The 72,089-nt window shown below is 41.7% G+C and overlaps 1 protein-coding gene across 3 annotated transcripts; it reads right to left on the bottom strand.

The window, feature by feature from the left end:
- Positions 1-40,551: 40,551 nt before the first annotated feature.
- Positions 40,552-63,936, bottom strand: LIS (WD-40 repeat family protein / small nuclear ribonucleoprotein Prp4p-like protein). 3 transcript variants are annotated; one of them, XM_087372109.1, is made up of 6 exons: positions 63,034-63,936; positions 54,585-55,038; positions 54,213-54,410; positions 54,037-54,118; positions 53,820-53,927; positions 40,552-40,614 (listed from the first exon to the last, which is right to left on the bottom strand). In XM_087372109.1, exons 1-5 carry the CDS (start codon positions 63,807-63,809, stop codon positions 53,863-53,865), a joined length of 1,575 nt encoding a protein of 524 aa, XP_087228235.1. In that variant the 5' UTR covers positions 63,810-63,936; the 3' UTR covers positions 40,552-40,614; positions 53,820-53,862. The 3 variants fall into 3 exon arrangements, with proteins under 3 accessions (XP_087228235.1, XP_087228234.1, XP_087228233.1); XM_087372108.1 differs by lacking the exon at positions 40,552-40,614 and adding an exon at positions 53,077-53,623; XM_087372107.1 differs by lacking the exon at positions 40,552-40,614 and adding an exon at positions 53,077-53,623 and having other exon boundaries at positions 53,850-53,927.
- Between the last annotated feature and the right edge of the window lie 8,153 nt (positions 63,937-72,089).

The raw sequence follows: 72,089 nt of genomic DNA, 5'->3' as shown, positions 1-72,089 counted from the left end.
TAAGAGGACCAGTGTTGCTTTCCTATTTCGAGTTTGGGAGCAAATCTCTGCAGGTAGCATAGCCAGAAGTGCAGGAGTGCACTGTTTCAGATTGAGAGGCCCTTCGCGGTGTGGCGAGAGCGCAGTATATGCTGCGGGAGAAGGCGAAGCCCTTGGTGACTTTATTTTTTTGATTTGAGGCCGTTTCGGGGCCCGTTTTGAAGGCGGAAGTTCTTCACAGGTACTCAGAAAAAGGCCCTGTTTTTCGCTGTGCGACCACTGCGCGGCTAGTCGATGAAAAGGTGCCACAAAAATTGCATCGTATGCCTGTGTGCAGAGATATTGGGAGTTGCAGATTCATGCCTGTTGCCTGTTGATGCAAAATCGTCACTAGGAAGTGACTGTGTGGTGAAATACCACTTTCGTCAGTGTTGCAGATCTGCCCCTGTGAGGCTTTTTGCAGAAGTTTTGCTATTTGCCCTTGTCAAGGCATTTGCTGTGTTTACAGGTTGCTGTTGCAATTCATGATTTGTAAAATGTCTGAGAATCTGTCTACCATTGTCAGTGAGAAGCTTGACAAGAACAACTTCCAAGCATGGAAGTTCAGGATGACAAACTTCCTTATGGGAAAGGGAGTTTGGGAGTACATCAGTGGTGAAACTACAGAACCAGTTTTGGGTGCTACTCCCACTCCTGCTGAATTGAAGGCCTTTAAAGAATGGCATGAAAAAGCCAGAAAATGCCTGTATTGGCTGTCTGTTAGCATTTCAGATTCTATGATTGTGCATATACAGGATGTAGAGACACCTAAGGAGGCATGGGATACATTGGTGAAGCTGTATAGCACAAATACCAAAGCACGAAAGATGCAGCTAAAGCAGGAGTTGCACAATGTGCAAAGGAAAAATCTGAATATAAATGAGTATTCCTTGAAAGTGAAAGGCCTTGCAGATTCTCTTGCCTCCATTGGAGCACCTGTTGATGATGAGGACTTAGTGTCCGTGACCTTGAATGGTCTTGGGAAAGATTATGCACAGTTTCGGACATCCATTGGAGTCCATGAAACATTTCCTGATTTTCAGGAACTTATTGCTCTCTTGCTGAGTGAAGAGCAAAGGAATGGTGGTTCAGCCACCTCAACTTCTCAAGAGACTGCTTTCTACTCGAATATAGGTAGAGGCAGGGGTAGAGGAAGAGGCCGTTTTGGTGGCCGTGCAGGAAATCAGAACCAACAGCAACAACAAGAAAACCATTCCTATGGAGGAGGACGTGGTAGTTCTAGAGGCAGGGGGAGCCAAAGAGGCCGTGGTTCATGGCAAAGGAACCAGCAAGTAAATAGCAGCACAGAATGCTATTATTGTGGAAAGCCTGGACACAAGGAGAATACATGCTATAAAAAGCAGAATGACATCAAAAGTGGGAAGCTGCAGCAAAGCAACTATGCATCATCAAGTGGGCATGGTGACGACAGAAATGAGCACCTTTTTGTGATGCAGCATATGGTTAACTCCATGTCAGGAGATGCTGCAGCTTGCAATGATGTTTGGTATGTTGATTCAGGTGCCTCTAACCACATGACCAGTCATGGTGAGTGGTTTCATGATGTTAGAAATTTGGATAAGCCAGGTTATGTTGAAACAGGTGATGATACTGCGCACCCAATTACGCAGGTTGGTAAAGTGCCATTGGCTATGCAGGATGGCAAAACAAAGTACTTGGCAGATGTACTTCATGTTCCAAAAATCACTAAGAACTTGGTTTCAGTTGGCCAGATGGTTGAGCAAGGTCTGCAGGTTAGATTTAATCCTGATGGATGCTTTGTTGAGGACTTGAAAAATAAGTGCCGCTTGGTTGCGAAAGGCAACAAAAATGGCAGAATGTTCACCTTGGATGTTGATATGCCTGAGGTGAAAGCTACTATGTTTGCGCATGGGAGAGGTGTCATTGCAGATATTGAGATATGGCACAAGTGCATTGGGCATGTGAATATACAAAGGCTGAAATCTATGCAAACGAAAAACATTGTTGCAGGTTTGCCTAAATTCAGAGTTGAGGGAATGCAAAAGGTATGTGAAGCATGCCAAATGGGTAAGCAGGCCAGACATGCATTTCCCAAAAATGCTAAGGTGAGCAGAAGACCTTTGGAAGTGATCCATTCAGATGTTTGGACAACCAAAGCTGCTTCTATTGGTGGATGCCATTATTATGTGACGTTTATTGATGACTATACTAGGAAGGTGTGGATTTATTTTATGAAGCACAAAAGTGAAGTGTTCAGCCATTTCAAGGATTTTAAGGCCATGGTTGAAAAAGAGAAAGGTGTGCATATTAAAGTGCTAAGATCTGATGGAGGGGGAGAGTACTTTTCAGAAGAATTTTGTGAATATCTGAAAGAACAGGGAATTCAAAGGAAGTACTCATGCAGGTCTACCCCTCAGCAGAATGGGTTGCAGAAAGGAAGAACAGGCATATTGCAGAAGTAGGACGGGCGATCCTAAATGAGAAAAACATGCCTGATTATTTTTGGGCTGAAGCAGTAGCAACTGCTGTTTATATTATGAACAGAACCCCCACTGCAGCTGTCCATGGCATGACACCTGAAGAAATGTATACAGGCCAAAAACCAGATATTTCTCACTTGAAGGTATTTGGTTGCATAGCTTATGTTCATGTTCCTGATGAGAAGAGAACAAAGCTGGATCCAAAGGCAGAAAAGTGCATCTTTATTGGATATGCTCTGCACCAGAAAGGGTATCGCTGTTATAACCCTTCCACCCGCAAAATGCAAGTGAGCAGAGATGTTGTTTTTGATGAAATGAGCAGCTGGTATGCACCAACTGTTATGGTAGGAGATGCAGATGCAGGAAATGGGAATGCTGCAATAAATGCAGAGCAGCAATCTCAAGCCTTGAGTGGACCCAGAGAGTCCTCTACTAGTGGATCTAATGCATGGACAGGGAGATTGAGATCTAGTGAATCGTCACATGGCAGCCCTGATAGTGTTGTGCAGGTATCACATAAGGGAAAAGAAAAAGTAGACCATGCTCCAGTGTTTGATGTGTCTGCAGGTAGCTCTCATGTTGATGGAGAGTCAAGCGGCTTTGAAATGAGCCTTGATGAGGAACTTGGGATTCCTTCTGTTGTTACACCTGGTGCAAGGAAAAGCAGGCATGATTTAAAGACTCCTACAACTGATCCAGTTGTACGGAGGTCCACTCGTATTAAGTATCCAGTTGACAGGCTGAGATATGATGGGTATACAGCACATCACTATGCTTATATGGTCAAAGTTCTAGAGGAGCCAGAGCCCACATGTTTTGAGGATGCAGCAGGGCATAAAAATTGGGAAGCAGCTATGGATGAAGAGATGGCTGCCTTGGATGCAAACCACACTTGGGATTTGATGCCTTTGCCTCATGATAAGAAGGCTATTGGCTGCAAGTGGGTTTACAAAGTAAAGCACAATGCTGATGGGTCTGTTAGCAGGTACAAGGCAAGATTGGTTGCCAAAGGTTTTGCGCAGACATATGGAATTGACTATGAGGAAACTTTCAGCCCAGTTGCAAGGATGGCAACCGTGAGAGCAGTAATTGCTCTGGCTGCTGCAAAGGGATGGTATTTGCATCAGATGGATGTGAAAAATGCCTTCTTGCATGGTGATTTGCAGGAAGAGGTTTATATGATGCAGCCAGAAGGTTATGAGGATAATTTACACCCCGATTTTGTATGCAGGTTGCGCAAAGCCTTGTATGGCTTAAAACAGGCGCCGAGGGCATGGTCAGACAAGATAGGGCAATATCTTGTCACTATTGGATTTCAGATTTCCAATTCAGATTTTTCACTTTATGTGAAAAGGACAAACAGAGGGATTGTGCTTATAGTCATCTATGTTGATGACTTGATTATTACAGGTGATAGTGATGCAGACATTAATGAAGTGAAGCTGCTGTTGAAGCAGAAATTTGAGATGAAGGATTTGGGAGAGCTGTGTTACTTCTTGGGCATTGAGGTTATTAGATCCCCGAGTGGGATATGGCTGTTGCAAAGGCAATACGGTTTGGACATGCTGTCCAAATATGGGATGACAGGCTGTAAGCCTATTTCTGTTCCATTGGAGCAGAATGTGAAGCTCAATGCAGAGACAGGTGAGCTTCTTGAAGATATTACTATGTACAGGCGCATAGTAGGTAGCTTGATTTACATGACTATAACCAGACCAGATTTGAGCTATGCTGTGGGGCTGGTAAGTCAGTTTATGCAGGCACCGAGGAAGCCACATTTGGATGCGGCTAGGCGCATACTGTGGTATGTGAAGTCCACATTGCATTATGGACTGTTTTATGAAGCTGGGTGTGCATTACAGGTACATGGATACACAGATGCTGATTGGGCTGGTAGTGTCTCAGACAGGAGATCTACTAGTGGTTTTATGTTTTCCCTTGGGAGTGGTGCCATCAGTTGGAGCAGCAAGAAGTAGCCAACAGTTGCCTTGTCGAGCACAGAGGCTGAGTACAGGGGTGCAGCAATGGCTGCATGTGAGGTAGCTTGGTTACGGAAGCTACTTGCAGATATGGGACAGTCAATTCATGCAGCAGTTGTCATTCATTGTGACAACATTAGCAGCATCATGCTTGCTAATAACCCAGTTTATCATGCTAGAACGAAGCACATTGAGGTGCATTATCACTTTGTGAGAGAGAAGGTTCTAGCTGGTGAGATTGATCTTGTCTATGTCAGCACTAAGGAGCAGGTGGCTGATATTTTTACGAAGGCATTGGGTACCGAGAAGCTTCGCAGATTTAGGAGCTTGCTTGGTGTACGTGAGATGGATTTGAGCTTGAGGGGGAGTGTTGAGATATCAAGCTCTACCCCCGATATATCTCCTGGATGACTATCATTTATGTCACCGCCTATGTTAATTGTACTCGTGGTGTAGTTAGACTACCACGTATGTTTTTGGTTTGGGTTCACATATGAACCACGTATTCTAGGTTTTGACATATAGGGTATTTCCCTCTTCTATTGTATTGTTGTTGTGTGCAAAAGTGAAGAAAGGCTTCACCCTCCAACCTTGTGTCCTCTCTCTTTTGTGTGCTGTGAAGAAAGCTAAACTTGAGTCTCCTATCTCTCTCCCTTATTCTTTACACCTGTCACTATAAAGAGTATTGTTCTACCAATAATAGTGTTCTTCGATAGGCCAAATCACTTTCTTGAGCACATTCTTAGCATTAAATGTGCTTAAGAAAGTGTTTTGGATTGCTCAACAGGCTAAATTTCTTTGTTGACCACATTTCTTAGGAATCATCTCGAGTGATATTTTAACATGTTGAGAAAATTCTGAAGCATCACTTCAATAAATTGGCTCAAAATGATGCATCATATTGGGTTTTACAGGTATTTGAGCAAAAAACCACGAGTAGAGAAGTCTGAGTGAGCCTTTTTGCAACATTTTTTAATGTATATTCATTCAAGGAATCATATTGGAACACTATTACGGTGGCATATGTTAAATACCAACTATATTTATTCAATTCTAACAATACAAACTTTCCATGTATAGTATTTAAAGAAAATGTTAAAATAGGTCAAGGTCATTTGCAACCCCCCTAGAATGATACATTATCTTTCAGAACATTCATATTTTTAAATTCATTATTTTTTTTCTCTATTCTCCTCACACCCAAAGTAGACTGTTTCTCTAAGTTGGCCACTCATGTATGTAATTCCATCCATGAACAAGGTTTGAGCATATTGCATAAAACTTTTACTAGATGTGGAAGTTTTGCCCAATATATTCCTAACCAAAAAAACATTAAATCCAGATCATGAATCCAGGATTCCACACTAAAAATTGTAACCCACAAGCGTAATTTAAATTCTGAATTTCAGTGAACCAATCCAACCAATAAATGTACGTGTGCACTTTAGCTTGCTCATCTATAGGCAAGCTGCCAAGTGATATTTTACAAACCACATGAAACAAGTTTACCAGATGCAGGTAATATAACAAGTAAGAGTGACAACGTATGAAGGAAAAGGAATGCATATCATAGAATCTTACATTAAATCATAATGCCAATTGAACCAACAAAATAGAAGCTCAAGATTGTTTCCAAAAGCCAAAAAAATATGTACCTCCAATGTAGATTTTACTTGCGCATTAATAAACTAGAGTGCACCCAAAAAAAGTTTTCCAAACTATTGTCTCATACGCATAATGTCACAAAATTTCAGAATCAAAATGATAGCCAAAAATAAATATCGTGTATGTGAGATAGCACCAATGTCTAGTAGACCATAAAGTATAACCATAAACTAATTCTCGTCAGCTCTTTTTTATTTCCAACAAATGAAGAATAAACCTATTCAAAAACTAGGTAGTTGAAAGCATAAGAACACTATGAAATAGAAATTCAAGAATGAGGCAATGAAAGACGAATGCTTACTTGCATTTACAAGGTCAACTTGTTTTGCAGGCACGGTAGCCACATACATGAAGGATGCAAAAGGCTCATACAAATCACTCTGATATCTTGCCACAATATCCTCAAATTATTCGCATAGTGTAGGATGCTCTGGCAACTCCAAAGGAGAAACACCAACAAAGGAAGCCTGAACCTATGACACTCTTCAAGAACTTGGTCCATAAAAACTTCCTTTGCAAGCCACCCAATGAAGGCATGGTCACTTGATGGCATTCCATAACTATTCTTCAAATTCAAATCAGAATCAAGTAAAGATAACAATGAAAGCTGCCTAGCCTTGCTGCAAGAAGCAATGGCCACTTGATACAACTTGTCTAGTGTAACTTTAGCGGTTGTGTCTTCATATGGCAAGGACCATAATTTGTGAAACCAATCTTTGCCATGTGCAGGATTTATTATTGACAAAATCTGTGAAAACCACACAAAAGAAATTCAGAGTGACATTTGAAAGCAATGCATAGTAATACTAGACAAAGGGAAATGCACACTCACCCTCCTATGCACCTTTCTCCTGTATGTTTGAGTGACTGTTCTTTTAATACCATCTATTTTAACAACTCTTTCATCTTTATCCATTCTAGGAGGCAGCTTCTTACAAGCTGCTTCAAAATCAGATTTCCACTTGCCCTACAAAAGCAAGTATGCAGCAAAGCTATAATTCAAACTATATAGAGGAAGTGATGAAGCAAAAGTAGAAGGAAAGAAAGCATGAGGTAGAAAGTATAAGAACTCACAGCATAAACCATGCGACCAAGAATAGCCTATGTGGGGGGATACCAAACCCTTCTTCCTTGACCAATCTCCTTTTGCCGTACAACCTCAATATTTTTCTTTTCTTCTTCCGTGAAATCCTCTAGAAATACTTGTGCATCACAACTAACAAGTGTACTTGTATGATACAAGTAATCTTTAAGATTTGTTGTGACAATTTCCTCTTCATTCAATCTGGACAATGGAATCTATTTTAGCATTAAAGTTGAAAATAGAAATATGTTCTTGAAACAACTAGTGGAAGAATGAAAGATGATACTCACAAGTTAAACCTTTGTAAAGCTGCAATCAACCTCAACTCATTGTCAAGCTCTGGAGCTATAATATGTGCATGAATCCTGATATGCCTTGCCTTGTTATTAACAAAGACCTCCCCAATGCTCTCCATCCATGAGGCAGTTCGATGGTTTCCCTCCCACACATATAACATCTTACAGGACAAGGATTCCCATGCAAGATTCTGTTGAAGCTCATGCTCAAACTCATCATTCACAGTGTGTCAATGCTTATCCCATGAAGCTCTTATCTCATCGTCCACCTCTTTGGTTGTCCCATCAGACATCCCAACTGAAATAATAAAGGACCCCTTTGTAGGGACATATCCCTCCATCTCAAATGCTCTCTTGAGAATGGAGAGGTCATTCCTAAGTTGTCTCACCTTAGGGTTAATAAGTAATCTACACAACGGGATACGGGGAGGTACCATTCCTCTATTGACACTTATGGACTCAAGAAAATCACTTCCAACATTACTATCCATTGATTTAGGGACAAATTCATCACCTTCTATATTAACCTTAGCCTTTCCAGTATCCTTCTTGCTAGCAGACTCTTTCTCCACTGACATCAACCTCCTCTGCATTTGGAGATTTGGCTTGTGTGTTAGCAGATGTGGGGGATGGTGTTGTTGGTGCTTGCTCTTTCTTTTTGGTAGTCTTTTTCTTCTTACGAGCAGCCTGTTCACCTATTGGAGATTTTCTCTTTCCTGATCTAGTCATGACTTCTAGCATACATAAAAGAAAATTGGATATTAGATCTCAGGCACCATTCATTTTTTATTGTACTTTGAGGAAAAGCAAGCCATTGAATGAACAATGAATCAAAGAATGCAACTGACCAAAAGAGAAATACCTGGTGATCTTGGAGCTTGGGCTGATACCACAAACAATTTAGTTTCCAACCAACACTCTGGAAAGAGAGATTCAAGAAAGTCATGACTATGTATTGACATAGGAGCATAAGAACATCAAAGAGCAACCATAGTGTGAGAAAAAACTAATGCACAATCCACCTATTCCACCCAAATTGAAATTACAAAGGGAGAAAATCCTAAGGAGCTAGGACCTTTGTCCGGGTTAGTGATTCCATCATGGCGTTAATTCAACATGTCACCACAGTGGAGGAGGCAGTCTTGAAAAATCAGTACGAGACCATGAATCAGATGTGGATTGAGAATCTGGAGACTCAACTCGCGAATGAGAAGTTGTCTGAGTCTGAAGCAGGAGAGAAGTTCATCACCAGGGTGAAGAATCTACGTGATCAGATGACTGCGATTGGCATCACTATCACCAGCAAGAATCTAGCATGAAGGTGCATATGGATTCTCCCACCAAAGTACGATGGTCTTGTTACAGCGCTGTGAATATGCAGAACAGAAATCCACCCCTCAACTTTGAGGATTTCAGCACGATGCTTCTGGAGGAGGAGATGCGTCAAAAGACGAGGACTAGAGAAGATTCAGCTTTCTAGACCTGATCAAAGAAAGGTAAGGGTAAGGACTCTGGTAACCCATCTTCTTCTGATGATAAAAAGAGAAAGAAGAAGATCAAGTGCTTCTATTACAACAAGGTAGGGCACAAGCAGAATGAGTGCTGAAAGAAGATTGTAGATGAGAAGAACGGAGTCAAGAAAGAGTCCAGCAATAGCACGCAGGCAGTACCAATAGAGCTGTTCGTCGCAATTGAGGAGATTTGCACGGAGGTAGTTCATGTACCTACGGATGAACCTTGGATCATTGACAATGGTGCATCACACCACATGACCAGTCGGAAGGATTGGTATACCTCTCTACAGCTAGTAGGGAATGACATCATGGTAGCAGTCGGCAATGATGCAAAATGTCCAGCAAAAGGAAAAGGTACGATTGCTCTCAAGTCAGATGGAGTTGTAAATTAGTTGTCTGATGTTCTTTATGTGCCAGATATCAAAAGGATCTTGTTGTCCATTTCTACGATCACGGATCGAGACCTCAAAGTTCAATTCGATAAGAATGGTGCACAGATCCTGGATCTTCAAGGAAAGGTCATTGGTAAAGGTACACGGCGCAACAACATCTACCAACTCTCAGCTTTCAGTGCTCGAGCGGATGTGAAGAACACTAAGCTATGGCATGCGAGGTTTGGTCATCTAAACCTTAGTTCTTTGAAGGAGATTCATAAAAGTGGAATGATCGTAGACCTACCAGAAATTTTAGATCTATCCGATGTATGTGAAGCTTGCATGATGGGCAAGCAGCATCGGCAGCCCTTTCCTAAAGAGGCCAGTAAGGCAAAGGCTCCTCTAGAGCTTGTTCACACGGACCTGTGCAGAAAGATGGAGACAGAAGCTTTGGGTGGTTCCTTCTACTTCATGATGCTGATGGATGACTTTACCAATATGTTTGCCTCTCATGTAGGATCCTTGTTTACTACTTTGCAAGATTGCTACAATCATGTCAGTGATGCATGCATCATACAACGACACATACTTGATGCCATTGTTTGTGCTCAACCAACTACCATGGATTGATTTAGATAGGTTAGTCCTAGGAACACGGTAATGTTCTTCAGCTTCCATCTCCTACACAAGAATAAGAAATCAACTTTGGTAAGGAGGAAGCAATGATGCAAGATTTTAATGGATTAACATGTTAAAATTTTGAAGTCACTCACTTTCAAAATGTATTCTCCCCAGTGGTAAACTCTTGAGTGCCACCACATGAGCCATGTTTGAATAAAGTGGATGTTGCCCTCGATTGCATGACCATTTTCAAGCCATTCACACAATGATTTGAATGCATGCATGGCAGCCTCCTTGGTTGGAGAATTCTTCCATTAACACACTATTCAAAATTTTTGGACTTGTCTAAAGTCCAATTTGAGAAATGGACTAAAAAACAGTCCAAAAATTTTGTATATACTAGTAATGTTGTTTTTTGAACTAGATTTGCCAACTCAAAACAAAATATTTAATGATTTTGAACTAGATTTGCCAACTCAAAACAAAAGATTTAATGATTAAATACTAAGAACATCAATGCATAACCAAATCTTTTACAAAGGCGATCTACATAAACATCTTCATAACTTCACAAAAATCTCTTACAAAGTGGTCTACATAAACATCTTCATAACTTCTTGTGAATTGAGCAACTATCACCTAAGAACATCAATAGATGACCAATAATAGATGACCAATTCTCTTACAAAGTGGTCTACATAAACATCTTCATAATCACCTAAGAACATCAATAGATGACCAATAATAGATGACCAATAATAGATGACCAATTCTCTTAGAAAGGTGGTGTAAATAAACACCTTTATGTATAAGTGGTGTGCACACACCTTTATGACCATTTCTTTTAGAAAGGTGGTGTACATAAAGCCCTTAGAAAGGTAGTATAGATAAATCCTTTTATGTGTAAGTAGTGTACATATACACCACAGTTGGTATTAAAAAACACTGTTAAGTATAAAATGGCCCTCATAAACAATCTTTATACACAATAATGAGAGCAAAGAAATCAAAAAAGTAGTAAACTTTTTATTAGATATTAGCTTTACATAGAAGTTCAAAACTTGTGATTACAAAGCCGTTAGCCATCATGTTACTCAGTACCAATGTCCTCAATGCCAGGCCCTTGACTACCAGGGTCCTAACTAATAGGCTGCTCTAAGATTGGCTGGCTACTAGGTTCCTGACTAGTAGGCTGCTCTGGAGTTTGTAAGGTCATGGTTGAAGAACCATCTATGCCTCCTGGTAACTCCTCCTGGTCATGCTTTGCCTCATCCATACCTTCTTTGAGTAAGGCTTCCTTGCTTGATCCACTTGCCTGTCCTTCACCCAAGATCGATCCACTTGCCTGTCCTTCATCCAAGATCAAGGGTGCCTTCCTCACTTTTAATTTTAAGGGAAGTGCTTCCACCTCTTTAGCCTTACCTTTACCTGTGACGTGCTGTACTATTGTAACTTCTTGCTGCCGCGAACCTTCCCGTATGATGAGTGGAACCTCCTTGACTCTAGTTGACAATTGATCACCCTTATTCTTTGTGCAGATTTCTTCTTTCCATAACTCATCGGATGCAGAGCTTTCATCCTCATCATCACCTGAGCTAGAATCATCATCCTCAGACTCACTACCCTCTTCTTTGACATTTTCCTCCTCAAAGAAAGTAGTGCAACTATAATATGTGTCAAAGAACTCAATTTGATGGGGGGTATCAATGACATTTATATTTCTACCTTGGCGTAGCAATTTCTCAGCAGCAAAACCCATTCAATACAATGCTACTTCCCACCCATCATTCAATAAATTCTTTGTCATCTCTAGTATCACATCAAGATCCATCGGCTTTCTATAATCCACCATTGCTGCATCAAGCTTAACCTTATTGTCCTCAAAGTAATGAAGCTCGAGAGTCCTTAAAGGAGTTTGGATTAGATTACCACCACCCCTCGATAAGAAGCACATCAAGAAAGGTTGCAAGACTTGAATGGCAGTGCCTTCCAAGACAGTCATATGATTACGCAAGACTATACCATGGTATACTTTTGAAAGTAAATACCCAAATGAAGATGTCAAACTCGCATATAGGGCATCCCTTTATGATTCTGTCATGAACAGGACCAATGTTGATCTTTTCTTATCTGCCATAGGACCTTCTACGATAAACCGCACAAGTTCAACTATCCATGACACTGCAAGGTCTTGCAATTCATCTATGAAAAATATGCATGGCTTCTCCCAAGCATGACCGCTCATTGTTATGAAATGCTCTGTATCAATGCCATTGATGTGTGTAAATTTTGTATCATTCTTTGATAGCAGGATATCATAAGAGAAGCTGAATAGAGAACCATCATCTAAACCACCAATTGCTCTACCTTGGGTAGTGTGACCTTGGGTAGTGGACTGCAAGGCCTTTTTCTTGATGTCCATATATTCTGTCTCAACAACCTTTGGCATTTTAGCTCTTAGATCCTTTGTTGGTGTGGCATCTGCATCCATTGAAGCCAACCACTTTCTAGCCCATGTGCTTTCTTCTTATCCACATCAATTGACTTGCCAGCTAACTCATCATCAGATTTCAATAAAAATAATAGTGCCGAGAGAGCAGCCTCACTTTGAATCATTCGGGTGACCACTTCATCTAAGTTGCTATGCTTGCTCTTCTTTCCAAAGAAGCAGTCACCACTTAGGATCTTCTTGCATACTTCTTCTGTTATTGCATCTCGAACAAACCTTAAAGCTCTCCGCCAAACAATAGACATCAGTTTCTTTATTTCTTTTCTCTGAGTTGCAATGTGCTCTGGTGCCTCAAAGGATATCTTCCCTGTTTCATATGCTTGGCAAACATCCACGATGCTCTGAAACACTGAGTCCTCATGGAAGACAATGCAGGTAACATCCCTATATCTTGCAACGGCGGTGTTCAAATCCTTTGCCTCAACCTTATTACCTGGTATGCCTTGCGTATTACTTACAACACCTTTCAAGCATCTATAGAACCGAGTCCTCTTTGCCATGTACTCCGATGTAGGTCTCCTGCCCTTCACTGTTTGTGGCTTTCCATAGCCCATCCATAACTCCCTTGCCTTTATCAAGATCTCAGAAAGAGAAGAGCTCTTTTTCAACCTAAATGGAGCAGAATTCAGCCTCTCTGATTCTAGAATGTACTTCGAGTCATCGTTAAATATGCATATATGACAAATGACCCGTTGAAACTTTTCCATCCACTCAATCTATGGCAAGTTTCCTTTTCTTCCCTCATCAAGGGCGATCCTGCAAGCTTCACAAAAGTGTTGCCCATCAATGGGCTCAAACTTGCATCTTTCCAAGAATCTATTCTTTGCCAGCATGTATCTCTTCTCGATGTCACTCCCATATCGGCTTTGGTACAAAGCCTCTCCACGAACAAAGTCACTCCTTCTAAAGTTCTCAAAAGCATCAAGAAAGTCCACGCGCTTTTGAAATGTGACATCAGGCAATGTAGGATCTCTTCTTGAAGTCTCTTAAATGCCATAGGACGAAGAGTGATATTAGTGGCAACTGGAGTTCTTGTTTTCCTTGTATCTTCATACAATTCGCGTGCAAATATCTTATCGAGCTTTCTTTGATTTGTGAACAATGAAGCTCGATCAACAAGCATTGTGGCCACGCTGAATTGTGAAAATCCCCAAATGTATCCCTCATCCTCTGGAGGATGTAAGTCTGCCACACTTATAGAAAATTCTTCGAGACTTGTATCTTCTTCTTGCTGATCTTCCTCTTCATCGCTATCCAATTTTTCGCCTGGTTTTAAATAGCCTGCACTCGAGCGATCTGCACGTGGAGTAGGAGTTATTTTTGCTCTCTTTCTGGGAATAGCTATAGCACTTGAGTTTTCTCCATGATCACTCCTTCTTGTTCCTGTAGTTGCAGCAGTCGATGGTGTAGGTACAGTTGGAGATACTATAGTTACACTTGCTGGAGTTACCGGAGTTACCGCCACAGATATTGACGGTACTTGAGGGTTATATGTTATAGATGGCATACTTAGTGCTGCTGAAGGTTCAACACCACCACTTGGAAATGCATCCCACATTTTCTTCAATGCTTCTAAGGCATTAAGTAATTCTTGGGATCCCTCAATTGAATCTGGTAACGGCTTCAAGAAGTGCTTCGGAGTAACTCGTAATTTGTAAACCACCTCGTCATTCTTTCCTTGGCACACAATTTCTATCAAATTGTTTTCTTTAATGTTTATGTTTGATACCATGCCACCATTTCTTACTGCCTCTGCAGAATATTTTGGGCTTGATATGTTCTCTGAAGTGATCACCAAAAAATACTTTGATTTGCGCTCCATAAAATACCAAGCATGTTCAAGGTATTTGAAAGACACCTTGGAACCAAAACTGGAAGCCATGGAAGCCATAGTTTTCTGAAAAACAATCAAAAATAAAAAATGAGAAATACAATGATTTTCAAACTCAAAATATTAAATAAATTTTTAATTAAATATTCTTTTAAGTTTTATTTATTTTTAATTTTTAAAATAAAATATTTTTTTCCCTTTTTAATTATTTTATTTTAATTGATTAGTTTATTTTTATATTTAAACTTTAATTTAATTTTTTGATTTTTTTTAAGTTTTATTTATTTTAACTTTTTTAATTTTGATGGGACAGGGCGCAGGGAAGGCGCGGGGAAGGGGGAGCGGGAGGAGACGGTGGGGCGGGAGGGGACGAGGAGGGGACGCGGGCGGGGACGGGGAGGGGGAAGGGGGCATGTGGCAAGGGGCAGGCCCCACGCCCCCTCCCCCTTGCCCCACGCCCCCTTCCCCCTCCTCGTCCCCGCCCACGCCCCCTCCCCGTCCCCTCTTGCCCTGTCCCCTCCCCACGCCCCCTTCCCCCATGCCCCCTCCCCCCACGCCCTCCCCACGCCCCCTCCCCCTTGCCCTCCCCGCGCCTGTCCCCTTCCCTTCCCCCTTGCCCCCCGTGCCCGCCCCACCCCGTCCCTCCCCTTGCCCCCACCGCACCGCATCGCCCCTCCCCACCCGTGCCCCCTTTCCCTTGCCCCCACCCCGCACCTGTTGCGTGCGCAACAGGTGGGGGGGGGCGATGCCCCCCTCCCCGCCCCTCGCCCGCCCCCTTGCCCTCCCCATGCCCCCTTTCCTGCCCCTCGCCTGCCCCCTTGCCCTCCCTGCCCTGCGCCCGCCCCCTTGCCCTCCCCACGCCCCCTGGCTCGCCCCTCGCCTGCCCCCTTACCCTCCCCACGCCCCCCCCTTCCCTTCCCCCTTGCCCCTCCCCTTGCCCCCGCCCCGCACCTGTTGCGTGTGCAATAGGTGGGGGATCCTCCCACCTGTTGCGCACACAACAGGTGAGGGGGGCGATGCCCCCCTCCCCACCCCTCGCCCACCCCCTTGCCCTCCCCATGCCCCCTCGCCCGCCCCCTTACCCTCCCCATGCCCCCCCCTTCCCTCCGCCCGCCCCCTTGCCCTCCCCACGCCCCCCCCTTCTCTTCCCCCTTGCCCCTCCCTTTGCCCCTGCCCCGCACCTGTTGCGTGCGCAACAGGTGGGGGGATCCCCCCCACCTGTTGCACATGCAACAGGTGAGGGGGGCGATGCCCCCCTCGCCCGCTCCTCGCCCGCCCCCTTGCCCTCCTCACGCCCCCTTCCCCACCCCTCGCCTGCCCCCTTGCCCTCCCCGTCCCTTGCCTGCCCCCTTGCCCTCCCCACGCCCCCTCACCCACCCCCTTGCCCTCCCCATGCCCCCCCCTTCCCTCCGCCCGCCCCCTTGCCCTCCCCACGCCCCCCCCTTCCCTTCCCCCTTGCCCCTCCCCTTGCCCCCTGTTGCGCACGCAACAGGTGAGGGGGGTGATGCCCCCTCCCCGCCCCTCGCTCGCCCCCTTGCCCTCCCCATGCCCCCTTCCTCGCCCCTCGCCCACCCCTTGCCCTCCCCGCCCCTCACCCGCCCCCTTGCCCTCCCCACGCCCCCCCCTTCCCTTCTCCCTTGCCCCCCCCGGTGCCCACCCCTGCCCCTGCGCCCGCCCCCTGCCCCTTCCGTGAGAGTGCTCTCAACGGAAGCAAGAACGGAAGAAGGAGAGAGAGAGACAGAGAGCCACACAAGTTTGGTGGGTGCAGAACCACCCTAATCTTCTTTTTCATTCATTTATATATGTGTTTGAGTATTGTACATAACCGGGGTTAAGGCACAGTGACCTTTAACCCCCACAACCTCCCACTTAAAGGACAATGTGCCTTTAAGGGAGAACAACCAGTGAGCATACTATCCAATGCCCATCAATACACGACAATACTCAAACCGCTGACTAGGTAGACTCTTCGTCAGCATATCTGTAGGGTTATCATCTGTATGAACCTTGACAAGCTCTATGCGCTTGTCCTCAAGTACCTCCCTAATGAAATGATACCTGACCTCAATGTGTTTGGTCTTTGCATGAAAGACCAGATTCCGTGCTAGCTGAATAGCACTCATGGAATCACTATGCAATGTCGGTACACCTGTATGAATCCCCAAATCTCCCACTAGCCGATCAAGCCATATAGCCTCCTTGCAACCCTCTGTGGCTGCAACATACTCAGCCTCTGTGGTAGACAAAGCAATGCACTTCTGTGCACGAGACATCCACGACACTGCACCACCTGCAAAGGTGAACACATAACCAGAAGTGGATCTCCTACTATCCACATGCCCTGCATAGTCTGAATCTGTGTACCCAAGTACACGCATGTCTCCTTTACCAAAGCAAATGCACATCTCCTTGGTACCCTTCATGTACCTCATGATGCACTTAACTGCCTCCCAATGCCTCTTTCCTGGATTAGCCATATAGCGGCTAACAACTCCCACTGCAAATGCAATGTCTAGTCTAGTAGCTATCATAGCATACATAAGACTCCCAACTGCTGATGCATAAGGAACCTTGGCCATCATGGCCTTTTCCTCATCTGATTTGGGACTATCTGTATGACTCAGTTTCACATATGGAGGCAATGGAGTACTCACTGCCTTTCCCCCCTCCATATTGAAACGCTGCAATACTTTTGTAACATACTCTTTTTGTGAAAGCCAAAGGAGTTTCCTACTCCGATCACGCGTGATGCACATACCAAGAATATGACCTGCAAGTCCCAAATCCTTCATATCAAAGGCCTCATGCAACTTGGCCTTTAATGCATCTAGCTCATAAGTATTCTTGCTAGCCAATAGCATATCATCCACATATAGTGCCAGGATTATCAGGCTATTATCCTTAGCCCTTTTAGTGTAGAGGCAGTGATCAATTTCACTCCTTCTAAAACCCTAGGACCGAATGAAAGCATCAAACTTCTGATACCATTCTCTAGGTGCTTGCTTAAGACCATAGAGACTCTTCTTCAGCTTGCAAACTAAATGCTCTTTGCCCTTTTCTTCAAAGCCTTCCGGCTGCACCATGTAAATTTCCTCATGCAAATCCCCATGCAAGAAAGCTGTCTTGACATCCATTTGCATAAGCTCCATATCCTCTACTGCCACTAGTCCAAGCATGCATCTAAGTGTGGTCATCTTCACAACCGGAGAGAATATCTCATCAAAGTCCACACCCTTCTCTTGTTTGAACCCTTTAGCAACCAATCGGGCCTTGTACCTAGGCACATCATCACCTGTGACCTTCATTTTGTAGACCCATTTACATGGCAATGCTTTCTTTCCATGTGGCAAAGAAACCAAGTCCCAAGTCTTATTCTTCATAAGTGAACTCATCTCTGATTGCATAGCATACTCCCACTTGCGTTGATCCTCACGCATCATAGCCTCTTGTAGCAAGAAGGCTCCCCGCAATCAGTAAGCATCACATAGTCTACCCCTGGAACAAACCTATCAGGCGGTCTAGACACTCTAGATGATCTTCTCAATGGCATTTCAGCTTGCTGTCCCACTTGCATATCAGCCACATTTGGCTCATCATTTCCACCAATAGATGATCCATCATCTACCCTTGATTGTATACCTGTGGGAGTACTTGGTTGTACCATTTCTTGCACATTTGGTGCATGGACAGCTTGCTGTCTATCAACATATGCAGGTGGATTCACATCCTGGAAAGTGATTCTCCTCATTTCCACATCCCTCATGGGTGCCTTATGCATCTTCTTCTCATTGAAGACCACATCATGGCTGCGTATGATCTTCTTTGCTTCTGGATCCCAGAGACGATAGCCCATCTCTCCACTTTCACCATAACCTAGAAAGATGCATTTCCTAGACTTAGGATCTAGCTTCTTTCGAAGCTCTTTTGGCACATGTGCATATGCCTCACACCCAAATATACGCAAATGAGAGTAAGAGGGCTTCTTGCCACTCCATGCCTCTTCAGGAATACCACCATCCAAACTCTTACTAGGTAATCTATTGATCACATGCACTGCAGTCTTCATTGCCTCAGCCCAAAAACCACTAGAAAGACTTGCATTGGAAAGCATGCATTGCAACCTTTCTTGAATGGTACGGTTCATCTTTTCTGCAACTGGATTTTGCTCTGGAGTACGAGGGGATGTGAGCTCCCTCTTAATCCCACGTGTATCACAGAAATGCTGAAAGTCATGAGAGAGATACTCTCCACCATTGTCAGTCCGTAGGCATTTAAGCGTTCTACCTGACTGATTCTCAACCAAGGCCAGCCATTTTTGAAATACCTGGAACACATCACTCTTCCGAGCTATAGCATAAGCCCACACTTTCCTAGTTGCATCATCAATGAATGTCACATAGTATTCAGCCCCGCCTAATGACCGTGTAGGCATGGGACCACATACGTCTGAATGCACAAAATCAAGCATTTCAAACTCTTTCTTTCCCCTTCTTTTATGGGCTGATTTAGTCTGCTTCCCATAGAGACAATGCTCACAAAATTCAAAATCAGAGAAACTCAAATTCGGTACATAACCCAAACGGCATAAGAGTTTCATTCCATTCTGGCTCATGTGCCCCAACCTGCAATGCCACAAAGAAGTGCTTGGCTGCTCGGTTATTGCAACAACATGATCAAATACCCCTGATACATGTAAGGGATACAAAGTCCCACACTTGGCACCCCTAGCCAAAAGCATAGAGCCCTTTTGAATTTTCCAACTTTGAAAGCCAAAAGTGGTGTGAAAACCAGCATCATCTAGCTGACCCACTGAAATAAGACTCTTGGTCAGCTTAGGCACATGTCTCACATGTTTCAAAACAAATGCAGACCCATTTGCAAAAGAAAACTTTATGTCACCTGCTCCCACTATGTCACATGCATAGTCATTTCCAAGATGCACACAACCTGTCTTTCCACTATCATAAGTGGAGAACCATTCCCTATGGGGAGTAACATGGAATGAAGCACCAGAATCCAAAATCCAATCCTGGGAATATGCATCATCTGAAGTGGTAAGCAACTCTGCAGATAAAGTAGACATGAAGAGAACATCATTGTCACTATCATGTGTGACTGCATTGATCTCCTCGATCTTCACTTTTCCTTTGTCCTCCCTTGGACTCTCTTCCTTTTGATTTGCACCCCAATTTGCATTCTTTTTCTTATCCTTTTGCTCTCTTTTCAGCTTGTAGCAATCCTTTTTCATATGGCCCTTCTTGCCACAATGGTAACACTCAATGTTCCGTGCCCTAGATTTGCTATGAGACTTCCCTCTTTCTTGGGACTTCCCCCTGAACTGTGATCTGCCCCTTTGCACATTTAAGGCTGCATCCTGCTTGTTGCCATCCATAGACTTCCGTCTAATCTCCTCGGCCAACAAGCTACCCACAACATCATCAAATTTCAGTACTCCACCAGGTGCAGAGTTACTGACAGCTGTACGGAAGGTATCCCATGAGGATGGCAATGAACATAAGAGAAATATTGCCTTAGTCTCCGCATCAAAATTCATTTTCTGAGCCTAAAGCTGGCTGAAAATAATATTGAATTCATTCAAATGAGAAGCAATGGAGACCCCTTCCTTCATCTGCAGCTCAAACAACCTCTTCATGAGGTAAACTTTATTAGAGGCAGTTTCCTTCTCATAAGTGGCACACAGTTTCTTCCACAAATCTTCTGTAGTCTGCTCATTTACTACTGTGAAATAAACTGACTCTGCAAGATGAAGTCTAATAGTAGACTTTGCTAATGCATCCAACTCATTCCAATCATCCTCAGACATATCCGCAGGCTTAGCTTCAATACCTGCCAAGGGTTTAATCTGCTTCTTTTGAATAAGCACATCCCTTATTTGTTCTTTCCACAAAGAAAAGTTTGTCCCATCAAACTTTTTAATGCTGAAAAACTCCTTTTCAGGCATGGAAGAGGATGCCATGATGCAAATAAAGCAAAATCCCAAATGCTAGTACCTGCAAGAGAGAATCACACCAAATACTAGGTGCACCAAATGTGTATGCCACAATAGACTGAAATATCACCAAAGCTCAAAGCTCAAAGCATCAAAAGATGCATCTGACTCATGTGCATATACTATGCATCCATATGAGCAAATCTGGCCCAAAAGAAAATGCCAATAAGTGCCAAATGACTCAAGCATAAACACTGTCCACTGGCATATGCATCAATAATATCTCATCCAAGAGAGCATAGCACTATCAGTGCATCACCAACAATGTGTCAAAGCTGTCCCTCAGCATAAAATAGCATCCATGTGCAAAGCGTCCATAAAAAATAGCATCCCACAAGGCAATTTGGGCCTATCAACGCATCCAACAAGGACCGCAATGCATCCAAATGGCCTATAAATCATCCACTGAGATGCTTCAAAACATGGGCGCCATTGCATAATCGGACTCAGCAAGAAAATCTGCAAATATCTCTCTTCTGCCAGAACTCCAAAATCCCAACCGATGAGTGAGAAATGGGAGTCAACACTTATCCACTGCCATGTGGCATAAATCTAAGGTTTCAAAACCTTAGTATGAAAAAATGCATAACAGAGAGATGAAATCGAATACACAGAGATTTATAACTCTGAAAATCCTTCACCGAATCGCGCAAGAACTGATAGGTAGGGGTTTTTGGGCGTCCGGAACGCAATGGGACAGACGGTTTTGTAAACCGTGGTCTCAATCACTGGGTCCAACACATGGACTGAAAAACGTTTTTGGAGTGCGAATGATGAGCAACATAGAAGTTTTAGGACCTCCTAAGTCCACCGGAACTGACAGATCTGCAAATGGTTGCTCCAAACTTGAGTTCCAACACCCGGGCAAAAAACGCAGGAACTGACACAGTGAGTCAGAAATCCAATGAAATGATCCCAGATTCAAGAATGAAGGTGTTTCCAAGCTCCTGAAGTAATGTGGACACCAAAAGCAAGCAATAGTTGCCTCTACAAGTCAATACGGAGTCTCTGTCATCGAACGGAACAGGGAAAAGCTCAAAAAACGACTTTTTCTTTGAAAGCTCTTAACAGGCTCTCAAAACCACTTCGCAAAGCCAAAGTGACTTTTCCAAAGGTTCCTCCAAGGTCTCTGCACACTCGGATGCAAGTAAAGTCACCCACAAAGCTTCCCACAGAGCTTCTCCTTCCTCCCACAGAGCTGCTGAGCTTCAAGCATCCATGCACGCTCAGCTAGATCACCCGGGCTCTGATACCAGTTGAGAGTGCTCTCAACAGAAGCAAGAACGGAAGAAGGAGAGAGAGAGACAGAGAGCCACACAAGTTTGGTGGGTGCAGAACCACCCTAATCTTCTTTTTCATTCATTTATATATGTGTTTGAGTATTGTACATAACCGGGGTTAAGGCACAGTGACCTTTAACCCCCACATTCCGTCGATCGACGGAAGGGGCAGGGGGTGGGCGCAGGGGCAGGGGGCGGGCGTCGGGGGGGGCAAGGGGGAAGGGAAGGGGGGGGCGTGGGGAGGGGGAGTGACGACGGGAAGGGGCAGCGGCAGGGGCGAGCGCGGGGGGCAAGGGGGAAGGGAAGGGGGCGGGAGGAGGGAAGGGGGCGGGGGCGGGCAAGGGGGAGGGGAAGGCAGCGCGGGGCGGGGGGCAAGGGGGAGGGGAAGGGGAAGGGGGCGGGACGTGCAGAGGGAAGGGAGCAGGGCAAGGGGGAGGGGAAGGCAGCGGGACGGGGAGGGAAAGGAGAGGAGGGGAAGGGCCCTTGGGGAGGAAAATTAGATAATGTATTTGTAAGGTAGGTATTTAAAACCATAGAATCTAGAAGACTACATTATCATTGCATCCATATCATTTTTTTACTTTAGTAACCATCAGATATCCATGATTTCATGTGTATAATACTTGTTAGTTAGTCGAAGAATGTAAAATTAGATAATGTATTTGTAAGGTAGGTATTTAAAACCATAGAATCTAGAAGACTACAGTATCATTGCATCCATATCATTTTTTTACTTTAGCAACCACCAGATATCCATGATATCCATGATATGGAATACATATTTCTTAGAATGTCCATGATATGGAATACATATTTCTTTGAATATTTCTTATCACATACTTTTTCATTTCTTCTCATACACCATGCAGCATGAATGTAAGAAAATATGAATCGGTGTGCTTTTAGCCTATGTACTTGTTCCTAATCAGTAGGATACTTTGACTAGGTAGGCTTGTAACTACTTAAAGTAAAGCCTTTGCAAAGGATCGTACCTTCTGATACACCATGCAGCATGAATGTAAAAAAATATGAATCGGTGTGCTTTTAGCCTATGTGCTTGTCCCTAATCAGTAGGATAATTTGACTATGTAGACTTATACTTACTTAAAGTAAAGCCTTTGCAATGTATCGTACCTATAAACAAAACACTTTGGAAAGCATATAACATATAGTCTATATATATCTAAACTAAATACTTTAGAATGCATATTTTATATAGTTTATATATCTTAAATCTTACACCCTAAATCTTAAATCCTAAAGTTCCCTAAATCTTAGGTTATATAATCTAAGCTCTTAAACTTATATAATAGTTATAATCCCTAAACCTTAAACCCTAATCCCTATAACTTAAATTCTAAAACCTAATTTTCAATTCTAAACCCTAGATTCTACACTCTAAGCTCATGATCTTATATACTAAACCTTAAAACCTAAATCCTAAACCCTAAAACAATAATCATAAACCCTAAATGCTAAACCCTAAATCCTATATTTTTAACCCTAAACCCTAAAAATATAATCATAAACACTAAACCCTAAACACTAAATCTTAAATCCTAAGCCCTAAATCCTTAACCCTAAATACTAAACCCTAAACCCTAGCCCTAAAATACAATCAAAATTTTATGATTTTTCTAGATTTGTGCAACATGTTAGATATACCCCCAACCTATTGCTTGAGCAACAGGTTGGGCGGTATATCCGACTTGTTGCACAAATCGAGAAATTCTCGATTTGTGCAACAAGTCGGATATACCGCCCAACCTGTTGCTCAAGCAATAGGTTGGGCGGTATATCCAACATGTTGCACAAATCAAGAAAATTCTCGATTTGTGCAACATGTTGGATATACTCCCCAACTTGTTGCTTGAGCAACAGGTTGGGGGATATACCCCCAATCTGTTGCTCAAGCAACAGGTTGGGGGGTATATCCAACATGATGCACAAATCAAGAATTTTCTTGATTTGTGCAATCAAGAACAGGTTGGGAGTATATCCAATCTGTTGCACAAATCAAGAAAATTCTCAATTTGTGCAACAGGAATATCCCCCAACCTATTGCTTGAGCAACAGGTTGGGGGTATATCCAACCTGTTGCACAAATCAAGAAAATTCTCGATTTGTGCAACATGTTGGATATACCCCCAAGGTTGGGGGTATATCCAACATGTTGCACAAATCGAGAATTTTCTTGATTTGTGCAATCAAGCAACAGGTTGGGGGTATATCCAATCTGTTGCACAAATCAAGAAAACTCTCGATTTTTTGTGCAACAGGTTGGATATACCCCCAACCTGTTGCTCAAGCAACAGGTTGGGGGAATATCCCCCAACCTGTTGCTTGAGCAACAGGTTGGGGGTATATCCAACCTGTTGCACAAATCGAGAATTTTTGAGCAACAAGTTGGGGGTATATCCAACCTGTTGCACAAATCTAGAAAATTCTAGATTTGTGCAACATGTTGGATATACCCCCAACCTGTTGCTCAAGCAACCAACCTGTTGCTCAAGCAATAGGTTGGGAGATATATCCAACAACAAGACTCCAACCTGTTGCTTGGGGGATATATCCAACAACAGGCCTCCAGGTTGGAGGGTATATCCAACCTGTTGCACAAATCGAGAATTTTCTTGATTTGTGTAACAGATTGGATATACCACCCAACCTCTTGCTCAAGCAACAGGTTGGGAGATATATCCAACAACAAGCCTCCAACCTGTTGCTTGGGGGATATATCCAACTGTTGAACCTGTTGCTTGGGGGATATATCCAACTACTGCTCAACCTTGCACAAATTAAGATTTTTCAGTTGTAGGTTGGATATATTCCCCAATTGTATATCAAATTGTTGCACAAACAAGAAAAATTCTTGATTTGTGCAATAAGTTGGATATATCCCCCAACCTGTTGCTTGATATATCCAACCAGTTTAGGGTTTAAGATTTAAGATTTAGGGTTTAGGATTTAAGATTTAGGGTTTAGGATTTAGAGTTTAGGGTTTAAGGTTTAGGATTTATTGTTTAGGAGTTTAGGATTTAGGGTTTAGGAATTAAATGTTTAAAGTTTAGGATTTACGGTGGTTAAGATGTTTTGGTATTAATTATTTAAAGTTTAGGATGTAGGGTTTAGGTTAATGCCTTCTCTGCTAGTTTTGATATAGAAGTTATTAAGTAATAATAAGCTCAATGATTATTTATTAAATGTTCATTTTGAGTTGCTGATTTGCTTTTATACATAAAACATGTATTCACCCTAACAGAGGGTATGGATGTGGTGTTATATAAGAAGAATGAAGTGGTGGCTTTTGGACGAATTCATAGTCTTGATCCTATGAATATGTGTCATTTTCAATGTTGTGGTGAGAGAAGATGTGTAGTGATAATCACCAACGTTGTAAATCCTGAAGTACATTTAAAATATCCACATGGAGACTTTGAAACATTGGGAGATATCTTACAATGTGACATATTTGATATGCAAGCACACAGAACACTCTAGGACCAAGACAAAATTGTTCCAAAGACATACTTTCAAGATATCAAGAAAACTTATATCCAAGGGGAAAAAGTACAGATGTTATCTTGCTCCGGAGAAGTTTTAGCAATTGGCAACTTTAAGGGATGGTCTTACAACTAGAAAACGCAAGACACTATTTACAAAAAGAAAGTATGTGAGTGTGAAGAGGCGAAGAATCATGGCACCAATTCCAGAACCAAAGAGACATGTGATGCTATCCGAGGAGAATATGGAAAGGATGCTTATGCGAGTTTGTTGCAAGAGACTTTGCATAAGAAAAGTTGGGAAAGATGATTGTGCAGCCATACGCCTTGGTATTTGGAGTAAGACAGTGCCTAATAGACATAACTATCTTCTTCAAGAGTTTTCATGCTTTCTTCATCAAGGCACTAATCAAGATTTGAGCACAGGACACTGTAAACCTGGATTGAAACCCATGGTTAATGGGAGACCCATTTGCAATCGAGGATATCAATGGTTAACTGGACTATCACATGGCACATACTGGACCATCTGGGCAGAGGTGAAAGAAAAAGTTATTCATACAATTCATGGAAATACCTACAAGCTTAAATGCCATGGAAGCACTATAAATGCAACCGCAACATTAAAGAAAGTTCTTGAAGACCATGCATTACCGCAGCCTCATCCTCAACAAACAATGCTAGATGGATGTGTCAAATGCCAACAACATCTTCCTTTGGGAATGACAAAGAAGGTCGTCCTAGAAACTGTCGATAAAACTTTACAAGACAGAGACGAGAGCATGATTTCACGATCAACCTTGTACAAAATTTGGCGTAGAGATTTTTGCCATGTCAAGGCACCATCAAAGTAAAGGATGTCAAAATGTAAGACATGTGATGAATTAAAAAATGCCATTGAACATAGTAAATGTGAGCAGCAGCGAGGAAGATATATTAAATGGCAATCAATCCATTTATGTCATGTGCAGGATGCTCGAATTTGTATGCTTCTTGGAGAGAGGAAGCTATTTCACATGTCGATAAGTCCATGTGCATCACCATTGATGGCATGGACCAGAATACAACCACTTTGCCACGATATAGACGTATCCCACCGGCATTGGAGGCAAACGTGGACTAAAAACACACTTGTGTGGATTATTAGTACATGGATACCGAATCTTTTGTGATGCATGGATTGATAGTTTGCATGACCATGATAGTAACCAGGTTGTTACATCAATCATGAAAGCAATAAGAAAGGTCAGAGATGCTCGCGGATGTTTGCCTAACACATTGCGAATACAAGCTGATAATTGTTGGAGAGAGAACAAGAATAAATATATATTTGCTTTATGCTCTATGCTGGTTGGTTTGAAAATATTTGAAGAAGTGGAAGTTGGCTTTCTTCTTGTCGGCCATACACATGAAGACATAGATCAAATCTTCAGTGTTATCTCTGGTGAGTTGAAGGCAATGGATGTTTTGACAATGGAGGATATGCTATTTCGAATTGGGAAAAAAATTGGAGGTTCTCGCAAGAAAGAATCAGAAGTGGCTATCTTAGAGAGGATGGTAGATTGGAGAGCATTCATAGAGCCACATTTACAAACAGGAGATGATGCCCTAATAGGACACAGAAATCCACGCTACTTTCGGTTTCACATGCATAACAATATTCCAGTGATGCAATGGAAGCACTATTCAGTAGATGGAGATCATTTATGGAGTGAGTCATATGCTTTATTACAACGAATAATTCCATTGGAGGAAACTAGATTTGTTCTTGCAAAAAATCACTTGACATAGATGAAATGAAAGGCTTGAAAGCCTTCATGAAACATCTTCAAAGTATGATGCAGAAATATCCTGAGCAATCAACTAAGAATTTGGAGACAATTAAATCAACTGAAGCACTTATCCAATCTTTAGAAAGACAAGAAAACTTAATGAGCATTGAATACTCTGAATCCTTTTGGCCGGAACAAGCTAGGTCACCAAGTTTTCCTTTGGATATAAATATGTTAGTAGATATGGAGGAAGCAGAGGAATGCCTTTTACCTCGAAAATATTGTGGCAGGAAGGGAGACAAACCCTTACCAGAGTTTATACCATCTAATGAGATTGAAGAGGGTCTATTTGTTGCAGTTTGGGCATCTGATCTGGGTTTAGAGTTGGATGACCAAGGTGGCCCAATTTGGGTTGCAAAGGTTGCTAAGATAGAAAGGGATGACAAGGGAACTCCTATAACATTTACAGCTTTATGGTATGAACCAAAACCATTGAAAAATCTCCCAAGAAGATATACAATAAAACAACTCTATGAGGGATGCTTGCAAAAGAAACGTGAATGGGTTCCAAATAATGAGGGATTAACAGAGGTGGAAGTCAGTAGCATTATTCATTGCTGGAAATCGAGGACACGAAGTTTTAAAAAGAAGCATGGATACAATGTTGAAAAATGTATCACAATCCCAGTCGTGTCCATATTAAACATCATTTGGCAAGACTTAACCCATCAAGCTCAAATACATTACATGAATCTGATGACTCTGAACGAGATTCAGATGCATAAGATAATGTTTTGTATGATTTTTTCCATACAAATGATGTATCTATACACCACCAATAAGATAATTTATTGTATGGTTTGTTTTTCAAAAAAAGGGTGTATCTATACACCACTTATATATTGAATTCAACAAACTCTTTTTTTTCAAAAAAATGGTGTATCTATACTCCACTTATATGTTGAATTCAACAAACTCTTTTCATATGGTGTCATATTTTCACTTCATAGTGTTAAAATTGAACTTGAGTTAGGAGACTACTATTATTATTATTATAGTTATTGGATGGGGGCACCATGCATGAGTTTGGAAATTATAGCTTCACTGAGCCTTTTTTTTTTAAATTAGAGGTTACCACTTGACTTTTTACTAGCTTAATAAGCCATATTTGTATATAAGTGACCCATTTAGTGCTCAAAAAAACCCAATTTTTTTAAGTGAAGTTGAGTGGAGAGGATATGCTCCAAAAAAAAGTCCAAACCAAGAGAGAAAGTCCAAAAATTTTGAATAGTGTTTTCATTGTCTATATCTCATCTTGAACTCCTCTTGGTCATGAGGTGGGATGCATTTTGTAGCATGCTTATGAAGATTATCCTCCCAATGCCACAAACAAGTGCGCTCCTTTCCCATCATCACATTCTCTGGGCCCCCATTAAAGATAATCCTAACAACCCTCCAATTTGCTTGAGCTTCATCCCCCATGAAACCATGAAACTATGCTTTATGAAAACCCTCTTTCCCCATGACTTGGTTCAACAATTCCCAAAAAATCACCTGACTCTCTGTGTCCTCACCTTTGAGATCCCCAATGGCTATTGCTTGGAGTTCTTGAAGATGAGGATTGTAAACATGGTAAGCCATGGTTAACCAACCTTGAATCCTCTTCACATGATCAAAGCAAACCCAGCACCACCCAAGCTCTCCATTGGGTTGCATCTTGTTGACTAGGTCCACACCAAGATCAAGACCCTTTGTAGACATCTTGAAAATGTGGCATCTATTGAAGGATGAAAAAGATAAATGTCCTAGGAAAACAATACTTTGGATGTATTCGTATCTACTCCTTGACTTCAATTCCAAAATACTATCAAGGCTTTATTCACCTCCACCCTTTTGTTCATCCACATCCTTCTTCCATCTAGACACCCTACACATAGGCACAAAACTGAACTCGTTAAAATCAAAGGTAGGACCTGTGCATTCAAGAAGAAGAGTAATGAAAAAGTACTGAACACCTCACCTCTTATTGTCAAGAAAAGGCTCCATCTTTTTTAGTAATGAATCTAGTTTAGTGTCAGTCAAAGGATTGGATTGATCATTGTTTGGAATGGTAGCTTCCAACACCATCTCTTTTGTCACCATCTTTTGCAAAGCCTTAGGCCTAGAAGGATGCTTACTTTCCACCATTTTAGAAACCTTTCCTTTCAACTCATCCAAATCACTCCTAGATGATCCCTCTGCCACCACATGCATATGAAAACCAATGTGAATCGCACATCTACTCACTGGATGCTCCATGGTGTCTCTTGGAAGACATATGTACAATTTGCAAGGATAGTTGGCAATGCAAAGTGGACTAGTCTTGCAATGATAGCATTTGAGAGTAGCACCTGTGACTTGGTGGATCTCTAGAATCTTTATTAATCGTCCCTTCTAATGACTCTCATTTCTAACACCTGATCTCAGAAAGAAAGGACACATCTTACTATCACATTGCAATCGACTTGCACATTTCCTCAATCTAACTATCCCATTGAAGCTAGCAATATTTGTTGTAACGTCCTCACTCCAGACATGACCATCAAACTTGTTTTCCAATCCTACTGTCTTTTGCTCCTGGAATGTTGGAGGCAGCTCGAACAGAATATTTCCATCATATGACTTAGGTAGCTCCTTTACAAATTTAATTGAAGAGACCATTTGGAAAGAAATAAAAAGAGAATTAGAAAGTGGTAATTTACATAACAAGTCAACGGCATTGTGGAATGGCTTATCTTTGTCTCTTTCTATTTGAGGCAATCTATCCCCAGTCACAATGAACTTATTCCCGAGTTGAATGTCCAAGGTATATTCCCTCCCATCTCCTCTCATTGCAAATGGCACTTCAAACACAACCTCTTGCTGTGACACATCCATACATTGGTGAATCCTAATGATAGAAGAAATCAAATTGAAGACCGAAACTATTTCATTCTCCTCAAGCATGCACACACCATTTTGAGCAACCTTTTGTAGTAACAAAGCATTCTCATCATGAAGCAAAGCACTACTCTCCATTTCCATAAGAAAGATTTCGAACAAGGATAAATGCTTTTCCTTTTATAGAAGAAGCTTCAAAATCTGTGAAAGCAATTGTAGTAGATTGTAGAAGTCAGGAAGTATCTACCATCCGATGCCCCATAAATAATGCCAAAAAAGGAAGGGAAAGTTTTTGACGGTGGAGATACCTCACATGTCAAGCCCTCTTTTCCTCTCTTTTGCATATGCTTATGCATGAGCTCATAAGCATATGCTCATATGCTTATGCTTATGCCTGAGCATATGCTCATATTCTTATGCTTATGCTTATGCATGAGCTCATATGCACTTACGCATGAGCTTATGCTTATGCATGAGCATATGCTCATATGCTCATTCATAAGCATAAGATGCTTTCTCTCTTCTTCTCTTTTTTCCCTCTCTTTCAATCTCTTCCTTCTCTTCTTTTTCGTTCTCTTTTCTCCTCTCTTTCATGCTCTCTTCTCTGTTTTCTCCTCTCTTTTCTTCTTTTCCCCTCTCTTTTTTGTTCTCTCTTCCTCTCTTTCATCCTCTTCCTTCTCTTATTTTCCCCTCTTATTTCCTCTCTTTCATCCTCTTTTCTCTCTTTTCATAAGTATGTGCATTTGCGTATGCTTATGCTTATGCATGAGCATATGCTCATATGCTCATATGCTTATGCTTATGCATGAGATCATAAGCATATGCATTTGCGTATGCTTATGCTTATGCATGAGCATATGCTCATATGCTTATGCTTATGCTTATGCATGAGCTCATAAGCATATGCTCATATGATTATGCTCTTTCATCCTCTTTCCTCTCTTTCATCTCTTTTCTCTCTCTTTTCCTTCTCTTTGCCCTCTCTTTTCCTCTCTTTTCTCTCTCTTATTTTCTCTCTTTTCTCTCTCCTTTCCTTCTCTTTTCATGCTCATATGCTCATGCATAAGCATAAGCATATGCTTTCTCTCTTTTTCTCTTTTTCCCCTCTCTTTTTTCCTCACTTTCTGCTTTTCCCCTCTCTTTTTTCCTTCTCTTTTCCCCTCTTCCTTTCTCTTCTTTTTCCCTCTCTTTTCCACTCTCTTTCATTCTCTTTTCTCTCTTTTTATAAGCATATGCATTTGTGTATGCTTTTGCTTATATGCTTATGCTTATGCATGAGCATATGCTCATGCATAAGCATAAGAATATGCTTTCTCTCTTTTTTGGCTCTTTTCTTGTTTTTCCCTCTCTTTTGTCTTCTCTCTTCCTCTCTTTCAATCTCTTCTTTCTCTTCTTTTTTCCTCTCTTTTCCCCTCTCTTTCATCCTCTTTTTTGTCTTTTCATAAGCATATGCATTTGTGTATGCTTATGCTCATATGCTTATGCATGAGCATAAGCTCATATGCTTTTGCTTATGCATGAGCATATACATGCTCATATGCACATGCATAAGCATAATTATATGCTTTCTCTCTTTTTCTCTTTTTCCCCTCTCTTTTTTCCTTCTCTTTTCCCCTCTTCCTTCTCTTCTTTTTCCCTCTCTTTCATCCTCTTTTCTCTCTTTTCATAAGCATATGCTAAAGTAGATGCTTATTCTTATGCATGAGCATATGATCATATGTTTATGCTTATGCATGAGCATATGCTCATATTCTCATTCATAAGCATAAGCATATGCTCTCTCTCTTTTTCTCTTTTTCCCCTCTCTTTTTTCCTCTTTTTTCTTCTTTTCCCCCCTCTTTTTTCCTTCTCTTTCCCCCTCTTCCTTCCTATTCTTTTTCCCTCCCTTTCATTGTCTTTTCTCTCTTTTTTCATCCTCTGTTTCCTTCTCTTTTTTCATCTCTTTTTCTCTCTTTTCTCCTCTCTTTTTCACTCTTTTTTCTCCTCTTTTTTCCTCTCTTTTTCTCTTTTCTCCTCTCTTTTTCTCTCTTTTCTCTCCTCTTTTTTCCTCTTTTTCCCTCTCTTTCCCTCTCTTTTTCCCTCTCTTTTCCTCTCTTTCTTTCTCTCTTTTCCACCCACATCAAGCTTCAACAACCAAACATTGAGCAAGCATATACAGACTTCTATTACTCTAATTCAAAGAATGTAGGAGTTTGTAAAAATGCTTGCTCAATGTCAGGCTATCTTTTTCTCAAGAACCTTTTCCTTTTTTTTCTTTTGCTCCTTAGCCATATTTGGTTCTTTTTCTTTCAAAAAGATTCTAAATGGATAACCACCACCTCACCCACAGCTGTCCTCCCAAAACCCCAACCTGGCTCCCCACATTGGAGTGATTCGAGACATCTCTTCTCTACTATTACATGTAGCAGAGAAGATTGCACACAATACAGAGTGGGTGAAGTATAACATCCAAGTGCATGCACTTGGGTGTGATCTTCACTGAAGGTGCGTGGAGTAGGGGTGACTAAGGAACACATGACATAACCTACGAGATCACCGTAGGTTTTGGAGAGACTTCCATGACCGCTGGAGCACCAAAGATGAATGTATAAAGGACATAATGAGTTGTGTAGAGGACTTTATGGACAATAAGTACGTAATCCCTAAAGATTATGACCTCATATTAGAAGAAGTGGAAGATGAGGTCCCGACTACCTAGTGGCTTGAAGGAGGAAAGTACCTTGGACATTAATGCAGAGTAGTATATCTCCTCCACTATTTTGGCATTTTTGGAGAATGTCTCTTTTGGAGATATATTTTGCTTAAGCATACTTTTGGAAAAAGATTTTGCATTCTCTTTTTGTATATGAGAACTCTTGTTTAACAATAGTATTTTTTGCGATATTTTTTATATATGAAAACCTTCTTGGATTCCACATGTCTTCATAAATATTTGTCCTTTCAAAATTGTCTTTTTATAATTATCTTAAGTAAATAATTGTCCTTTCTGCATTGATGTCCTTTCATAATTTTCTTAAGTAATTAATTGTCTTTTCATAGTTTTATTAAATTGAATTTGAGTTTGAATTTCATAATTGTCTTTTTGCTTCTTACCTACGGCTCTTGTGTTTGTTTTTGTTTTCATGTTTCTGTCTCCATTTGTCTAATACCCCCAAATTAGACATGGCATCACGTCACACATCCAATGAGTACGGATCCCCTTGTAGGAGGAGACATTATGATCTGCACTCTCTAGAGGACTTTAATTCCACTCAGCTGACTCCTCAAGGACCTACCCTTGTGACCTAACTCCTCTCGTGCCTAGCACTGCAACTCCCCCTCCGATAACTCCTTTGCTAGTAGCCCATAGCTTCACTGGGAGTCTCGAGGAGTTTGTCGCACCACATATGAGAGATGTGAAGATAGTGAAATTCTTCTCTCTACTATCCTAGAGGACCTCAACTATTCCCTCTCCTACACCAATGGCTGGACCTACTCGACAGTCATCCCCTCTAGCCCCTTCGACTGACGGGTCATCACCTGGGCATACCCATCGTAAGGAAAGGAGGAGTAGGAAGGTAGACGATACTATGGTGAATTGGGGGATGTAGATGAGTCACCACACTCACATCCTTAGAGGTCTCCACTTGGTCATGAGACCCAGTACCAGTCAGTTCCCTTGCCCTGTCCCACTCCCACTCCCGATGCTACTCCCAGGCTTATGTGATTGATGGGGAAAGGAATCTATAGGCAGCAATTGTAAATGGGTGAAGGAGGGTGACAAAATCTCTATAAAAGGAGCCCTCCTCTCCCTTGTTCATCATCTCTTCCACCATTAGGCCTCATGTTGCTGTAGCCCTAGTCTCCTCAAGCCTCTTCCATGAGCCTTCTCTCCCTCTTGTAGATATCCTCTATGTAGACTCTTGAGTCCATCTCTCTCTAGTTCATTCTCTCTCTATGAGTAGTCTTTGAGATTTTGCTCCCTCTTGTACATATGAAACCTCTTCTCCTCCCTTGTATTTGTAGTATTTTGAGTTGCATTGGAGCGGAGTCTCACTCTATTGGTAATGAAGGTCACTTTAGGTTCTCTCTCTTGAGTGTCTCTTCCCTTTTTCCATTGTTTTCTCTTCCAAAGTGCTCAAAAGTGTTGTCTATTTGACTGCTTATTGCGCATATATGGTTTATCTATTTCCCAAGTAACAAAGAAAGCTCTTCCTTCCCTCTTAGGTGACCTATATGGGACTTGGATCGTTGATGAATTCTAAGAATGGAGGTAGTATTCTCCCAAGTCGGCACCAGTAGAAGGAGTAGGCGTTTTTCATTACAGTTTGACCCTCTATCAGTATTTTGCTCATAACTTTTCCCTCAATGGTCTGTTTTGGATGAAACTTATATCAGTGCAAAGCTCTCTTTAAGTAGCATCATCTTATATCTTCAATTACTGTATAAGATGTTAAACAAAAAATCTATGACTCTCTGTGTGTAAATGTTTCTCTTTTAGATCATTTTTACCCCCGTCTTATAAACTGCCCATATCTTTTTGACTGCTTCATTGTTTCTTACGAAACATATATCAGAGTGAATACCATTTCAAGGCACATCTCAATATGTGTTTAAATATTTGATATCATGTCTCTACTGAAAGTTATGGGTCTCTATGTCTTATGATATTTTGAAGAGTGTTTTGAGATAATTGTAAAGGTATCTATGAAGGAAGTGCAATGTTTCCCCGGAACCTACCCATCCAACCCAATCATCCCCTTCAAACTCCTTGATATATATATATCAATTCATGTCATGTTGAGCTGCAAGATCTTTTTTCAACAACGTATCGCTCGTCTCTTTGGCGCAGACTGGCTTGCTGAGATTATGGCATCTGCTGATCCTTTCCTTCTTCCTATGCTTGAGTACAACATCACTTGGGATGTTACCGTCTTCATTCTCATCTAAGGGAGAATAGTATGGTGTGGTTTCTTGGTATAAAAGCTTCTTTTTAATGTCCTTTCCTAGTGATGAATATCTCTTTTACTTAGTTCAAAAGCAGCAGGAAGTGAAGAGGTGCATGATGTTTACTACCCCCAACTTCATGTCACATCTTTTGGTGGAGACGTCGGGTAAGTTTGGTATTGGATTCATCCCACCTTACTAAACGGTCTCAAGTGTACTTGATTGCATGTTATGCCTAGTATAGGCATTTGTTTTCTGATGTGATAAAGAAGATGCCTAGAAGAACTATGTTAGAAGAAATTGCAGCCTGTTTAAGAGAACTAGAAGATTGTGAAGGTGAAGCTCAAGCTATTCGCACATTCATCATGATCATATCCTTTATGTTTGCACTCTTGAATATGTTGGTGAATCAACAATGCCAGCAATAGGCACAATGATGAATTGGGGATTGTTGCATGCACTAGCAGCTTGGTGTGAAGAAGAGTTGAGTCTTTGGGTAGTTTTTGATTATAACAATAGAGTGGTGATTCTCAATGCTTGGGTAATTCTTGAATGCATGTATACACAATGTTTTCATGGTGCTGGTTGGTCACTTATTTTTGAAGATTTTATTGAGGATCACATTGTGGAGGGTTTTCAACAAGTTGTTATGCATAATAAGTTGGTCTTGGTATACTAAGGCTTTGTGGGGTCTTGTTTGGGATATTATTTAGATCTTAGTGTTTCCCTTTTGTGTTTCATCATGATGAAAATTCTAGTGTTTCGAGGAACCTAAGGGGAAGACCCAAAGTCTTATCTTTGATTTTGTTCGAGGATGCTGGCTTTCTGGATGGTCCATGAAGGATCGGGCGAAGATTTCGCCTAATTTTCTTGAAGGTGTAGCCTTGAGTTGGCATGAAGCCTTGCCAGACTCTACCAAGGAGGACTGGGACCAAGTGGTGGCTGCAATGAAGCAGAGATTTGGGGCAGTGGAGTCACCAAATGCTTTGATGTTGCAGTTGGACCGGTTCTATCAAGGAGAGGGTGAGATGGTGGTCTCTTCGTTCGCAATCCAATATGAAACTTTATAGACAAAGTATGAAAGGGCAACTTTGCAGGCTATGGCATCTACATCATTGGCCCCTCAAAGTCTCTCAGGGATGGAGCACTTAAAGATGAGCAAATTTGTTATGGCTTTGGAGCCTCATCTTTGCTCAAAAGTAATGAATAAAGATCTGACAACATACATGGAGGCACTTCGCATTGCGACCAAGAAAGAAGCTTCTCTAAAGATCGAATCCTCTTTTGTGTCTTCAACATCTTCAACTTCTAAGCTGGAGGTAATGGGCGCTCCTCAAGTACCAAAGTCCTCTAAATTAGATCATAATATCTCCCAATTGATGGTAGAGTTTGCTGATTTGAAATTGCATTTGGTTAATGCACGACAACCTAGAGCACCAAAGAGTGAAGATAGGCCTTGAGATAAGAGTGGGGTCGCTTGCTATGAATGTAATGAAAAAGGTCACTATTGCCTTGAGTGTCCTAGATTGAGAAAGAAAGAAGAAAAACAAGTATCTTTGTTAGAAGCTTCTTTAGGGGATGAGGAAAGAGAGGTAATGATGGCTAAACGAGGGCATGGTAAAGCAAAAGAAGAAGAAGAAAGCAATCCGCTGAGAGAACCTTCACTTTCTTTGATAAAGAAAATTCTATCCATTGAAAGAAATTTCCGTCATTGTTCTTGATAGATCTGCTTTGTGAAATTTCCATTCATTTCTTAAGTTCTTTGTGAGGATTTCCATCATGCTTCTTGAGAGTTTTTTGAGAGAAAGAGAGGGAGAGTTTTCTTAGTTGAGTGCTTTCCTTTATAGCACTCTAAAAGGTTAGTGCTATGCACATATGATCACGTGATGGTGCTATGCACACATGATCACATGATGTTGAGCATGAACTCTCAACAACACATTCATAGGATCAAGACTATGTATTTTTCCAAAGCCTATGACTTCATTCTTCTCATATAACACCCCTCTAAACCCTTAGTTAGGGTAAATACCAGTAATAATTTCATGAAATAAAGCATTAGCAATTGTAAACATAGACAGAAAAACAAGCCCATTTATCATAAGAGATCTAAGGAACTCACCAAAGAGATCCTAGAATTCCCATGTTCAAAAATCTATTCACACGAGATCTAAGAAACTCAATAAGGAGATCTTAAAACTCCCACAAACAAATTTCATAGACACAAAAACAAACATATTTCTCACAAGAGATCTAAGGAACTCAACAAGGAGATCCTCAAACTCTCACAAAAAAATTTATCTCATAAGAGATCTAAGGAACTTTGCTCTTCATTCGCACTCCAATGGAGTTTACAAACAGCTCTATTTTCAAAAAAAATTTTCAGTCCGTGTGTTGGACCCAGTGATTGAGACCACGGTTTCCAAAACTGTCTATCCCATTGCATTCCGGACGCCCAAAAACCCTTACCTGTTAGTTCTTACATGATTCGGTGGAGGATTTTCAGAGTTGTAGATCACTGTGTATTCGATTTCGTCTCTCTGTTATGCATTTTTCATTCTAAGGTTTTGAAACCTTAGATTTATGCCACATGGCAGTGGATAAGTGTTGACTCCCATTTCTCACTCACCGGTTGGGATTCTAGAGTTCCGGTAGAAGAGAGATATTTGCAGATTTTCTTGCTGAGTTTGATTATGCAATGGCGCCCATGTTTGAGGCATCTCAAGTTCTATTTTCAGTAGCGGTCATTACCATGGGACTATGATTTCTTGAGCATACCTTCTGCAGATCACTCTGGTTGCAGTTTGAGCAGTGTGCGCTTATTTGTGGTGTGCATTAGGTTGCAGTGGATGATTTATAGGCCATTTGGATGCATTGTGGTCCTTATTGGATGCGCTGATAGGCCCAAATGGCCTTGTGGGATGCTATTTTTATGGACGCTTTGCACATGGATGCTATTTTATGCTGAGGGACAGCTTTGACACATTGCAAGTGATGCACTGATAGTGCTATGCTCTCTTGGATGAGATATTATTAATGCATATGCCAGTGGATGGTGTTTATGCTTGAGTCATTTGGCACTTATTGGCATTTTGGATTGCCATTGCAGTTGGCATTTTCTTTTGGGCCAGATTTGCTCATATGGATGCATAGTATATGCACATGAGTCAGATGCTTTGAGACATGAGTTTTGGTGATATTTCACTCTATTGTGGCATACACATTTGGGTGCACCTAGTATTTGGTGTGATTCTCTCTTGTAGGCACTAGCATTTGGGATTTTTGCTTCATTTGCATCATGGCATCCTCTTCCATGTCTGAAAAGGAGTTTTTTAGCATTAAAAAGTTTGATGGGACAAACTTTTCTTTGTGGAAAGAACAAATAAGGGATGTGCTTATTCAAAAGAAGCAGATTAAACCCTTGGCAGGGATTGAAGCTAAGCCTGCAAATATGTCTGAGGATGATTGGAATGAGTTGGATGCATTAGCGAAATCTACTATTAGATTTCATCTTGTAGAGTCATTTTATTTCACAGTAGTAAATGAGCAGACTACGGAAGATTTGTGGAAGAAACTGTGTGCCACTTATGAAAAGGATACTGCCTCTAATAAAGTTTACCTCATGAAGAGGTTATTTGAGCTGTAGTTGAAGGAAGGGGTCTCCATTGCTTCTCACTTGAATGAATTCAATATTATTTTCAACTAGCTTCAGGCTCAGAAGATGAATTTTGATGTAGAGACAGGCAATATTTCTCTTATGTTCATTGCCATCCTCATGGGATACCTTCCGTACAGCTGTTAGTAATTTTGCACCTGGTGGAGTATTGAAATTTGATGATGTTGTGGGTAGCTTGTTGGCCGAGGAGATTAGACGGAATTCTATGGACAGCAACAAGTAGGACACAGCCTTAAATGTGAAAAGGGGCAGATCACAGTTCAGGGGGAAGTCTCGTAGCAAATCCAGGGCACAAAACATTGAGTGTTACCACTGTGGCAAGAAGGGCCATATGAAAAAGGATTGCTACGAGTTGAAAAGAGAGCAAAAGGATAAGACAAAGAATGCAAATTGGGGTGCAAATCAAAAGGAAGAGAGTCCAAGGGAGGACAAAGGAAAAGTGAAGATCGAGGAGATCAATGCAGTCACACATGATAGTGACAACTCTCTGTCTCTCTCTCTCTCCTTCTTCCGTTCTTACTTCCGTTGAGAGCACTCTCAATTCCTTGATGAGACACGCTCATTCTTGTAAAGCCACCTAGCTAGTACTTTGATTTCTCCCTTCCTTTCAAAATAAAGCATGGTCCTCTTCCCTTGATGTCTCCATCTTTACATTTCTCCTCCCATCATGTACACGCTTCTCTTCCCCCTCTCCCTTTCTGCTTGTGTCATAGTCTCCCTCTTCATTCCCTCCCCTTCTAATTCCTTTTCCCCTCCCATGATAACGTTTCGCCCTCACGTTCTCCTTTCCTCTATGGCCCTCGAGCATCGCCATGCTTAGCCTCTAGCCTCTGGTCCTGATTTCTTTTCCGACTAATTGTGTGTGTGTGTGTGTGTGTCTGTGAGAGAGAGAGAGAGAGAGAGAGAGAGAGAGAGGAGAGAGAGAGAAGAGCAACTCAATAATGTGTGCAAAGACATTCAAGAAAGAGGTGAGTCCATGGACATCTAGAATGATAAGGAGGAGGCTCATGACAACAATGACCATGATGATGATGAGGATAAGGACAAAGACGTCAATCAAGAACAATTGCAAGAGTTGGACATTGAGGACAACAACAAAGACTCCTCTTTGAGCTAGGCAATTGAATATAATATATACTAAGGTATGTTCTTTCAAATACACTATAATATTATGAGAATATTGAAAAAAATTTCCAAAATGAGGTTCAAACATCAAGATAGCTAGTCCTATCACCCTAGCTAGCTTGCTAGCTAATCAATCCATGTAGAGTGATTATTATATTTTGCATTAAAAATTATATTCCATGTTCATTGAATGTTTTTTGAGGTAGATATAAATGCACTTTTTATACTTTGATGGATGAGCAAATATTTGAGATCTATGTCTTAAAATCACTATAAGGAAAATAGGGCATTTCATTCAAATTTTCAAAGCTTTAACACCTAGATTTGTTTTTTTTTAAACGAGTTATGCATTGGTACTTTGGTGTATCGATAAATATATTGACAATGTGTTTTTCAAATTTTATTTGGGAGGTTGGGCTCCCAAATTTCCCAATTTCTATTAAATGTGGCATGCTTACATTGTCTGTAGAGTATGTAAGGATGTCAACAATGATCGAGATGGTTCATAAACCAAGTGTGTACAAGGGATGGCTAATAATTTAGCTCAATTGGTTAGCTAACTCAAGTAAATTAATGTTACAACAATGTTACGACCCACTTAGGTAGCTAGTGAAGGCCAATAAGCTTGCTATTTTGACCATCAAGTTGGTTCTTGAACCAACTATGTGAATTGGATAGCCAACAAGGTAGCTAGTTATTTTGTAAAACAATATTGTCTTAATGTGTGTGTGTGTGTGTGTGTGTGTGTGTGTGTGTGTGTGTGTGTGTGTGTGTGTGTGTGTGTGTGTGTGTGTGTGTGTGTGTGTGTGTGTGTGTGTGTGTGTGTGTGTATGTGTGTGTTTAGAATTCAATATCCCCTCAATAATTGAACCATACCATCGATTCAGTCATAGATTGGCCTTAAACTAAACAATTAGAATTTAAAAATAATTCAATTATGGAGAAATGAGATATAATTTTATTCCGAAGGTATTACAGCCAAACAAGGTAGGTTTACAAAAGTGTAGAATCCATCCAGTAGTCTAGGCTCCGAGGTCAGGGTTCAATTACCTGCCACCATCCAAATACACTAAATGTTAGAACAATATAGCGTGATTTGGGTAGACAGGTAATGCCTGTGTTCCCCGGCTTGTTATTGCTTTACCTAGGAACATGCACAACCTTCTAGACTCTAATGCATAAAAAGAGTCAACCAAGAGCAAAAATAAAAGGAGATAATTCACAAAAAATGTGTGAAAAAAAAGGGTTTAGTCCACAACCATTAGAATAACCATCATTTGAAATAGAACAAAAGATGAAAGATCATCTTAAGAAAAAACTTTATAGTTTATTATAGGGGGGTAGTCCACACCCTTTTTGAATAAGGGGGTTAATCCTCATTAACCTAGGTTGACAATAGGTTAGAGAAATAAAAAGGGAAAAGGTTGGACATACAGGCCTAGCAAGAATTTTAAAAATATTAATAAAGCAAGAAGATCTTACTCTTAGACCTATTTAATGTCTTTTAACGTTTTTAATTTGTAAGCCACAAATCCTTGCAAAGAAGAAAAATTCCATTAAGTTATTTATTTCTTGTAAGTAATTAAAGGACACACAAAAAAGGAAGTAAGTTTAATTTTAACTATGAAATGCAAAATGCTATAAACAAACTTTTTGAAGGAGACCAAAGGTTTTTACTTTATAATATAAATACAAGTAAAGTTTAAAAAAGGATTATAAGTGCTCTCAAGACAACATACTTTTAAGAAAATAATTATATACAAGTCACTAAATATATGACCCTAAAAGAAAAACATTAAATTTAAGGAAATAAAGAAAGAAACTAGAAACTTACGCAAAAATTTCCAAGGAATAGGGCATATACATTACCTATAAGCAATCAGAAAAGCAGGCTAAGAAGAGATAACAAAACATAAAGTGTAAATTCTAAATTAAGCACTAAACAATTTTCTTTAATAAACTCTTTAGAACAAATACGTGGAAAGCTAAGCTAAAAAATTCCTTCCAAATTTCCAAAGGACCATGTAGTTATAAGAAGGGTTTGAGAAAATCTTGAATTCTATGTTTAAAAAAAGATTAAACAAGAACTACGATACTTGTGATTAACCAAAGTAAAAACAATTAAAGGTAATTAAAATTTAAAAGAGTCATAGTGAACCATACGGTTGACTCCGAAATACACTATGAGGGAATCCTCTACACAGTCGACACAAAGAAGTCAAACAATGCATTACAAGAAGGTAACGATTCATCCTCTCTTTTTTAGGCTATAGATCGTAACTACCAAGCAGCAACACATCAAACACGTAAGAGAACTGGTACGTGAGTTGAAAGAGGCGCTGTAGCCACGAAGGATGAGCCACTAAGTTAAGGGCCTGCTCAAGCAAATTCACCAACACCCAAACCATGAAGAGCACAAAGTTTGATGTGGGGAGCAGTGAAACAAAGAAAGCCGTAGGTAATATGTAAGGGAGAGGAGAAGTGAACCGCTTGCAAAGCATCAAGGAGACACAAAGAAGCCGGCGAAGCTCCGAACACCAGCCAGGAAAAAATTGTACACCTCCAAACACAGGGAGTCAGAGAGAAAGGAGGTGTTGAGCACGAATTTCAATAAACTATTATGTAAAATAGTATGAAGAGGTTACCTCCTAAGAAGCCATGCAGGGAATCTTGGTGGGGAAGACGTTGAGGTAGAAATAAGAACTTGGACGTTGAAGAATTTGCGCTAAAAAGAGTAAGCAAGGTTCAACCAAGCACATAAGCAAAGTAATGATCGAACCAATGAATAAATAGTCCTATAAGCCATCAGAAGTGAAACCCAAGCCAACAAAGCAAGAACCATGCTTAAAGGTAGTGAAGAGTGTATAGGGTGTGAAGATAGTGGGAGAGAGGGAAGAAGTCTCACTTGCATCTTTCTCACATACAAAATGGGGGAATACACACAAAGGTGGAGGCTGAAAACAGTTTTCCTCTTCTTAGTTGTGAAAGCCAAAAGAACTCAAGTACAAAGAAATAGAAGAACCCTATATGTGGGTCTCAAACCAAACTCAACTAACTAAGGTGGCATACTAACTGAGCCACAAACTAGAGTAGATAAGGATAGCTGTCATCTAGCTATTATTCGTGGGCGGTGTACCAACCACATCTGCAGCTAACAAGTCAGTGACATAAATGCACAACAGTCACCCTGGCATATCACGAGTGGAGCTCGATATCTCAACACTCCCCCTCGAGCTCAATCCCAATTCCTGCACACCAAGCAGGTCTCTGAACTTGCGCAGCTTCTCTGCGCCCAATGCTTTTGTGAATATGTCAACTACCTGATCCTCTGTGCTAACATAAACTAGATCAATAAGACCTAGTAAAACCTTCTCCCGCACATAGTGATAATGCACCTCAATGTGCTTTGTTCTAGCATGATAGACTGGGTTATTTGCCAAGTGTATGCTGCTCATGTTATCACAATAAATGACAACTGGCCCATCTGTAGACTAATGCATATCATAGAGTAGCTTATGCAACCAAGCTACCTCACATGCAGCCATTGTTGCACCCTTGTACTCAGCCTCTGTGCTCAATAAGGCAACTGTAGGCTGTTTCTTGCTGCTCCAAGTGACTACAGCACTCCCAAAAGGGAACACATATCCACTGGTAGATCGTCTATCAGAAATACTACGAGCCCAATCAGCATCAGTGTATCCATGCAACTGTATCTGAACCCCAGCCTCATAAAATAGTCCATACTGCAATGTGGACTTCACATACCTAAGTATGCGTCTAGCCGCATCCAAATGTGGTTTCCTTGGAGACTGCATAAACTAAACTTACCAATCCAACAGCATAGCTTAGATCTGGCCTGGTAATAGTCATATAAATCAAACTTCCTACTATGCATCTGTACATAGTAGGGTCTTCCAAAAGCTCACCTGCATCTGTGCTCACCTTCACATTCTGCTCCAAAGGAATTGAAATAGGCTTACAGCCTGTCATCCCATATTTGGACAGCATGTCCAATCCATACTGCCTCTACAAGAGCTATATCCCACTTGGTGATCTAATCACCTCAATGCCCAAGAAATAACGTAGCTCTCCCAAATCCATCATCTCAAACTTCTGCCTCAATAGCATTTTCACATGAAGGATATCTTCATCACTATCACCTGTGATGATCAAATCATCAACATAAATGACAAGCAGCATAATACCTTTCTCTGTTTTTCTCACATAGAGTGAGAAATCTGCCTTGGAAATCTGAAAGCCAATAGTGACAAGATATTGTCCTATCTTGTCAGACCATGCTCTAGGTGCTTGCTTCAAGCCATACAAGGCTTTCTTCAACCTGCAAACAAACTCAGGATGAAGAGCATGAACATAACCTGGTGGTTGCTCCATAAAGACCTCTTCTTGCAAATCACCATGCAAGAAGGCACTCTTTACATCCATTTGATGTAAAGACCATCCCTTTGATGCAGCCATAGCAATGGCTGCTCTTACGGTTGCCATCCTTGCAACCGGACTGAAAGTTTCTTCATAATCAATGCCATATGTCTAGGCATACCCCTTGACAACTAATCTTGCCTTGTATCTATTCACAGAACCATCTGCATTGTGCTTGATCTTATAAACCCACTTAAGCCAATTGCATTCTTGTCTTTAGGTAAAGGCACCAATTCCCATGTAGCATTTGCTTCCAAGGCATCCATTTCTTCGTCCATGGCTTTCTCCCATTTTTCATTTCCCATGGCTTGCTCAAAAGAAGTGGGTTCTGGTTCCTGTATCACTTTGACCATATAGGCATAGTGAATGGCTATAAATCCATCATATTTCAACCTATCCACAGGATACCTAACCCTGGTAGACCTACGCAAAATAGGCTCACTTCCAAGTGCTCTCAAAACATCTCTGGTCTTCCTTACTCCAGGTGTAACAACAGAAGGAATGCCCAACTCATCATCAATGCTCTGTTCTGAGCCACTGGATTCACCATCCACATAAGAGTGACCTGCATTCACATCAAACATGGGCTTATCTACCTTCTCTTTTCCTTTTTGTGATACCTGCATACCACTCTCTGCATTGCTTTGAGGAGATTCTCCTGATCTCAATCTGCCTATACATGGTGAAGTATGTGAACCACTGCTAGAGGACACTCCAGGTCCACTAATATTTTGTGATTGCTGCTGTGAATTCTATGCAGCATTACCATTTTGTGTATCTACATCAATCATTACATTTACTAGTTTATACCAGCTCCTCATCTCATTAAAAACAACATCTCTGCTCACTGTGAACTTACGTGTAGAAGGGTTATAGCATCTATACCCTTTCTGCTGCAGAGAATAACCAATAAAGATGCACTTCTTAGCTTTTGGATCCAACTTGGACCTCAACTCATCTGGCACATGAACATAGGCAATGCAACCACAAATTTTCAAATGAGAAATGTCTGGTTTCCTACCAGTATACATCTCCTCTAGCGTCATGCCATGTATTGCTGCAGTGGGAGTCCTGTTCATTATATAAACTACTGTAGCAACTACTTCAACCCAATAATAATCTGGTAGATCTTCTTGATTTAGCATGGCCCGAGATACCTCTCCAATATGCTTGTTTTTCCTTTCTGCAATTCCATTTTGCTGTGGGGTATGACTACATGAATATTGCTGCTTTATACCATGCTCCTGCAAGAACCTTGCAAACTCATTTGAGAGGTACTCTCCCCCTCCATCTGACCTTAGGCATTTTATTTGCAGGCCAGTTTCTTTTTCAACCATAGCTTTAAAAGCTTTGAAGTGCCCAAACACTTCACTTTTCTTTTTTATAAAATACACCCAAAGTTTTCTGCTGAAGTCATCAATAAATGTGACAAAATAGTAACATCCTCCAATAGATGCAGCTTTATTAGTCCATACATCAGAGTGGATTAATTCCAATGGCTTTTTACTCTCTTGAACATGCCTAGGAAAAGGTTTCCTTGCCTGTTTCCCAAATTGACAGGCTTCACAAACCTTATGCATTTCTGCAACCTTGAATTTAGGCAATCCTGCAACAATATTTTGGGCTTGCATTGATTTAAGCCGCTGTATATTAACATGACCAATGTGTTTGTGCCAGATATCAATATCTGCAACTACACCGATCCAATGTGCAAACATTGCTGTACTCAATTCAGGCATGTCCGCATCCAACGTAAACATCCTGCCCTTCTTCTTTCCTTTTGCTATCAAGCGACCATTATTTTTCATATCCTCAACAAAGCATCCATGAGGATTAAATCTGACCTGCAAGCCCTGCTCAACTATTTGACCAACAGAAACCAGGTTCTTGGTGATGTTCGGGACATGAAATACATCAGCAGGTATTTCTTTTTCCCATCCTGCATAGACAAAGGAACTTTACCAATCTGCACAATAGGATGTGCAGTATCATCACCAGTCTCCACAAATCCTGGCTTTTCCATTTTCCTTGCATCCTGCATCCATTCTGCATGACCTGTCATGTGGTTTGATGCACCTGAGTCAACATACCACACATCATTTCATTCTTCTGTACTTGTCACAGAATTGGTCATATGTTGCACCATAAATAGATGCTCATTTCTGTCATCACCCTGTCTACTGGAAGATGCATAATTGCCTTGCTGCAATTTTCCATTCATAATGTCATTTTGCTTTTTGTAGCAGTCCTTAGCCATATGACCCATTTTACCACAATAGTAGCATTCAACATTGCTGTTTGCATTTTGGCCTCTCTGCCATCCACCACGGCCTCTTTGGCTCCCCTTGCCTCTAGAGTTACCATGTCCTCCTGCATAGGACTGGTTTTCTTGAGTTTGCTGCATATTCTGATTTCTACCACGGCCTGCAGATCGGCCTCCTCTACCTCTGCCTCTACCTCTTCCAGCATTTGAGTAGAAGACAGTTTCTTTTGAAGTTCCTCCTGAAGAAGATGCACCCCCATTTCTCTGCTCTTCAGAAATTAGAAGAGCAAACAACTCTTCAAAATCAAGAAATTTTTCACGGACGGCAATGGATGTTCGAAACTGTGCATAATCCTTTCCTAGACCATTCAAGGTCACAGAAACTAGATCATCATCTTCCACTAGCGACCCAATGGAAGCAAGTGCATCTGCAATTTTCTTCACCTTCATGTGGTAGTCATTTATGCTCAAATTTTCTCTCTGCACATTGTGCAACTCCTATTTGAGCTGCATTTTCCTGGCTTGCGTATTTGTGCTGTACATTTTTGCCAAAGTATCCCATGCCTCCTTTGGCGTACTTGCATCCTGAATATGCACAATCATAGAGTCCGAAATACTGATAGACAGCCAGTACATAACTTTTCTAGCTCTCTCATGGCATCCTTTAAATGCCTGCATTTCCTGTTGATTGGGAACATTAGGAAGAACAGGTTCTTCTTCATTTCCTGTAATGAACTCCCAATAGCCTTTTCCCATAAGGAAATTCGTCATTTTAAACTTCCATGCCTGGAAGTTGTTCTTGTCAAGCTTTTCAGTGAGAATCTGTGAAAGAGAATCAGATGCCATTACAGAACACTGCAAAATATTCTGTCACTGCAAAAAACACAGCTTTTGCCTCACACGGGCAGATCTGTAAAACTGACAAAAGTGGTATTTCACCACACAGTCACTTCCTAGTGATGATTCTGCAACTCCCAATATCTCTGCACACAGGCATACGATGCAATTTCTGCGGCAACATTTCACCGACTAGCTGAGCAGTGGTCGCATAGCCAAAACAGGGCCTTTTTCTGAGTGCCTGCGAAGAACTTCTGCCTTTAAAACGGGCCCCGAACTGGCCTCGAATCAAAAAAATAAAGTCACCGAGGGCTTCGCTCTATCCTGCAGCATATACTGCGCTCTCGCCACACCGCGAAGGGCGTCTCAATCTAAGACAGTGCACTCTTGCACTTCTGGCTGTGCTACCTGCAGAGATTTGCTCCCAAACTCGAAATAGGAAAGCAACACTGGTCCTCTTACCAAGACACCGCGAACTTGGTTTGCTTTCTTGAGCTCCTTACCACGAACAAGGCTCTGATACCATGTGAAGATAGTGGGAGAGAGGGAAGGAGTCTCACTTGCAGCTTTCTCACATACACAATGGGGGAATACACACAAAGGTAGAGGCTGAAAACAGTTTTCCTCTTCTTAGTTGTGAAAGCCAAAAGAACTCAAGTACAAAGAAATAGAAGAACCCTATATGTGGGTCTCAAACCAAACTCAACTAACTAAGGTGGCATACTAACTGAGCCACAAACTAGAGTAGATAAGGATAGCTGTCATCCAGCTATTATTCGTGGGCGGTGTACCAACCGCACCAACCGCATCTGCAGCTAACAAGTCGGTGACATAAATGCACAACGGTCACCCTGGAATATCGCGAGTGGAGCTCAATATCTCAACATAGGGGAGGCCGCTAAAAAACATGAACGGTGACCAACTGAAAAATACCTCACAAAGAAGGCGAGCCAAACGGAGTACTAGTAGTGCAAAGGAGCAACCTAGGAAGAGTGAGGAGATAAGGGAGTGGTGATAAGAAAGGGAGAATGAAGGTGAGCATGCAAGCACTTAAGAGAGTCGAGTAATAGATAAGGTAAATCAAGTATAAGGATAGGGGGGCGGTGGCAGTTATACAAGAATAGCGATGAGTGGGAGTGGGCTGAAACCATATTTAGCAAAGGGGTAGAAATATTAGGATAGGGATAAATATGGTTAGGGATGACTTAGGGCAAAGATGCTCCAAAGTTCTTAGCGTGTAAATAAAGAGGGGGAAAAAAGTTTTAGGTAGGGTTAATTAGGAGAAAAGAAGGGGAGGTTAATAAAGGGGGAAACAAATTAAAGTGTAAAGAAGAAAAAGTGGGAATTAATTAGGAAGGGAAAAAGGAAGGGGGGGTCGGTGGTAAGGTTCAAGGGGTTCTAAGAGGTACTATTACTACCCTACGGGGGGAAATAACCTACAATTTAAAAAATTATATAATGCATAAGGGAGGAAGGGAAAAAATTTTTAAAAGCGTAAAGCAAAATATATTAAAAAAGAAACAAACAATAGGGAAAAGAAAGAGAGCATCTAATAAAATGGCGCATATCATGTCTTAATTAAATCCATAATTTTAAAATAACATAAAGAAAATAATATTACAAGTATAGCCATATATAAACATATATTGAGTATGAGTGTGTGTATCTATTAGGGAGGTGAGGTGGGGAGGTTTTTTTAATTAAAAAACCACAAGAGTCAGTATAATTGAGAGAATGAAAATGTGTGTGTGGGTGTGTGTGTGTAAGTGTGTGTGTGTGTGTGTGTGTCTCTTCAAAATGATGCAGCTAGTTGAATGAAAAGAGAGCAACATAATCTCTTGGGAAAAAGGGAAGATTTAGCTTAGGTGAGTTTGAGTTGACAAAAGAGAAAGGATGGAGAACGTGTTTTCTTCATGGTTGGAGAGACAAGATCAAAAGTAAGGCTTCAATGTTCAGAAAGTACAATTAGGTTTGGAGAAAAGAATAAAAGTGCTTTGACATATGAGGAATCAAAGAGGGTTTCATGGTTTAGGAGTGATTTGGAATTGAGTGATTCTATATGAAGAAGAACAAGAGTAGGAAAGAATGGAAGAAGAGAGAGAAAGTTGGAGGGAGGACCCAAAGAGATTGGGTGAATGCAATCACAAGGATGCATTAGGGGGCCTCTTGCATTAGGATCTTAAACTTTTGGATTGAGCTCTTGGTGGCCAATAAGGAGGCTCAAGCATTAAAAGAATGGAGTGTCTCTTCTTCCTCCTCTTTGGTGGAAAGAAATGTGGTCCCTAGTCTAGCTTACTAGAATCACGAAGTTTAAGGGGTTTCTAACCCTTAAGAGATCACCATTCACTGTGGATAGAGATCTTCATCATGCGATGGAGAATAACTATCGTGTGCATCGTTGGATTCAAACGCTTGTAGTTTCCCAACAATTGCTTATGGCCCTCGGCCTTCAAGGGCCACTATATTGTAACAAGATCCAACGACCTACAACAGCCACCCACAATCTACTCTGAGCGCCAGAAAGTCCACATGGCATAAGCATGACATGAGGGCAGAGGATTCCTAAGGGCCGCGGTAGATTTCTTTGTGATGCACTTAATGCAAATACAAGGGCCACTGCTGGCCCTTGGAGTGGATGTTCTAAAGAGGATCGAAAGGCCTAAAACCAGTCGCAGTCTCCTCGTCCACGTGAAAGCTTCGTAATGGGACGATGGAGGAGAGAACAATCTCGGAGGCATTGTACGCTTAATGCATATTTCAAGAGCCAATGGTGCTCCATGGATTACAAAGTTCATCCAATGGCCATTATCAAATGCTAATTGTGAGTCGTTAGATGAGATGCAAATCGGAGGGTTTGAAAGACGTAATGAATATGCACCATTGAGGTGCTGTTAGATGGACATAAAGACAAACAAGGCCCTCCAAAAGGCAATTTCAAAAATTAGAATTTGTACTAATGCATTTGTTCCTCATAGTTAGAACCCTATACATTACTATCCTGCTTTCACCAATGATTAACATATTAATTCATTTCCCTAATCTCTTCCTTACGAGGCCCTTTTTGAGTCCATATTTCCCTAATGAGAGGAGAAGAATTGAAAGGTTTAGAAGTGTAGGGATAAGCACGCTAAAAATCATTAATAACACACAAGGGAACATGGACACTTGAGTGAGAGTGCACAAAATACACGAGTGAATTCAACACAATGCTCAAAGAGTGGAGATTTCATTCTTTCATGGGGTGTTTATGTATGAGCCTTAACATTTTCTGTTTAATTCTCTCTCTTAATTAGATTATACTAATTTTTCCCTTACATTCCAAGCTCAAATCGAAGTTTTCAACAAAAAGCTCTTATGATAGTTCTACCATATCATCATGCTTTTCAAAAGAGGCCAAGTTTAGGACCACAAGGACTCTAGCGCTAGCCACATGAGCCTACGTGCACCAACATAACCTCTTTGCTATTGATGCAAAGTACTTTCAAACATAATTCATCAAGAAGATTTGAATTGAACTTTTCTAGAAAATTCCATGCTTCGAAGGAAAAAATATGGTCCACACACACATGAAGATGCAAGAGATTCATGGTAGTCACAGGAATCAAATAGTTCTACAAGCAATAATGGAACAAACAAGTTATATGTACGATGGGTGACAAAATGCTTTGAAACAAAAGTGAGCACACTTTGTTCTGCAAGGGAGGGTAATCTAACAACTTGGCCATAGCACCATGACTAGAGGTAACTCTCTAGCACATTATGTAGTACAAACGGATACAAAGACATCCAATTCTTCTCTAAGACAACTTTGATTTTAGGCGCTTGTACAAAGAAAATGTTGGATATTCGATGTCACCTCCGCGATACAAGGACATGGGGGAGGATGACCTGTCAACAAGGAAGGTGATCAAAGAGAGACCACATGGCCTAGACATGAAAGAGCCATGAGGACTAAATTGAGAGAGAGAGAGAGAGAGAGAGCTACCAAGTGGCCAAAGTGCAAGTTGCCACATGGTTAAGTGGTAGAAGCAATGGGGTTGCATGGAAGGGCTACATAGCAACAACAAAACGCCTTGGAATAAGACTAGCATGTTAGCATCAAAACATGTACAAGTCAACGAGAAGCAAAGCGGGCACAATTCTCACCATATATCTAGATCGATCGTTGGTCTTGTCATCCAAAGCCGAAAGGTTAGGAAGTTTCAGTATAGATCTTCGAGAGAAAAGCAAAGCTTCAAGGAATGCATAGAAGCTCACTATGAGCATGTAAATTAAGAAAGCTAAGGGAGCTACTAGGCAACATATAGGTGTGCTGAATTACACATCTAGTCAACATCCAAGCTACTAGATGGCAACCCTTAGAGCACTACATTTGGTATCCATTTTTGGAGCATTCTAAGATATACATTGTCAACTATTCTAGATGCTACAAGTTGCCAAGTGGGCAACTAGGACACTACATGGAAGGGCTCCATAACAACAAAAGGCCCTAGAATAAGAGTTGGGATGCTAGCAATAATAAACCCAAGAATGGCAACACACGACACCCTCTAACCATATTTATAGGCTTAAGAGAGGAGCTAAACCAAGTCAACATTGTTTGTACTTATCAACAACAAGCAACCACAATCAAGTGCAAGGTACCATTTAATTGTAATACCTATATGGTGAACCCTATAGGGTCATCACAAGTACAAACTAGTTGGCCAAGATCAAGGGCTCTATTAATGGTCAATGCCAATCAATGCCAATCTTTAACAAGTAGAGCATCCATTAGTGTATCATAGCAACAAAAGCAAGCCCACTCAAGCTCGTTGTGTGCATACAAGCTATCAAAGCTAAAAAGTGCCAAAGGTCCATGATTAGGCAACATCCAAGCTACCAAATGATGACACTTTGAGCATTACATTTTGTATCCAAATTTGACTTTTTCTTTATACATATTTGGGTTCATTCCTTCTAACATTGAATACACATAGAGGTATTATTTTTCATACTTGTGTGATCTTCGGCAATTTCAATCTTCAAGTGCAAGTTCTCTATGAAAGCAACTCTCTATTTTCTAACAAATAGAGCTCAAGTCCCATTTGAAACTATCAAGATACTATCAAAACAATTGTTATGTCTTTCTAAACCTCATACAAAGAAGCCTAAGTTGATTGAGCATTAATGAAGAACAAAAGGAATCCACATTCAAAATGGTGGACCTTTGATCACACACTCATGAAACTTGAGATCCATAAATGTGGTGTTTAAGATTTGTTAAGGATCTTCATTGCTCGACTACAAGGAAAACACCTTTCCAGGAAGGACTTTCAACACACAAATAAAGGATGAACTTTTTAAAAGGTCAAATATCAAAGAATAGGCAATTGACCCATCCTAACCAAACTTGAAAAACATTAGTGAAACAATTCATCAGTAAATTCTTCGTATCACCTCAAGATTCAGACACAAAATCACCACCTTTGGACCGTAGTTAACTAATACATAAGCAAGCCTAGACAATGCAGGTGAAATGTGATGCTCAATAGTCAATCAACACACAAAACCTATATTCAAAAAATCTATATTCAACTAAATGCCCCCAAATTTTATAATCTGTAAGATATTCACCCTATCAAGTTCTATTTTCTACCGTCGTTTGTTTTCTTAAACAAATTATCCTCGAGAGCAAGTATCATCCTTGTATCGTCCCAGGGAAATTCGGGTGCACTATGGAAACCTGCAATGTGTGTCACACACCACTCACCTCTCAATTTGTAAAAACACTTAGGCTTGTATCATTTATACATGTTTCCATACCATTTGACATCATGAAGCCAATAGTTCCCTTGCACAGCTTTGTAGGACAGTGGGAATGCCACTGTCTTTGTGATGTTCTTATACTAAGTTACGAAAGTAAGTTCTTTGTTTTGAGCCTTATGCTCAAAAGTGGATCATTGGAAAATCTCTTGCATTCATTTCAGATTCTACATTTATTTTAAGTGGGCTGAAGCAACTCTCTCTGTCTCCCTCCTCTCTCGTTGAGAGAGCATTCTTTTATAATTTATCTTGGGTGCTTTTCACACAAATGCTCAGATCTCAAGTGCCTGTGCGTGTGCTTTCACATCTATCTCATGCATTTGGCTTCTCTGTGGGCCCTGGCTTTTCGCTGAACATCACCAGTACACAAGAGTAGGTGCAGATAATGTACATTCGTATTCTCTACACAAACCTACATGCTGACTTCTCTGGACAAGAGGGCGCACAGCCATGATCACGCTGGGCCCAGAAAGCAGTCTTACATTCATATTGCAAGGTCAGTGATTAACACTCCAGGAAAAATGAAAAAAACTTAGCAAAGTCTGAGTGTTGGTCCAATAGACAGAAAGGGCTTATAATATCAAAAAGCATAAGAATTTAAGGAGATTTAAAGACAGAGGGCTTATAATCTTCCATAAGATAAGTATCTTGAGGATCCCAACCAACAGGCTCATACTTGACCCCCACTCCTTGTGGCCAAATCCAGCTTCAAATAAACTGCAGCAAGTGCAAACGTGTTTACTACAGTCCACTCGCATAAAGGTGATTCTGTCAACTACTAATAGGTTTAACACAGCGGCAAAATTTATTTTCGTTAAGAAGCAAAGATACATAATGGTAGCACAAAGAACAAAGGAATGTTTGCAAATGCCACAAAAAAACATAAATGAAGCCCTAACAAACTTGAAACAACCTCATTTAAAAGACAGGCTGCTACACTCACACTGAGTCAGCTGTTAGCTAGTGTTGGCCCAGAGTTTGATAGTTCGATCGTAAGCTACAGTTGCAACAAGCTGCCCCTCTGCATGCACAGAAATATGACACAGATCATCACAAGGCCAATTTATTTCATCAAGATTAAAGCATTATTCTTTCCCAAGATGCAATAGCAGTGATGTTCACAAACATACCTGCTGTGACATCAGCACCCATAACCTTGCCTTCATGTCCGGCGAGAGTTTTGACAGGCTTGAAATCTCTTGCAGACCATATCTGTAGATCAATAATAAGACTGCATGTCAGCTGTTGTATTTAACAACAAAATCTTCAAAATACACAAATATGCATTTAGACAAGGAATACAAACCCTGCTAGTGTTGTCATATGATGCTGTTACTAGAACATAACCCTCCATAGGCTCATACTTCACTTGTGAAACTAAAGATGAGTGTGCAGGTATAATGTACAAGGTCTGTCGTTTCCTTAGATCCCACACCCTGCATGTGTGGTCTTCACTTCCTGTGGCCAGATGATAACCATTTGGGGAAAAGTCTAGTCCCAAGACCTACATGGCATCTCAATTTAATGAGTTTTATATGATCAATAACAAAAAGGAAGAAAGAGATTGCTGTGCCAAATAGCATAGAAGAGTGCCATCTGGAAAGGCATCACACTTTTCCAGCAGAAAAAAATAAGCATTGAAATTTCGAAAAAGGGAAACCTGATACTACAAACCTACCGGCTTCACATGACCTTCCAATGCCAAAATGCTCCTCCCGGTTCGCATATCCCATACTCGGGCCAATGCATCTAAGCCACAACTTGCTGCCAAAGCACCGTCACCTTGGAAAGCAATCCCATACACACTGCGGCTATGGCCCTCCTGCAACAGCAGCTCAATACCAGTATTAACATCCCACAGTCTCCAAGTCTTATCAAAGCTGGCAGTTCCCAGATACGCACCGGAAGGATGAAAGGCCAGTCGAGCTAAACGATCAAGATGACCTTCAAATTTTCTCACAAGTGACCCACTGAGGTCCCACAGAATAGCAGTCCTGTCTGCAGAAGCTGTGGCGACATATTTTCCATTGGGGGTAAACGCCACTGACGTGATCCGCTCAGTGTGTCCTTTAATTGTTACAATCTTTTTCAGGTCTGGAACACTCCATATTTTGGTAATGCCACTCCATCCACTGGACCATTGAGGCAGCAGTACAAGCTTTATTAGAGGCTTATAGCAAAAGAAATAAAGGTAAAAATTTTCAGCCCAATCCAAACACATTAGATAAGCAACAAACGTTCAGGGTGCAGCAAGTATTATGGCCATAAGAATGTGAAAGAAGCCAACACATACCTTAAGGGGAGTAAAAGCAAATCCAAAAGTGCCAGAAAATATATAATAATATTGATTCTATTTTTAAACATCAAAACTTGATTTTCAGATATGCAAGAACTTAAGTAGTTCGCTCAAAGATCACATAAACAATACAAAGTAGAGGCTCAATCCGCTTAGACAATCCATATATCTAGCTGAATGCCCAAACTCATCCGCTAAAACCACAACAGAAATAGTGCAGTTTCAAACTCATGATAGTCACTCATAAGGTTGAAACCATAAACTCCATTTTGCATAGCGGGACTAGCTACAGCCTACTATGACACCCCCACTGACGTCATCAGTGCCCAACCATGCATGTAGACCATATGCTCTCACACATACAAATCAACATACCCACACATACTTGAGCATCCATTTATAGAAAGATCTTCATACTCAGTCTCCGTGGGCAGTCCGGAGGTGAAGGACAGACTCAGCCGTGAGTATTAAAGGAGAAGGCTAATCCTCGTTCAAGCTACAACTGCTTGTGAAGACTAACGATTTCATTTTAGTCTCTCCCAGACGAGAATCTAAGCAAAACAATGCTTAGACAATCTAACTGAAAGGGCACCGCCCAACTTAAGATAGAAAGAATTTATTGCAATATCAACAAGCCATAACATGGATGAAAACTCCACAAGGTGATTTGCGCGTCCGCTAATACAACAGAAGCATATATCTAGATGAATACAAGAACATGACCAAACTCATCCTCTATATACACAACACAGTGTGCAGTTTCAATCTCATGAAAGTCACTCATAAGGTTGGAACAATAAACTCTATCATGCATAGTCACACATAAGGTTGAAACCATAAACCCAAACTCATCCGCTTAGACAATACAAGTTAGAAACATGACTGGGAAGTGTAATGTGTTTTGGATTGTACCTAGTGCCCGAGTGCATGAGACTCGATGCTTTTGTGGTTGGGTTGTCGGAAATATCAAGGCAATGGTCAATGTTAGGTTAGTAATAAGGTTAGGGGTTCTCCTTCCACCCTAGGCTTTGGCTCAGTACCGAAAGAACAGCAACACATGATGCATGTACTGAATGCATTGTATTCCATAAGGATCCCTCCATAAGTGTCCCATAAGACATCCTAAAGGCATAATGCATGCTTTTCTAAAGCGAAATATAACTGTAGATATCCTAACCCTAGCCCTAGAGAACGGGACATCCTTATCCCACTACAGTCGAGGTCGTAATTTTAAAAATGGCCAAAACCAGCCACTCCCAAGTTATGGACTTTGCACCACATTGCTTTTTCCACTAAGGGTTCATTACACATAATGCAAGAGCTGGCATCTCAAGGAAGTGCTGCATGAAGCCCTGGAGGCCTGGTCCATGCCACCACCTTAGGTTGTGCCTGCTTGTGACTACCTCTGTGCCGCGGTTTTACTAAACCAAAGGCTGATGGGCCAACATTATATGTAACATGCAACAGTAATCTGATCGTGTAATTCACAGCAAGACCTTCTTTAAACCTTTAGCAAGGAATGAGCGTTGTTTACCATAGAGAGAGAAAGGAGATGAGGGTAGAGAGAGAATAGAGTCCACAACCAATTGGGTCTCTGTACCCACTGAGGGCCCCCTCCCCCAATCAAGGGAGAATTTGGAGACATAAGAAATACAAAGAACACTCTTCGAGAGAGCACGGAACGCACTTTTGAAGAGCTCACTGTGCACACGTATAGCAGACCCAAAGACCTAAGAGGCAACGCCGACCAATACCGAGACCTTGATGCTGTCCACACTAACGATGTAGGATGCTTCTGCAAGGCAAGGAACAGGCTTGTGCTGTCTACCGGAATGCAGGGTTACTGCGTGAGTGAGAGAGTGAAAACTAGGAGTGATAGATCCTATGAGACAACTGAGAGATAACTAAAATATAGAGCTGAGAGTGAGCTGTGTAAACTGTAAAAGAAAGCTGAGAAAGCTGAAGAAACAGTGTCCAAACCTCTCTCTGTTTGCTGGTCCAAACCTCTGACTGTTGTGCTGCGTGGTCACCTTCAGATCAGGCTGAACTGATGGCCAAGGGACTAAGGCTAGAGCAAGGCCAGATCTGAGGATCTCAAGGCTGCACAAGAGGCTGATGTGGAGCTGTAGGAGGGTTGAAGGCTCTGAATGAGGAAAGAGGGCAGCCAAGGGGCCCTTTTATAGGGCTGGAACTGAGCCAACCCAGTCTGTAAACGGCCGACTGAGTCGGTCTGTTTTACAGACTGGTTGGCCTACAACCAACCTATAAAAGCCCTCCCTGGCTCATTTTCTAGGGGAGTTTTTGGGCAGCTTTTGCAGGCTGCCTTCCTTGCTTACCTGTCCAGCCTTTGGGAGCCCTAAAGGGGCTCCTAACCTAGGCTAAGACCTAACCTATAAGATGGAAACACTTAACCTACTGTTCTCCAGTGGGTACTAATGAACAAGAACTGAGTTACTGACTTGACATAAGGCTGAGAGACTGACCTACATAGCTTGTGCCTAATTGTCCCTGGACAAGGGGTCACAGCAAGACAAAATCTCCTATCTGGGAACTATAATGCACTTGTCGATGTAGCCAATGTGTCACCTTGCACCCAAGTGCAGGGGTGCATGTGACATTCCCCCCTCCTTAACTTGGCGGTAGGTTCATTGCTTCCAAGTAGTCTGCCAATATCTGGGGAAACTCCTAGAAAAAATCACTTTCCTTGAGCATCATGACAATATGATTCAAAATATCAAATGCCATACCATTATAATTTTCCGTCTCGCCGTTCGATTGCAAATGGAAAGTGTTGGACATCTGCAGCTTAGTACCAAAATTATCAAACAAGGCTTGCCAAAAGTTAGATGTAAACTTTGAGTCCCTGTCGAATGTGATGGTCTTTGGCAACCCTCCAATGGGATACCAATACTTGATAAACAAACGAGCTACATCTTCGGCGCTGGCCGTTTGTTTGAACGGAATGAGCATACAATATTTACTAAAGCGACACACAATAGTAAGACATTGAATATTACGCGTACCTGCGGATGCTATAAGTGGTCCCACGAAATCCATACCTATGTCCTGAAAAGGACCGTCGGGGATTGGCAATGGCATAAGTAAGCCTGCCGCTTTCTTGTGGGAAGTCTTGACCTTTTGGCATATTTGATAATTCCGCACATAGCTGTATACGTCCTTCCGCATCTTTGGCCAATAGAAATAGCGCTATAACTTCTCCAAAGTCCCGTTGATACCTCTGTGACCACCAGTAAGGACATCATGGGCATCATGAAGAAGCAACTGGTGCTGATTATGAAAACAACCGGAAAAGGCTGAGAGAAAAAGCCCAGCTCATTACGAGTTTGTCGTCATGCCCTTTGGTCTGAAGAATGCACCACCAACATTTAACAAGATGATGTCTCGGGTCGCTCAATTCGGAAAGTTGCCTTTGGGATGTCAGCTTCAAAAATTCGAAATTAATGGTAGCCACTCTTGGGGTCAATCTTTGAAAAAAATCTTACACCATTGAGTCTTTCCAAGATATACTCGATGCGGGGCAGAGGAAACTCGTTGCTTACCGTAAGCTTGTTGAGTGCTCTGTAGTCGACACATAGTCGTGCGGACTTATAGAATGGGTGCAACAAAAGGCGAAGAAGAAGGTCTAATAAACCCTCCGCGCAGTAATTGAAACCATTGCTGCTCTAACTCCCCCTCCATAGACTTTGAAAGTCGATAAGGGAACTTACTTGGAGATGTCGAGTCCAGAAGTAGATCAATGTGATGGTCTTCCAATTGGTTAGGAGGCAGCTGGGGTGGCAGATCGTCCTGAAGCATGATGTCTTGGAACTCTTGGAGTAGATTCTCTATTGCTTGCCCCATCGAAGGAGCGGCTTGAACTGCAATGATTTGGAACTGGACATAGACAAGTGCACACATAGCACCCTTGCAAGCGACGCAACTTGCTTGAATATGAGAGATTAACGAAATCCCTGGTATGCTCCGATCACCGCGTATCACGGTGGACTCAGGTAAACCTTCCACAATCGTGAAGGTGTCATGCCGCCAATCAGGCGTCGGAACATGCTCACGGAACCATTGAATCTCGAGGATCATGTCGCACCCGATCAAAGGAGTCAAAATAAAATCTCGCGTAAACATGGTCTTTTGAACTGAAAAAGTGAAATGGATGGCCTTATGCCTGATATGTGTGCGCAAGCCGGACGTGAACCCGTCCACTGCAAGCTCGTGAGACACCAAGGTGTATCCCCACTGTCTTGGCAAGCTGAGGGGAGATGGCAACTTTTGAACTCCCCATATCGAACAGGACAATAAGCTGATGTCCGTTAGCTGTGCCGTACACTCGAATGAGCACCTTCTTTTGATCTGAGAAATCGCCCCCCTTCTTACCTTGAAAGACCACCATGGGAACGGCGTTCAAAGCAGGAAAGACTGCATTCGTAGCTGAGGATGGAGGCGGGACTGGAAGAGCCACTACATTGACGACGGGCGAAGTAGGTGCTTTCGCAACCTTTTCGACAAGCCACTTCGGACAATCCTTCTTGCCATGTCCAATAATGTGGTGGCAATGAAAGCAACAATGTTCTTGCTGGTACCGCTTTTGCTCGTCAGACTGTAGATAGCCTCCCGTAATACCCGCTTTGGCCTTCTCATCCGGAGTTATCTTTGACTTGGACTTCTTCTTTTGACCAAAAGCCTAGCCGTCTTTCTTTTGAAACTGGTTGTTCTTCTTATGATCCTTACCCGCTGTGCTGTTTAACTGTTGCGAGGCTTTGGAATCTTTCTAAGCCTGCTTGGGCTTTTCCCCGTTCAGCATCATCTCCTGGTTTGGTGCGAGAGTCAACGCCTACTCGTAATCCGACGGATCAAAGTTCCGAATGGTAAAACGTATGTTCATGTCCAATCCTCGAATGAATTGCTTCATTTTGACGCTGTTCGTCACGTCCAACTGTAACGCCAGCATGATGATCTTGTTACTGTATGACAATAGAGACAAACCATTCTGAGAGAGATCAGTGAACTCATCCTCCACGTTAAGCATATATTGGGGTGGGAGAAAACGGGCTTTAAGGTCGGCCACAAACGTTGCCCGAAATTCGTCTTAAACGTTTTTGGGTCAATATGCTTACTAGCCCAATGCTGCCACCAAGTCACCGCCTCACCTGTAAGATAAGGGGCTGCAAGGTGGACTTTATCTTGCTCATCTTGAATCCGCGCTAACGGAAAATGAGCTACAAACTGATGAATAAATTGCAAAATTGCTGAATGGTCACACTTACCATCATACTTAATAAAATTTGGAGTGGACCGAGTGAGTGGTGTTACCTTTGTCGATGGTGAAGCTATGACGAAGACGACTATTGCGCTCAAACTTGCTTGGATAGCGGCTAACATCTGTTTGTGTTGGAGAAGCATCACCTCTCGGTCTAGCTTTTGCCCTCAAACTTGCCTGCATAGCGGCTAACATATGTTTGTGTTGGAGAAGCATCGCCTCTCTGTCTAGCTTTTGTTGCCTCTCTGCCTAGGCGAGATCTGCGCGTCGCAGTGCCTCCTCATTTTTGCGTTCCTCACGCATCAACAAGAGAAGTTTTTCAAAATATGTGGTTCCTCTTTCTTCCAGCAGCTTTTCTGCTTCTTTTTCCTTCAAACGTAGTTTTGTCTAGTCCAACTGTCTTCTACTTTCTTCCAACTGGGATGAATGTTCTTCGAGTTGCTGTAGGAGAACCCGATTCTGCTCTAGAATATTCGCCATCACTTCTTGAGCATTTGGCGGAAGCATATCTTGTTGGTAGTCTTTCTCCTCTTCAAAGTCTTTGAAGTTGAAATCTTTTCCTGACCCTTCCATGGTGCTTGATTGTGTGTCCTTTCCAGATCTCAACACAACCATACACTCGCGATAGTCAAGCTAGATACAAACCGAAGCTCTGATACCAATGTAACATGCAACGGTAATCTGATCGTGTAATTCACAGCAAGACCTGCTTTAAACCTTTAGCGAGGAATGAGCATTGTTTACCATAGAGAGAGAAAGGAGATGAGGGTAGAGAGAGAATAGAGTCAACAACCGATTGGGTCCCTGTACCCACTGGAAGGCCCCTCCCCCAATCAGGGGAGAATTTGCTTTATACTTGGAGAATTGAGAAATACAAAGAACACTCTTCGTGAGAGCACGGAACGCACTTCTGAAGAGCTCACTGTGCACACATATAACAAGCCCAAAGACCTGAGAGGCAACGCCGACCAATACCGAGACCTTGATGCTGCCCACACTAACGATGTAGGACGCTTCTGCAAGGCAAGGAAGAGGCTTGTGCTGTCTACCGGAATGCAGCGTTACTGCATGAGTGAGAGAGTGAAAACTAGGAGTGATAGATCCTATGAGAGAACTAAGAGATGACTGAAATATAGAGCTGAGAGTGAGCTGTGTAAACTGTAAAAGAGAGCTGAGAAAGCTGAAGAAACAGTGTCCAAACCTCTCTCTGTTTGCTGGTTCAAACCTCCGACTGTTGTGCTGCGTGGTCACCTTCAGATCAGGCTGAACTGATGGCCAAGGGACTGAGGCTAGAGCAGGGCCAGATCTGAGGATCTCAAGGGCTGCACAGGAGGCTGAAGTGGAGCTGTAGGAGGGCTGAAGGCAGGAGCAAACTGAATGAGGAAAGAGGGCAGCCAAGGGGCCCTTTTATAGGGCTGTAACTGAGCCAACCCAGTCTGTGAACAGCCAACTGAGTTGGTCTGTTTTACAGACTCATTGGCCTACAACCAGCCTATAAAAGCCCTCCCTGACTCATTTGCCAAGGGAGTTTTTGGGCAGGCTGCCTTCCGTGCTTACCTGTCCAGCCTTTGGGGGCCCTAAAGGGGCTCCTAACCTAGGCTAAGACCTAACCTATAAGATGGAAGCACTTAACCTACTGTTCTCCAGTGGGTACTAGTGAACAAGAACTGAATTACTGACTTGACCTAAGGCTGAGAGACTGACCTACATAGCTTGTGCCTGACTGTCCCTGGACAAGGGCTCACAACGGGGTCACAGCATAAGACAAAATCTCCGATCTGAAAACTATAATGCACTTGTCGATGTAGCCAGTGTGTCACCTTGCACCCAAGTGCAGGGGTGCATGTGACATTATAACAGGTGACTGGGACTGCTGCAGGCCAACTTTTGCTGGCAGCTCCTGGACTAACCATCACAGCTAACATGGCCGCACTGCCACATGGCAGCTTTGCTGCTGCGTACAATATAGCAGCTCATATATTGAAGCAAGCATGTGCAGCTATGAGTTGTAATTTGGCAGCCCTTGTGGCTACTCAAAGAGCGACTTGGCTGTGTGGTTCCATGCCATGTAGCTTATTATCATTTGTGTGCTGTGGGCCAGCCCCAAGACTGGCGGCTGGTTCTTGAAGCCTCCAAGAGTGCCCTACCTACGTGGCCATACCATGAACAGGGGTCCACAAACGTGGCAGAGTACAGCTTTAGGACATCAATTCACTATTTCTAACGTAGGCTTCCAATCATAATCTGCATGTGTTTCAGGTTCCATTGACAAGCCTTATATTTCTACCCATGTGCAAAATCTACTATACTTTAAATTTTTGGTAAACTTTCACAGCTATTTTGCATCCTTTATCATAACAGTACACGCAGAAACGACTACAAGAAACAAAAGATGGTTATAGACTATCTTTCTTTCTTGTTTAACTACATGCTATCCCTACGTTAGATCATTGCTCGACGTCCTCATTTGATTTCGTTTAACCTTTTTTTCTAATCTTTCTATATAATTTAGCTTTCTACTAGAGTCTATCGGGCCCAACTGTTCAAGAATTTGTTTACCTTGTGGCAAGAAGAGTGGCATCTCGTGAAAATGCGCATCCTGACAGAGGGCGATCATCCCCAATTTCGCTGCAGTTCATTGTTATTTGTGACATTCGTTGTAGCACAGAATCTAGCTCAAGATCTCTATCCTCATCCGGATTTTCTCTTTGCCGTTTCATGCTTTCAATCCTTGCAGCTGCCTTTGGAAGTGAATATTTCATGATTTCAATCCGAGCCTCTAGTAAGTGCTGAGAACCTTCCGTGTAAAAAGGGGAAGTCTGAACCCCTTGCGTCTCTTCCGGTGCATCATCAGCGGCAGCTTCGCTGGGCATTGCTTCTCCCAAGGCGTTCTGAGCATTTAAGATTTCGTCGAGTTCTCCATCAGCATCTAGCCGTGCCATCACAGCGCGGAGCCGCTCTCTTCTTTCCATCTCCCTTTCTCCAAACAAGGTGATTGGCTGATTGAGGCTCCGAAGCCTGGCACGGACTGCGCCATCGTTCGTAGGGACAGCGAGGGCATAAGCTCTCCGACGCATGAGGAGCTGCTGAACAAGCTGCTCCTCGCGTTCCCGAGCTCGTTTACTCTCCTCCGAAACATCATACTCGGAAGAAGCAAAAACGTGAGCGTGGGGAGAGGGGCTAAGCTGAGGGCTCTCGGGGTTCGAAGGTTCCATATCATTGTTGTCTAAAGAATCGCTGACACCGGGGGGACGCAAAGAATCTGATGCAGGAGGCGGAGGCCGAGGAAGAACTGGTGGAACAGGAATCATGGGACGCAAAGGAGGTGCTGCCATGAAAGCTTAGAGTGAGCTAACAGAAACCACAAGACCACAAAAGAGACACAGCTTTTTTAGGTTACGGGGCTGCTTGGCTTCCTTGCTTTTGATGTTTGTTTTTTGGCCCTGCAAAGGACTATGGAAGTGGAAAGTAACCGTGGCTGAGCTTGGCAAAGCGAAATTGGAAGCTCTTTATTTTTAATTTTCATTCCCTCCTCTCGTTCTCTCTCTCAACTTAAAGCTAAGTTTTTATTTATGCCCCCCTTTCTCTCTCTCTCTTCTTCTTCTTCACCTTTCAATTTGTCCCCCCCCCCCCCTCTTGAATGTATTCAACTTGTTTGTTTTGTTTTGAGAGCAGGCTTTGCTCTCTAAGGCACTTACGCCAGGCACTTAGACCCACCAAACATCTCATGGAGAACTCTTTCCCCCCGCCTTATTTAATCGGCGCTACCTCAAGTGTGGTCCCTCCATACTACATGGAAACTAAGAGAGCGAAGAAGATTCTGACGCCCTGAGATAGGGAGGGTGGGGCAATGGTGCATGTTTTCTTGCTGTAATCGCATGCATGGGCTGCGACCTCTTGTTGCTCTCAACTTCATTATTATGCACAAGTACGGCATCACTTCCAACATTGCTGTGACTCAAATTTGTCCACAATTGGTTGTATGGTCAAGTACTTTGTCTATGACGTCTCTTAATGATTTGCTTAAATTAGAAGAGCACATGGAAATAGGCCTAGTACCCTTGGAGGCCTGTATATATGTACATACAAAAATAGATAATGGACTTTGTAAGGGCATTTGAAGAATAAAGCACAATGAACGGGCTTTTGAAAACCATTGTTTGATGCATGAGTTGCTTTGAGTGTTGTTTTAGCATGCATCAAATAAGAAAGCATTTAAGTTGATGTAGGAAATGCAACTTGTTTTGTGAAGTCGTGTGGTTTGTAGGGGGGATGGCAAAAAGTAGGTGTCAGTAATTTTTGCTTTCTCTTCTAATAATCCTTTGAAAGTGACCACAAGTTGGTTATTCATGAAATAACCAAGGGAAATGCTTGCTATTCCATGGAAACCTCAAATCATTTAACTAGATTTCTCAGTTCTTGCTTTCTAAATGATATCTTCGATTGAGTAGATTTCCTTCCCAAAGGCATGGAAGGTTGGCATGGCATTCCATTGCATGGGATTGTGTCAAAGTGAATTATGTGTTTTTGTGAGTTTCAGGAACTTGTCTTTTGACCATTCAACCCCATAAAAATTTTGATGTCTTGTTCATAGCACTAGCAAATGGCATAGATAAGGAAATCAATATGGCAGGCTTGATAGATGTGCATCTAGAATTGATTCATAGGCTCATGCTGTTTCACTATCCTCCCTTTGTACCTCTCCCCCTGCACCCCCTTCTCCCTCTCCTTTGTTCTCTATTATGTTATCATTCCATTACTAAAGTTAGAAAAAAAATATTTCAATTGGTTTTCACTTTAGGGCTTTGCATTTCTTGTTAACCTTGGTCTTTCTCAATATCCATGAAAAAAAACACCATGAGTTGGCTATTGCTTTTCTTCATGAGATTAAAAAAGGGGGATTCTTGTTAGAACACGGGGAAATGATTTGTTTAATTAGATTCATTGGTTCTTGCATTTCAAATGGTATGTTAAAGCAATTAGATTCCTTTGAAAGGCATGAAAGCTTGGCATAGCACTATATCTCATGGAATTGTTCTAAAATGAGTTATGCTTTTTGTGAGTTTTGATAAGGTTGACTTTTGTGCTTTTAGGTATCTCTACAAGGGCCCTGGTCAGATAGCATAAAAAGCTTGTATAGGGTGCATTGAATGTTCATGTGGAATGTTGATTTGGATCTGTGCATCCACCCAATCAGGGAGAAATACGTTCTTTTGATACCATCAATGTATTGCCAAAGATAGATTACCACTATAAGCGAGCCACACAAGACTGCGACATAGGAGTAGACTGCAATGAATAGTAGTCTTCAAACGAGACTACAATAGAGGAGCAAACTATAACAAATAGTAGAGAGAGAGAGAGAGAGAGAATATTATATATATATATATACATTTATATATTTATATATATATATATATTGGGAGGAGAGAGAAAAAACAAAGAGAGAGAGAGAGATAGAGAGGACAACGAGAGAGAGAAAGAGAAGGAGGTGGAGTGGAGGGAGAGCTGCAATGAATAGTAGTCTTCAAACGAGACTACAATTGAGGAGTAGACTATAACAAATAGCAAAGAGAGAGAGAGAGAGAGAGAGAGAGAGAAGGAGGTGGAGTGGAGGGAGAGCTGCAATGAATAGTAGTCTTCAAACGAGATTACAATCGAGGAGCAAACTGTAACAAATAGCAGAGAGAGAGAGAGAGATAGAGAGAGAGAGAGAGAGAGAGAGAGAGAGAGAGAGCTATGGACCTGAACAATCTGCCACCATCATGCACACCAAATACCAAGGCATCCTCATGTGCATCGAAAAAAAGGAGGAGTTGCCATGCCACATCTCCTAGCTCTCCCTCCACTCCACCTCCTTCTTAATCTCTCTCTCTCTCTCTTTCTCTCTCTCTCTCTCTCTCTTTATTTTGTCTCTCTCTCCTCCCTATATATATATATATATATAAGATATTATATATGTTACTTATTATATTATATTCTCTCTCTCTATCTATATATCTATCTATATGTGTGTGTGTGTGTGTGTGCGTGTGCCATGTGGCACTCCAGCTTTCCTCAAACCTCCAAGAGCCTCTCGCGAGGCTCCCTCCTCTCTCTCTCTCTCTCTCTCTCTCTCTCTCTCTATCTATCTCTCTCTATCTATCTCTCTATCTAATGATCTATATATATATATGTGTGTGTGTGTGTGTATGTATGTATCATGCAATCCTTCTGACATCCATCCATAAAACAATGCTTTGTATGTATCTACGTAGATCGTTAACCCATTGGCTCAATGTCACAAAGACAATAATATACTCTTTCTCACCATTTTATACGTAGGATTCAATCCTTAATTCACCAACTTGTCGCATTTTCACAAATGGATCACTTATCTACACATGATTTATTTGATATTATGATTGTTTGATTTTTCGTTATTTCTATACATACATGCAAACATACATACGCACACACGTGTGTGTGTGTGTGTGTAAGAGAGAGAGAGAGAGAGAGAGATTGCAACAAATCGTAAGCCTCTCTATTAATTGGACCTGTGAGGCACCTAATCATATGTTCAGATATCGAGCTCCACTCGTGATATGCCAGGGTGATCATTGTGCATTTATGTCACCGACTTGTTAGCTATAGATGCGGTTGGTACACCGCCCATGAATAATAGCTAGATGACAGCTATCTTTATGTACTCTAGTTAGTGTCTCAATTAGTATGCCACCTAGGCTAGCTGAGTTTGGTTTGAGACCCACATATAGGGTTCACCTATTCCTTTTGTACTTAGAGAGAGTTCTTTTGGCTTTCATAACTGAGAAGAGGAAAACTGTTTTTCAGCCTCCACCTTTGTGTGTATTCCCCCATTGTGTATGTGAGAAAGCTGCAAGTGAGACTCCTTACTTCTCTCCCACTCTCTTCACATGGTATCAGAGCTCGACTCATGGTAAGGAGTGCAAGAAAGCAAACCAAGTTCACGGTGTCTTGGTAAGAGGATCAGTGTTGCTTTCCTTTTTCGAGTTTGGGAGCAAATCTCTGCAGGTAGCACACCCAGAAAGTGCAAGAGTGCACTATCTCAAATTGGGACGCCCTTCACGATGTGGCGAGAGGATAGTATATGCTACGAGCATGGGCAAAGCCCTTGGTGACATTAATTTCTTTTATTTGAGGCCCGTTTTGGTGGCGGAAGTTTTTCGCAAGCACTCAGTCATCACAGGTGATAGTGATAAAGATATCCTTCATATGAAAATGCTATTGAAGCAGAAGTTTGAGATGAAGGATTTGGGAGAGCTGTGTTACTTCTTGGGCATTGAGGTGATTAGATCCACAAGTGGGATATGGCTCTTGCAGAGGTAGTATGGATTGGACATGCTGTCCAAATATGGGATGACGGGCTGTAAGCCTATTTCAATTCCTTTGGAGCAGAATGTGAAGTTGAGCGCAGATGCAGGTGAGGTTCTGGAAGACCCTACTATGTACAGATGCATAGTAGGAAGTTTTATTTATATGACTATTACCAGGCCAGATTTGAGCTATGCTATTGGGTTGGTAAGTCAGTTTATGCAGGCTCGAAGGAAACTACATTTGGATGTGGCTAGACGCATACTGAGGTATGTGAAGTCCACATTGCAGTATGGACTATTTTATGAGACTGGGGTTTAGATACAGTTGCATGGATACACTGATGCTAATTGGGCTGATAGTATTTCTGATAGAAGATCTACTAGTGGATATGTGTTCTCTTTTGGGAGTGCTGTAGTCACTTGGAGCAGCAAGAAACAGCCTACAACTGCCTTATCAAGCACAAAGGCTGAGTATAGGGGTGCAGCAATGGCTGCATGTGAGGTAGCTTGGTTGTGTAAGCTACTTTATGATATGCATCAGTCTATAGATGGGCCAGTTGTCATTTATTGTGACAATATGAGCAGTATATACAGTTGGCCAATAACTCAGTCTATCATGCTAGAACAAAGCACATTGAGGTGCATTATCACTATGTATGGGAGAAGGTTCTAATATGTTTTATTGATCTAGTTTATGTTAGCACAGAGGATCAGGTAGCTGACATATTCATGAAGGCATTGGGCATAGAGAAGCTACGCAAGTTCAGAGACCTGCTTGGTGTGCAGGAATTGGGATTGAGCTTGAGGGGGAGTGTTGAGATATCGAGCTCCACTCGTGATATGCTAGGGTGACCGTTGTGCATTTATGTGATCGACTAGTTAGCTGCAGATGCGGTTGTTACACTGCCTATGAATAATAGCTGGGTGACAGCTATCTTTATGTACTCTAGTTAGTGGCTCAGTTAGTATGCCACCTAGGTTAGCTGAGTTTGGTTTGAGACCCACATATAGGGTTCACCTATTTCTTTTGTACTTAGAGAGAGATTTCTTTTGGCTTTCACAACTAAGAAGAGGAAAACTAGTTTTTAGCCTCCACCTTTGTGTGTATTCCCCCATTGTGTATGTGAGAAAGCTGCAAGTGAGACTCCTTACTTCTCTTCCACTCTCTTCATATGTACACAGTCTTGAAACTTCATTTTCTAAAACTTTTGCTGGCCATTCTTTACATTTGATCCTAAATCTACTATCTTTTTTATCTACATAATTAGACAACATTAATGTCCTTCGTTGTCAACTATCACCAACAGATGCATGCCCAATAATTGGATCAAGCATGGGATTTAAATTCTCATTCCATAAGCTACCAATGGCATCCCATCGCTCGCAAACAAACCTTACAAAATGCATGAAAAAAAAAAGGACCCCTTTGAGAGAGTCTCGAGACTTGACCTCAAGAGTGGTCCCATCTATCAGAGGGATACAACACAAAACAACGATGAAGGGAATGGAATAGCAGAGGCTTAAGTTTTCAGCTTGACTACAAGGAATTGTCAAGGTGAGAGCCACCATGGTGGTTGGCTTGAATTTTTATTAATACAAGGTGGCTATACTATCTTGCATGGTAATGAGTGATTAGAGGTGATTAGGCTTCATGATTTATTTTTGTGGTAATTACATCCATCTTCCATCGGTGGTGGTATCTAAGATTACCATCCACGTCTATGGTCGCAACTAAGATTCCATCGAGCTGGCAGCTAATTACCAGCCACCGTAGTGGCCCACAATTACTCACCTTCTAGTTACCACCATCGAGCTTGCATGCATGATTACTACGAGTGTAATAAATTACCAGTCATTGGCATTAAAGATTACTACTACGAGTGTAATAAATTACCAGTCATCGGTATTGCATGCTCAGTAGAGTGCATGGTAGCTCATCAGCCATGTCTATGGTGGCTCAGATTCCATTGGGCTAGCATTTAATTACCAGCACCACAATGGCCCGCAATTACTCACCTGCCAGTTACCACAATCGAGCTTGCATGATTAGTAGAGTGCAGTTAATTTTACCAGTCACCGAGATCTCATACTCTCAGTAGAGTACTAGAGTGCATGGTAATGAGTGACTAGAGATGATTAGCCTTCATGATTTATGTTTGTGGTAATTACTACCCCATGGTGGTCACTCCCATTAGCCACGTCAGAGTTAATTACCAGCTACTACTTTAGTGGCTTGCAATCACTCACCTTTGAGTTACCACCATTGGGTGTCTGCTTCATGATTACTTGCCACATCATAATAATTAATTGCCATTGCTTGTTTTGGGGTGGTGCCTAAGATTCCATTGGGTTGGCAATTAATTACCAGCCACCACCGCGATGGCCAGCAATTAATATGGATGGGGAACACGGGGCCTTTGAGCCTCCATCCACCATGGTGGCTTGAAATTTATAATATATAAGATCCGTGGCATTTGGCATTTTGCTACATTGCTCTCATCTGCCCTTGCTCTACTACTTTGGTCCACACACCCTCCTCCAGCTCTCTTCTACCCTTGCTCTACTTTGCTCCATGCTCCCTCCTCCAACTCTCATCACTCATCCGCCATTTCTCACCCACTCATCTTCACCATGCATATTGTAACTGCTACCACCCCTCGATGAAATGTGCTCCTAATGTAATTTGCCTTCTTGCATAAGGTGATTGCATTGCACTCTGTAGGATTGGAAATGCTGGCTCTTTTGGACACCCTTCATTTCCTCGGTCGATTCCCCCTACATCTACATGTCACTAGCTTGGATGACGTGCTCACAGAGGGCTTCTATATCGTTGTGTTGTATGGGTTCCCCCTAGATGTTGACGAAGCCCTCAAGATTTTCATTTTGCAAAGTACTCTCGTCTTGTGGGGGGGCTGTAATTTGAGTCCTGGTAATGTGCATAGTCTTCGGCCACTCCATCGTCTCCTCCATTAGCTCCCTAAAAAATTAGAATGCAACAAGTTGGGCTAGTGGCAAGACTAAGTTGTATAAATTTCCTCTTGCTCAACAAGGCTCATAACCACTTAGCAATGGCTGGATGTAATCTTTTGGCCTCTGAGGCTCTCAACAATCTTTTGGCTCGCCAGCTGTAATCTTTTGGTCTCTAAGGCTCACAGCAGTTGCTGAGTTTTACATTTATGTAATCTTTTTTGTTCAAATTTAGGCTCTCAGTATGCAATGTTGTTAATTTTTATATTCGAGTGGTTATGGTCACTAGATGTAGTCTTTTGGCCTCTAAGGCTCATAGCAATTGCTGAATTTTTATAAATATAAGATCTTCATTTCAATTTTTGCTAAGTATAATTTGTTAATTTTTATATAACCTATCATTAGATGTAGATGTAATCTCTTTTGCTCATTTTTCACTCAATGATCAATTGTAGTTGATTATTAGGATGGTAGCACTGGGCCTCTCACTGCAGTGGCTCAGAGTGCCCTCATTTAGGATTTACTGCAACAAGGACTAAATACCATAAGACCAAAATAGCGCTAAAATAGCTCCAATGACCCACCGCTATGGTTGCATGGAGATACATCTAGAAAAATACAATTAAACTTTTAGAAAATACAGTTGATGATATGGCCCTTGAGGGGTCCCCTCTAGGGGAAAGGGACATATTGGCATGCATTATACAATATCCAGGATGCCACTAGATAGATATGGCATGTCGATATGGACCTTGCCCCTAAAGGGGACCCCTCAAGGGCCATATCGTCAATTGCATTTTCCTTGGTTGCATAAGAAAATACCTTTTGTTGGTGCATTGATATATAACTCCAAGAACTACCATGGTGGTTGTCATAGATTTCCTTCTATTTGCCAGTGCAGTGGTCGTCATAGATCTCCTCCTGTAATATGGAAAAATAGGTAATGGGGACATAACTCTAAACACTAGTGTGGTGGTTACTCTAAGACAACCTTGAATTTTATTGATTTTCATGGACGCACTGCCTGGTAACAGGTGGCAAAGCTGTTGCAAAAGGCTGGACAATGATAGGTTGTCAAGCCAGAGACTCAGGCTAGAGACTACATTGCGAAGATGTTTAGAATGATAGATTGTGTCTCATTATTATGCCAAGAACCAGCGCGATGGTCTCTCTAAGCCAACCTTGAATTTTCATGATCTGCATGGGCGTGCTGCCCAGTAGGTAGCAAAGCTGTGGAAAAAGGCTACGTGATGATAGGTGGTCAAGCCGACTACATTGTGGTGGTGTTCAAAATAATAGATTGCGTCTCATTAT

Source organism: Dipteris shenzhenensis, chromosome 33 (genome assembly GCF_047967505.1).
Source record: "Dipteris shenzhenensis isolate YYH24624 ecotype China chromosome 33, Dip_SZ_1.0, whole genome shotgun sequence".
Lineage (NCBI taxonomy): Eukaryota > Viridiplantae > Streptophyta > Polypodiopsida > Gleicheniales > Dipteridaceae > Dipteris > Dipteris shenzhenensis.
The sequence above is the reverse complement of the archived record's forward strand: the minus strand, read 5'-3'. Positions and strand labels throughout refer to the sequence as shown.

Excerpts from the sequence above, each read along its gene's own strand:
- LIS (XM_087372109.1), bottom strand. The coding sequence starts at position 63,809 with ATGGCAGCACCTCCTTTGCGTCCCATGATTCCTGTTCCACCAGTTCTT. Across the intron at positions 54,411-54,584 it reads TGGAAGGTCATGTGAAGCCG|GTCTTGGGACTAGACTTTTC; the intron begins GTAGGTTTGTAG and ends GATGCCATGTAG. Across the intron at positions 54,119-54,212 it reads CATATGACAACACTAGCAGG|ATATGGTCTGCAAGAGATTT; the intron begins GTTTGTATTCCT and ends ATTGATCTACAG.